Here is a 70,169-nt window from a genome sequence, read left to right on the forward strand (position 1 = left end):
ATGTTTTAGTTTTAAAAAAGGCTTTTTTTTTTGTCAATGAGAATCATATGCTGCTGACAGCACACCAATATAATTGAAAGAAAACGATGGGCATCAAAGAATCTCCATATGGAGTTTGCTTCAAATGGGCAGTGCTAACTATGGGGCCCGGAAGCCCTTGCCTCAACTGCTGACAGCATGCTGTCCAACCCATAGACAAGCAGGACAAGGAAAACGTCAACTGTTCAACTGTTCCAGGACAAGTCTTTCATAATTTCGCATTCAAAGAAAAGTCTGTCAGATAATCTGGGCTTGTAGGCCAAAGATAGAATCTGTGATGACTGTCCAGAAAGCCAGCAGTCTCTGTTGTTTCTATAGGTTTGGAAACTGTTTGCTCTGCTCTACCTTTTACTCAGGTGATATTTATCCTTCTTGAGTTTCTGATGGGGTTGTAGACTAAATAATTATAGTCTTACCATTTTCTTTGTTACAAATTAAGAGTAGAAACTCACAAAAGAGGTTGAGAGACATAAACTTAAGTTGTTTAGGATTGAAGAATATGATTTAGGTCTAAAACGTACTTTGACATCGATAAAAACAAGTCAGGGTAGACAGTATTTAAGGACAAAACTTTGGACTCATAAAGACAGGATAGAAACTTGAGTACTTTCTCCCAGGTTGCCAAATACAAATGGACTGAACTCTGTGAATGTGATAGTTTTGATAATTGTTGTTAGAGAAAGAGTCTTTTCTGGGACTAAAAGTGCAGATGTTGGTGTGTTCTTTTTGTACCTTCTGTGAAGATGTGTCTCTATCATTCCCCACCTGACTAAGGCGCCTTAGGATTGGTTTAATAAAAAGCTAGATGGCCAATAGCTAAGCTGGAGAGGATAGACAGAACTTCTGGAAGAGATAGGAACTCTGGGAAGGAATCTGAGGTGGGAGATTCACCAGCCAGACACAGAGGAAGAAACAAGTGCTGGGAGAAGGAACAAGTCACGTGGCAGAAGATACATTAGTATAAACTGGACAATGTAGGTTAAGAGCCAATTGCAGAGCAACTCTAAGCTAAGACCAAGCTTTCATAATTTATAAAAAAGTGTCCACGTCATTACTTGAGAATCTGGTAGGTCAAGATGGGACGATGATAAATGGTACCCACTCATTATAATTGAGTGAAATCCCACCAAAAAATACAGTATATTACCTAGAAGGACAAAAGTCAAATTCAGGGATAAAGATATAAAGAGATGGCTATTCCATTAAGAGGGAGAGAGGAGAAAGAAAGAAAGAAAGAAAGAAAGAAAGAAAGAAAGAAAGAAAGAAAGAAAGGAAGAAAGAAAGAAAGAAAAATAGTAACAAAATCCTGCTGGTGTTATTTTAAGAAATAGAGAAATTATAAGACACAGAATATGAAGAAACTACAATATATTCCAAAACCTCTGCATACAGGACAAATGAAGGGCCTTCAATGGTTCTAAATAAATGCTGTATTAAAATTATAGTAATGAAACAAATAAACCAAATAATCAACAAACAAAAAGAGCATTTGTTGCTGTACCAAGATATCAAGAGAGAAGCTAAGAACCACCTGTAGTTAGAATTTGCTGCCATCTTCTGGCCTCTCTGTAAATTGCATGCATGTGGTGTCCAGACATACAGTGGGGAAACCATCCATATACATAAACATAAATGAATTAATCTCCTGTCTCTGGGATCTTTTCCTCCTACTGGTTCCCCTCACATAGCCTTAGTAAGAGAGGGTGTGACTAGACTTCCTGCAGCTTGATATGGCATGCCTGGTTAATAGTCATTGGAGGCCAGGCTTTTTCTGAAGGGAAACAGAAGAGGGGTGGATGATGAATATAATAGATGGGGCCAAGGACTGGGAGGATGGAAGTGGGAACTGTGGTCAAAGTGAAAATTAATAAATCTGAAAACTGTGCCAAATGCATAGGAAAAGCCAACACCACCAAAAAAAAATACCATGTGACAACATTTCTTGTAGGTCATTATCTCTATAGAACACTTATTCCTGATGTACTTCAATGAAACCAGGGGGAAAGAGTTCATGATTTTTGTATCCCCTTAACCAATGTTTTTAATTACCAATACATTAGAGAAGAAATATGTGTTTCTCATAAATTTGATATGCATGGTCATTTTATGAATATGTATATGTAGAACACCATATTTTAGGGGTAGCTAAGAGTATGATACCACCCTGCTGTCCAACCCTGGCTGGGTGAGAACTCACTGTGTAGCCCAAGCACACTGGAAAATAAAGATATCCATCTGCCTGTAAGTACTGTGTTTACTGGAATGTGATACCACACTTAACTAAGAAAAGCTAGTTTAAAAGCGAAGAGTTGGAAATTATCCGTTTAGTCATAAAAATACAGCCATTCTACTCAATACATGCTTAGAAAGAGCAGTCAATATATACAGTGAATTGCCTTAGCAAAATATCAAATAATGGCAAGAACAGAAGAAACAATAAGAAAGTAACAAAATCTTAAACCAAACCAAACCAAATCAATCAACCACCCAAATAAATAACTCAAAGGAAAGAAAACCCAAACAAAAAAAACAAACAAAAATTTATGCCAAAAATTCTCTTGCTGCAGATTTAGTGGCACTGACCATGTGGCAACACATAGTAGGACAGAATTCAAGGATTCTCATTGCCTTTTCAAGATAAGACCTTATTGAGCTTTGCAGTTTATGCTCTTGCCAAAGCTAAGGAGGAGACATGATACAGGCATTGACTCAAATTCTTTAACATATAATCAGTTCATCTCCACAAAATATCCTTGAGGGCTCATCAGGATAAATGCTAATTTATATTCTCAGACTTTTCCTCCTAGATCCCCATAAGTTTTTTATTGTGTTTCAGCACTTCTCTGAAACTCTGTTACGGGGCATCCATCACAAAAGGGGAATCCCAAACAGCTCTGTGTGGAAACAATGACTGTGATGAGCATTTCTTTCTTTCTATGGCTACCTGGGATATGACATTTCCTCAAGCCAAATCCTAACACTTCTAAGAAATTAAATTTTCTGAAACTTCATAAATTTAATTTATAGTGTAGACTCTCTAACAGCCTATGTCACCTTGCTGTTTTTTCTGGAAGCCAATAGCTCTTTATCAAGTAGTCAGCTGGTACAACCCCACTAACTGGAAACATGAAACACTGCAGACACACAGGGTCCATGCTGAGCTGGCAGATATCACTGAAATGCTCTTTTGAAATGGGAATCACTGTTTTATTTTCAGTCATCCTTCTGAAACTCTAAAATGTCACCATACAACATTCACTGAGGGTTTTATTAAGATAGGAGTGAGAATCCTGGTTTCCCTCTGTGACATTGGGTTTAAAATAATCATCAATGATACACTTTATTTCCTGCATAAATCCTGAAATCTGAGACCATGCCCCCTGAAGGTTATGTTTACTAGTGGTACTGTCACGTGATCCAAAATTGATTCCCATATCTTTCCTTCAGATGCATATGGATCAAATCATTATCTATGGGCCTTGGAGTCAACCTCTTTATAGTTGATATAGGTTACCATGCTTCCTCTGTATAATTTTGTAACAGTGACATTTGTACATGTCATTTCAATTCATATTCACACGATCAAGCAACATACAGCACAGCTCCTGTGTGTCAGGCCTTTGAACTGCTCCAGCCAAATGGCCGTTTTTTCACACTTTCAATAGGTCCATCACACCTTCTGGTACTAAGGGGTGCTTTCAATGAATTATTGATCTCCGCAGGCATAATATACACAGTCTTGGCTATACCTGACCTGTGAGGAAGAATAAAATCTACAGCAGACAATTCATCTAATATATTGACCTTTATGTGATTCTTTCAGCCAGCATGTGCCTGTGTGCTTATTTGAGACCCAACAAATTCATAGGGAGCATCCAGCTGTCCAAACACACAAAAGGTCACTCTGACATACTCTGCAAGTTCTACAGACAGTTCACTTCAGTCTGTGAAACTGGAGCATCCACCATTGCTCTTATCGAAGAACAAATAATGTACACAAGGAACAGTTGTCCTGTTTGTAGTGCACTGACTTAAGCATCACCTGTGTGTGTGACATGGAGTATGTCAGCATAGAATTCAAGAGAGAATCCTGAGCCTTTTTGTGTGGTATGTCTGGATAAGAGAGTAGCATCAGCACAGTCTTCCTTGATGGATTTCTACAACCTATAGGCTTAGGACTCAGCTTACTAAATCTCTCAACAGCAAACTGACAGAGTAACTCTTAACAGCAACATATGTTCCCTCCATGTTGTTATGACACTTAGCATGTCCACTTGCAATAGGATGTCAGGGTTATAAGTAAATCTTGGAAGTCTTTTTTTTTTTTTTTTTTGTATCTCAAAGTTTTTTCTGATGCCTTTTTTTCTCCAGGAATAGTGAGCCAACAGACACATGGATCAGGTATTTGTGTCACTAGAGAATTCATAGCTGCCATGGCATGTCTTTTTCTGGAGGGGATTTGGTCCTAGCATGAAGAACGTCACATGTTCAGGCTCACAGGCCTCCTTTAGTGTCCTCATTTCCCTTAAGGTGTGTTGTCAGAGCAGGAAAAGCAATCATACCCAGAAGAAACCTTGCTAGGGTACTGGCTGGAGAAAATCAGGTCCTGTTCACATATAAGCCAAAGTCAAGGAAAAAAATCCACCCCATAATGCCATACTTGCCGGTGTTGAGGATCAATGCTGGTTTACATGCTTGGTACACTCAGCGTCCCTGTTGCAACACCTCTATCTATGGGCTTTTGTCTTGGAGTATGTTCTCTTCCTGCTCCAGCTGGAGTTCTTTGTACGTAGAGGAGAAAGGCAGCCATGACAGAGGCTTTGTGATGACCTGCCATTTTAGCTGTCAAGAATTTACCTTTTCACCTTGATTCTTTTGGAATGTAAATACTGATCTTTTGACAGAACTAATTGTACACCCAAGGAATTGTCACAGAGTACTTGAGCCTAGATTTTTTTCAGCCTTTAACACATTTCAGAAAGTGATATGAGTACTGTTTGTTCTTTGCTCTATAATAATAGGACTTTCTTCTACAGTCCAGGTACATCATTTTGAGAAAATAACAGGGGCCCATCCCCACTCTGTGTCCATCCCTGCATGTCAAGTGTTCCATCGCTGCCCTGGAGGTCTTCTGCAGCCACTTGGGGAAGACAAGTGAGATCTCTAGGCACCATTCTCCCCCTTTAACCAGTCCACTGGGCAAACACAGCAGCCACGAGCCAGGTTCAGCTCCCTGTACCTGCCATTTACTAGAACTCACTCATATAAGCATTCTAATAAACCAGCAGGCCACAGAGATCACCTAGTGAGACCTCACATACCACAATTCACTGCCTATCCTGTCCTCCCAGTAAACCTAGCAACACAGATACACAACCTGTTTCCTGCACACACCAATCCAGGCCCATTTCCCAATCTCTTCCCTGGAGGTCTTCAGGATCCACCAGGGGAAGAGAGGTACAGGTGAGATCTCCAGGAGCCAGGTCTCTGCTTGCAGCAGGCCATTGGTTAATCACAGCAGTGATCAGCTATACCCAGCTCCATGCACCCTCCATCTATTGGAAAATCACCCTTACCTGCATTCCTAGATGTCATGGGATCCCAGAGACCACCAGCCCATATCAGAGACAATCAGCTATTTAAAGGCCAGTGATGGAACAGATATAACAGGAACTTGGGAAATTCGTCAATACTGGAATCCAAGTATCATTCTACATAAAGCTCAGGATACCTCAACACAGCCCAGGAACAAGAAAACAACCTAAATCCAGTCTCATGAAGATGATAGAGGCCTTTTAAGAAGAAATGAATAAATCCCTTAAAGAAATACAGGAAAACACAATTAAGCAGGTGAATAAAATGAACAGAGTGGTCCAAGACCTGAAAATGGAAGTAGAAGCAATAAGGAAAGCACAATCTGAAGTAATCCTGGAGATGGAAAACCTATGGAAGGGAAAAGGAACAAGAGATGCAAGAATCGGGCTGGAGAGATGGCTCAGAGGTTAAGGGTACTGACTGTTCTTCCAAAGGTCATGAGTTCAATTCCCAGCAACCACATATTGGCTCACAACCATCTATAATGAGATCTGTATACACAATAAATAAATAAATTTAAAAAAAAAAGAGATGCAAGAATCTCCAACAGAATCCAAGAGATGGAAGGAAGAATCTCAGGAATAGAAGATATGATAGAAGAAATTGTTACATCAACCACAGAAAATGTTAAATCTAAAAACTTCCTAACACAAAGCATCCAGGAAATCTGGGATACAATGAAAAGACCTAACCTATGAATAATAGAGTTAAAAGAAGAGAAAGAGTCCCAGTTCCAATGACCAGAAAAATGCCTTCAACAAAAGAATATAATAAAAATTTCCCATCCTAAAGAAAGGGATGCTTATAAACATACAGCCCACAGAGCAACAATTAAACTGGACCAGAAAAGAAAATTCTCTCACCTCATAATAATCAAAACACTAAATCTACAGAACAAAGAAAAATATCAAAACCTGAAAGGGAAAAAGGCCAAGTAACATATAAAGGCAGACCTATAAAAGTTAACTCACGGCTTCTCAACAAAGACTCTAAAAGCCTTAAGGGCCCAGGCAGATATATGTCTTACAAACCCTAAGAACTATAGGTGTCAGACCAGACTACTATACCAATAACTGTCAAGGGAGAAAACAAAATATTCCATGGCCAAACTAATTTAAACAATATCTACCCACAAATCCAGCTATACAGAAAATACTACAAGAAAAGTCTATTCCAGCAAGTCTACACCCAAGAAAATACAGGAAAGGAATAATTGCACATCAACAAAATAAAAAGAAAGGAAACACACACACACACACACACACACACACACACACACACACACACACCACCACCACCACCACCACCACCATCACTACCACCAATATAAAAATAACAAGATTCAACAATCTATGGTCATTATATCTCTCAACATTAGTGGTCTCAATTCACCAATAAAAAGACAGAGGTTAATTAAATGGATGTATGAATACGACTCATCATTCTGTTATATATAAAAAACCACAACTCGGCTATACACCAACATGCCTATGGACACTTTATTTTTGACTGAGAAGCCAAAACCATACAAAAGAAAAATGATAATGTCTTCAACAATGGTCTTGGTCTAACTGGATTTCTATGGGTAGAAAAAAGCTTATATTTATCACCATGAACAATACTCAAGTCAAAGTAGATGAAGAACCTTAATATAATGTGAGAAACACTAAGTGTACTACAAGAGAAAGAGGAAAGATCCTTGAACTCATTGGCGCATGAGACAACATCCTTCTTAAAACACAGACAGCTTAGGCTCTAAGATCAACAATTACTTAATGGGACCTTGTGAAACTGAAAGCTTCTGTGAGAAAAAGGACACTGTCAACAAAACAAAATGGCAGTCTACAGGTCTTCTCCAACCCTACATCTGTCAAAGGCCTAATATCAACATAATCCAATTAAAAATGGGCTACAGAGCTAAACAGAGAATTAATAGAGGAATCATGAATGGCCGAGAAGCACTTAGAGAAATACCCAATGTCATTAGTTACCAGAGAATTGCAAATCAAAACAACTCTTAGATTTCATCTTTCATGCCTCAGAATGGTAAAGGTTAAAAAAAATCAAGTGATAGCACATACTGATGAGGATTGGAGAAAGGGGAAAACTCCTCCATTGTTGGTAGGAGTGCAAACTTGCACAACTAGTTTGGAAATCAACCTGGATGTTTCTCAGATAACTTGGTCTAAATCTCCCTCAAGATTTAGCTATACCATTCCTGGGCACATACTCAAAAGATGCCTCATCATGCAACAAGAATATTTGCTCAACTATGCTCATAGCATCTTAATTTTCTAATTAAGCCATAAACTAGAAACAACCTGGATGTCTCTCAACTGACGAATGGATAAAGAAACTGTGGTACATTTACACAATGTAATACTACTCAGCTATTAAAAACAAAGAAATCATGCAATTTGCAGGCAAATGGATAGAACTAGAAATGATCATCCTGAGTGAGGTAACCAAGAATCAGAAAGACACTCTTAGTATGTATTCATTTATAAGTAGGTATTATCCATATTGTAGAGGATAAACATACTATAATTCACAGACCTAAAGAAGCTAAATAACAAGAAAGGCCCAAGGATGGATTCATGAATCTCACTGAAAAGGGAAAAGAGAACAGACAGAGGAAATGCTTAAAGAGAAAGAATAGGATATGAAAAGGAGTGCTGAGTAAAATAAGGTTGGGGATCTAACGTGGGGAGGGGGGCAAGAGGACACAGGGCTTACACAGAGTAAAGAAGCCATGATGAGTGCATGCATGTGCAAACACATGTACTTATATATGTATATGTATAAATGCATATGTATATATGGGTATTTTAAATAATAAAGAGAAGTCTCCAAAGAAAGTAGAGAGTTAGAGATTAAAAATGAAATAAAATACAAAATATTTTCTGTGTTAAAAATTAATGAACACAGCGGCAGACGCCACTTGGGCCAATTATAATTTTGTTCTAATTATCAGCACAGAAATAATCATATTTTCAGTAATGGTTACTATTTTATATATCCTATTTAAGAAATACCAGGTTAAAGCAAAATTAGAGAAGGAAGGGTGTGAGAAAAATCCATTCTAAATTAAAAACAATATAACAAAATTTAGACAAATCTTCAAATGAATCCCATCAAAAACATACAGTGTCACTTTGTAACAAGACAGCAAAATGGCTGTACAAATCCACTAAATAACCTAAAATGTGCTGGTGTCCATGCAGCACTTGCAACGAACCACATCTAAGTGCTTCCCTGATGGCACTTTACTGTGGCAAGGCCCATGGAGACCCCTTAGATTCTGCTGTGGCAAAGCCCTTGAAAACCCTTGCCCACTGTGGAAAGACCTGTGGTGAATTTGGTGGTGCCTGTGCTTATTATATAGATTTCATGCACTACAATCTCTTCTTGCTTCACTATGCTGATTTTACTCGTAACAATATAGCTTCACTTTGTAGGTTGTGAGCAGGGCCAACACAATACAGCCTGAAAGCTATGGGGATGATCCTATGTTTTTTTCAATACTATTTTTTGTTTGTTTGTTTAAAAGTTTCTTTTTAAGACAAGGGTTCTCTATGTAGCCTTGTCTGTCTTAGACCAGGCTGGCCTCAAACTCATGGCGATCCACTTCTCTCTGCCTCCTGTGTGCTGAGATTAAAGGCAAGCACCACCACGCCCAGCCTCAATACTCTTTCAAGGAGTACCGCCTTTCTTTCCTCTCTCTTTCTCTATCAGTCCCATAGATGTGACCACTAATCCTGTATATTGTGGGGTATGTAATCATGTCCCTAGAGAAACAGCTGTAATCCAATGAATAAGCTCATGGAGAGCAATCGGTCTTGTTTGTATTACTTTTCTTATCAAGAGAGATGGAAAAAGAGGGAAGTTATGTTTGATCAACAGAGACTTAGAAATTGGGGAAGAGATGTCTGATCAGCAGACACTTAAAAATGATTCTTAGAAAGATGGTATCAGAAATTGGTAGGTGCATATCAGGGCAGGTTTCTTGGTACAATAGGCATGCCTCTGTACAATTTAAAAGTACTGTGACAGAGGGATACTATTTGATGAATGGACTTATACTGTAGAGACCAAAACAACATCATTATGTGTTCAGGGCCTGAGCACCTGGCCCCTGCCCACTGCCCGGAGTTTCCACGAAGAGCAACAAAGACACAGCTAGCAATTGTTCCTAGGATCTTGCACCCGGGGCCAACCAATCATTGCTATAAGTCACAGTGACTAGAACAAATGAAAAATTCCCTCACGTAGTCTGGCCATGGTCGCCTTACTTAGTCCTGCTCACCCAGCCAATCAGCTTAAAGGTCACCTAGTTAGCCAATCAAGTTTGTACCAATAGCTGTTGCTAAAGTCTGCTTCTGTAAAGGGTATAAAACCCACTGCTTTTGCTCCTCAGGGTATCCTCCTTCTCGAAGGCAGGTAGATCTTATCATGAGCAATCAATAAAAGCCACTTCTGTTTGCATCAATCTCAGATGATGTCTCTCATTGAGGCTTCCAGGAAAAGACTCTTCTGACACAAGTTTTACAATACACACAAATGTTTAACCTGTTTCTCACCTTGTTTAACCATGTAACAGTATTTGCTGCCAGCTGTGTTCATGTCTATAGGACATACCTGTTTAGGCATTTATTTTTGGCTAGTGGAAATTGTGGTTTATAGTGAAAAATATGGCTTGGGGGATACTTGATACAACAGGAGGAGAGAAGAAGGAAAGAAATCTATGAGGATTTTTTAAATGAGAGTGCTTATGTAGTGCTGATGTTATGATTTCTTTAAATAAAATAACCAATTAAGTCACATCTCAGGTGAGCAAGATTGTGATTCTATAAACAAAAGTATGTCTTGAGTTATTCAACAGGTGGTCAGGTCTTCATTTACACTGACACCCTTCCCCATCTTAGAACCTGAACCCTTGAAGCTGGAGCTGGTCTCCAGAAAAAAATTTTTTTCCAGCTATGATAAGGGAATTAGAATCAGGTGAATGAATCCACAAGGTTATCAAGAATGTGAGTGGTATGCCATAGGGGCACAAGTATTAAAGAGATTTAAGGAAGCAATAATGACATGTTTCACATTCACCCTATATAAAACAGATTCTTAATAACTGGGTCATACAAAATTACATAATTCCAGTCAGGAATGTCCAATATCACACCAACAGTTTAGAAGATGTCTGTCTCTTGCTAACAGGTCAAAGAATGAGGAACTGAAGAAAATACCACCTGGCATGGGACAAAAATATCTCCTGGAAGGACAACCATGACCTGGTGGCCACTGCCCAGGCCATGTGTCCTAGATGGGCCTCTCTCTATTATAATGGCTGATTTTGTTCTTTTCCCTTCTAACTCTACTTCTATCCAGTCCTCTCTAATTTTCCTGTTACACATAACTGGTGATTTTTGTTAAAGTACATGTTAAAGATACAGAAAACACATAGTAACAGGGGACTTCCTTCCAAAAAGTGACAGAAGCATTTAAGAATCCCAATATATCCTGATTATCTTTGCCTTGATTTCCCCTCTGCCTGTGTCCCATGTTGACAAACAAATAGGAACAAATCCTGTCTCTTAGACACTGACACCTATGGAAGCTGCTTCCATTGGGATTGTACAGTAGAATATACAGGATGTGAAATACTTGATACAACAACCAATCCACTAAATATCTATATCCCATAACATTGACACAAACAGGACAGGAAAATTTGGAAAGGTTTAGTCCCACCCATTTGCTCAATACCTTGCTGCTGACTTTGGCATTTTTCAACAGCTTGTTCAAGCTCCACAACCAGGCATAGACTACTGATGAATTGTGGACCAGAAAATCAAAGTCACCAAGGAGGTCAGAGCCACCCTTCCCTGGTGAAAATACATCCAGTACAAGGCTAGCATCCTCCACATAACAACTCACCACCACTCCTAGTGGTTTTTCTTTTTTTCTTTTAATTTATTATAATTTATTCACAGCCCACCCCAATTGCTATCCCCTCAGTTGTTTCTTCCCACCCACCCTCACTCACTCTTCTGCCCTATTCTTCTCCCTAAGAGACCCCACCCTCTACCAGAAGACCACAACCTATCAGGTAACATACAGATACCCTGTTTCCCACTTCCTCTGTGTGCCTAATGGGCCTCCATACCAAGGGGAAGTGATCAAATTGAGACCACCAAAGTTAATGTGAAGGGCAGTCCCTGCTCTCCCCACAATGGTGGAGAATGAGCTTTCCATTGGCTATATCTGAACATGGGGTATAGATTTACTGCTAGCATTGTCCTAGCTTGGTGAAACAGTTTGTACAGACCCCTGTGGGTCCAGATATGCCAATATCGATGGTCTCCTTGTGGGGCTTCTGAACCCTCAGGGTCCTCCCATCCCCATTACTCATCCATACCACTCTCAGCACTCTACCTGGAACTCAGCAGCAAATTTCAGCAGCTGTCCTGACACCTTGCTGGGTGGAGTTTCTCAGAGGACATCTATCACTGGGCTACTATCCACTTATAATTGAGTATATGCCACGCATGTCTTTCTGGTTCTGGGTTACCACAATTTTTTTTTTCACAAATTTTTGAGAATGTTCCATGAGGTGCTAAGAAGGTATAATCTTTTGTGTTTCAGTGAAAACTTCTTAGATACCTGTTAAATCCATTTGATTCAAGACATCTGTTAGTGTCAATATTTCTCAGTTTAGCTTCTGTTTTGTCGACCTATCCTTTGGTGTGTGTGTGGGGGGGTTTGATGTCTGAGAGCATTACTGCATGGGGATCAGTGTGTGCTTTAAGCTTTATTAATGTTTCTTTTACAAAGATGGATGCTGTTGTATTTGGGGGATAGATGTTCAGAATTGTGATATAATCTTGGTAGAGTTTTCTTTTGGTGAGTATGAAGTGTCCTTCCTCATCTCTTTTGATTAATTCGGGTTGAATATTTATTTTGTTAGATATTAGAATGGCTCCTCTGGCTTGCTTCTTGTGTGCATTTGCTTGGGAAATCTTCTTCCAGTCCTTCACGCTCAGCTAACATCTATCTTTGTGGCTGAGGGGTTTTCTTGAATGAAGCAGAATGTGGGGTCCTGTTTGTGCATTCGCTCTGTTAGTCTCTGTCTCTTTATTGGATTTTGAGGCCATTGATGTTGAGAGAGATTAAAGACAAGTGACTGTTAGATCATTTTATTTTGAGTTGGTCATGGTTGTGTGTTTGTGTGCTTGCCTAATTTTTTGCTAAAATCATCTATTTTCTGTGTTTTCGTGGTTGTAGTTAACCTCCTTGTATTGGTGTTTTCTTTCTAGTATCTTCTGTAGGGCTGGATTTGTGGATGGGCAATGTTTAAATTTGTTTTTTTTTTCATAAAACATCTTGTTTTCACTGTCCGGGGTTATTTAAAATTTTCCTGGGTGGTAGTCTGGACTGACATCTGGCGTCTCTTTTTTTTTTTTTTTTTTTTTTTTGGTTTTTTTTTTTTTTTTTTTTTTTTTTGGTTTTTTCGAGACAGGGTTTCTCTGTGTAGTCTTGGCTGTCCTAGACTCGCTTTGTAGTCCAGGCTGGCCTCGAACTCACAGCGATCCGCCTATCTCTGCCTCCCGAGTGCTGGGATTAAAGGCGTGCGCCACCACGCCCGGCCATCTGGCGTCTCTTAAGGTTTCCAAGACAAATGCCCAGACTCTTCTGGTATTTACGGTCTGCTGAAAAGTTGGGTATGATTCTGATAGGTTTGTCATTGTATGTTTCTTGGCCTTTTTACTTTGCACCTTTAATATTTTTGTTTGTTCTGTACATTTAATATTTTGATTACTATGTGGTGGGAGAATTTTATTTTCTGGCCTACTACATTTTGTGTTCTGTATGCCTCTTATATGCATATATGTCGCGTCCTCCCGCCGGCAGGAACGACGCAGACACCAGGATCCTTCTCAATCACGCTTTATTGGGAGCATCCTTTGAAGCTGAAGCGAAAGACCCCGAATGCCTGCGAGCATGCCGCTTAAATACTGTCTGGATGTGGCGTGTCAATGTCTCATTGGTTACATTCGGATGCCTCATTAGCATGTCCCATTAGTATGCCCGCAGATGAGAGGCTGTGTTGGAGTACTTCATTTGCATACCCCTGTCGGGAGGGGTGCATTGAGAGGGCTTATGTCTGCGCATGTGCAGGAGCTGTAGCAACTGTAACAGTTGCCACCAAGTGGTAACGGTCGCTGCCATTATTGGGTGTGGCCACGCCTTACACATATAGGTATTACTTTCTTTAAATTGGAAATTTTTATTCTATGGATATTTTGAAAATATATTATGGGCCTTGGAGCCAGTCATCTTCTCTTTTCTCAATTCCTATTATCCTTTGATTTGGTCTTTTCATGGTGTCATTGATTTCTTGGATGTTTTCTGTCAGGATTTTTTTTTAATTTAACATTTTCTTTGATGGTTGCATCAAATTCTTCCATTGTATCATTGCCACTCGAGACTCTTTCCTCCACTTCTTGTTGGTGATGCTTACCTCTGTAGTTCCTGTTTTCTTCCCTAAGTTTTCCCTTTCCAGGTTTCTTTATATTGTGCTTTTATTATTGTTTTCATTTTCATCTTCAGGTCTTGAACCATTTTTTTTTATTTCCTTCACCTGTATGGTTTGATTTTCCTGAATTTCTTCCAGTGATTTCTTCATTTCTTCTCTATAGGCATCTGTCATGGCCTCTCTGAGGACCTCAATCTATTTGGCAATATCTTCCTGTATTTTATTTGTTTCTTCCATTATTATCTTCTTTAGGAAAGATATGATATCGTTTACTTGTGTTTCAGATATGTTTGTATTTCTATAATTGATTGCTCTGGGATAACTGGGTTCTGGAGATGCCATAATGTTTTGGCTTTTGTTGTTTGTATTTTTATGCTGTGCTTTAGCCATCTTGATATTTCTGTCATTGGGTGGTAGTTACTGGTATCCTTCACTAGCCAATGAAAGCATCTCTTAGGTGAATGACATTAGGTTGAGACCCCTAATTTGCAGGGACGAGGGGACTCATCTGGTGGATCACGTTGGTGATCTGAGATCAGATCTGGTAACTTTCCATGGACCAGTTGTATGTCCTCAGATCAGGTCTATCTGTGTTTGACACTGTGGTGTCTCCTCTCAGCAGGGAGACTCAGACACTGATGTTATGTAGCCTACAATTCCTTGTGAGACACAGAGTGCAGGTGTTGTATGCCTCACCATGCATGTGGCTAGACCTTGTAGAAAGCACCCCTACCCGTATGGAACCAGGAACTTCCCTTGATAACTTTCCTTGAATTGGCTAGGTGAACTGAGATCAGATCACCCTTTTTTTCTAGACTGTGGACTATGGGCTAGAAGACCCAAACATTGGTGGTTTTGTAGCCTACAGCTCCATCTGAGACACAGAGTTTAGATGCTGTGTGCTCCATTAGGTGTGCAGCTAGCCCTTGGAGCTGAAGCCCATGCCTGTGTGGACTTGGGAACTTTTCTTGGATTGGCTGGGTGACATAGGGTCAGATCCACTTGTGTTCCAGACAATGGAGTAGCATCAAGGCAAGAAAACACAGAAAATGGTATTTTGTAGTCTTCAGTTCTGACTGATTCACAGAGTACAGGGACATCCTGCAAGCAGGCAGCGGCTACACTACGGAGACTGCACACATGCCTGCAGTGACTTGGGTACTTTCCTGTAGATTAGCTGGGTGGCCCAAGGGCAGACCTACCCACGTTACACACTCACAACAGATAGCCCTAAGTCACCTCTTAATGTTTAAAATTCCTTTATTACATCCAACTAAATGAGCTGTATCATGGAAAGCTAAATAAGAGCCCAAATCAGAGATCACTTTTTCATCACTTTGCATCTCTTGGTTTCACGTTTTTTGCTTCACTTAGCTTCTCATGAGAAACACTCATGAGAAACATTTGAAGAAGCTGCTCCTGCTTCCAGCTCCTGTATTTGCTGTTGCTTTGGTAAACTGCTGAAATTTTTATGACAACAAAGAATGGAATTACCCCCAAGGAATTGAGTGTAAACAGGTCCACATCCTGTGTCCTTATTAACCTTTTTCTTTTACCTAGGGTCAGTGAGTTGGAAGGGAAGTAGAGTAATTAAGGAACCCCCAAATAAAATAGGTTAAAAAAATCAAACCCTACAGTAACGATAGTACTCTAATCAAATAATATTTTTCTGTTTTATTTTTTATTGTTTTGAGACAGGATAGCCTTGGCTATCCTGGATTTACTTTGTAGACCAGGCTGGTCTGAAATTCACAGCAATCTCCTTATTTTTGCCTTCCTGAGTGCTGAGATTACAGATATATGCCACTGAGCCTGCCTCAACTTTGTTCACTATTACTCTTTTGTATACGTTCTCCACAGTCTGCTTCAACTGCTCTGCTCTGAATTTCCATGAGGTCAAACTTTGTGAATTCCCCTTATGACTAAGATTATTCATTCCTTGCCATTTCATGTTTGTTATAAGTTCTGTGCTCAATAAAAGCATAAATTTGTATATGGAAGCACATTGACACTGCCACTATAATTTTACCAGTCTTGACGTCTTGCATTGATATATTATTCATTTTTCCCATTATCTAATTCCAATAGGAGTTGAACATTTTTCATTATCTTGGGAGGCTCACTCCTTCCTTGAGGAGCAAGTAATTTAATTTTGCTTAGATTCCTAATATTCTTTATTTTACTTACTCATTTGTGATAGTTCATTATAGTTCATATATAGGTGTCCTCCATTTTTCTCCACCATTTATGTTTCTATCAAGCATACATTGGTTTTCAAGGGTTTGTGAATGTTATTTGTTAATATAGTTATGTTTGTTAATTAGTCTCTTCCTCATGCCTACTTTTCAGTTGGAATCTATTTTACTTTATTACTTCCTCTACAGATTAGCCCCATGTTTCCTGTTGCATTATTTTTCATTTTACCTCCTTTGTGGCTTACTCCATGTCACAGATAAGTTTTAAGGCCATTAGTTGTAAGAGTTACTTTCCTCATATTCAAATGGGTATAAAATTTAATGAGTGTAAATAAGAGAGTAAAACTTGTTATAATTTTTATGCATCTTATTTATTTATTTATTTGGTTTTTCAAGACAGGGATTCTTTGTAGACCTGGTTGACCTTGACCTCACACTGATCGCACAGTGATCCACCTGCCTCTGCCTCCTGAGTGTGGGATTAATGGCATATGCCACCATGCCAGCTCTGGTTTATTTTTGATACAATAATTTCAGATTGATATATTTTTCTGAAAATATCATGATTCAATTGTTAATTATTTACTTCAAATATCCCAGTAATTCCCTTCTTGTTTGGCTAGAGAGTATTGATCATATGTGCTAGATTTTTCTCAACAAATCTATTGTTTATTTTAAGGATATGTTTGTATTAACACTGTCATTAATAGAACAATTAATATTCATGGTAACAACCACATATGGAAGAGAACTTAACCAAGCTGAGTGTAAAATGAACACAAGCTTTAATATGTTGCAGGAGTTGAGACAGAGAAAGGATAAATGGAAGGCCTTTATAAGGCCTCAATATAATATATTGACCCAAATTGAAATAACTTTATGTACCCTGATCATTCCAGCTAAAGGAGGAGGATCAACTTTTACTCATTTATGAGCTGGCATTCACATTCCTAAGTTGAGTAATTCAATATTATTTAGAATTCTATTGTGGGGTTTCTTTGTTATAATTTTTCAGATTCTATATTTCTGTTTCTCTTTTTCCTATGCAGTCAGTTGGAAACTGAACCTTTTCTAAAAAGATGTGTATTTTTATAACTTGTTTTAGACTTAAAAGTTTTTGGTTAACATTCACAATATATTTGCTATTTAATCCACTGAAAATACGAATTATAAGTCCAACAATTCTGTATGGGCAATACAATATTAGAGTTATTTTTAATATTTCTCCACAGAATGAAGATTAAAAGTCATGATATATGCAACAACATTTATTCAGAGTGGGGGGATGTTTGCATGGGAGGAAAAAGCTGGGGTGCCTCTCTGGGACAAGTGAGGCTTCCAAAAGTATATGGTGATGATCATTGATGAGATTCCTTGCAGAAAGGGTTATTGAGCTTGATGTCACTACCTCTTGTAGCCAGGAAGGACATCCATTGGGGTAGGGGAACACCAAGCCATCCACAAAACCTTCAACCCCAAATTTTTCTTGCCTATAAGATTTGTAGGAATTGAGATAGATCAAAGTTTGGGCAAATGGTAATCCAAGGCCTAGCCCAACTTTAGAGCCACTATATGGGAGAATGCCAACCTCTGGTGCTATTAATGAAACTATGCTATTGCTTATAGACAGGATCCTAGCATAATTTCCTTCTGAGAGACTTCACCTAGTAGTATAGTAGTAGATGCAGAGACCCGCAGCCAAACAATAGGCCAACCTCAAAGAGTTCTCTGAAAGAATAGGAAGAAAGAATGAGGGACATGGAGGGGTAAAAGACACCACAATAAGACCCACAGTGTAAATTATCCTGGACCCATGATGGCTCAAAAAGACTGAACCACCAACCAAAGGGCTTGCCCAGGTTGGACCTAGATCCCCTACACATATGTAGCAGATGTGCAGCATGGTTGTGGGGAGCCATGCTAAATTCTGCCAAGTCAGAAATCCCATGTTTGGGCTTCATGCTGTGACTGAGTTGCTGACCTTTGCCTCATGAGGTCTTGTGTTCTAGGCTATCCTTGGACTATTTACCTTTGAAAGAAGTAGAGAAGTCCCAACTTGGAACCACCCAGAGGATCAAGGAAGTTCTTATAGGGAACTACTCAGAGATATAAGAAGTTGTTACAGGGAGTTACTCGGATAACTAGGAAGTTCTATAGGGAGTGACTCAGGCTATTGTATTCTTGCCTGGGGGCCAGGGTGAGTGAGATTAGACTAGATCCTATTGACCTTGCTCTCTATATATTCTTATTAGTTGGCATTAAAGTGAGTCTTGAGCAGAAATTTCTAGACTTGACTCATTATTTTTCACATCTCTGTACCTTAATTTCAATCCCCACTCCCTCTTTCAGATGAACCCTGATTCGATTTGTCCCATGGGCAGGGACACATCAATGACCATCATGTGAGCCCATAAACAATGGGAATAGGGCTATCTCTGACTATGTTGCTTGCCTTTGGATCTCTTTCTCCTAGCTGGGCTGCCTTATCTGACCTCAGTGGGATAGTCTGTGACGAGGTGCTGGGGTGGGTTGGTTCCCCTAGGGGGCCTCCCCATTTATAAGACAAAGGAGAGAAGGAAATGGGAGGTGGGACATAAGGATGGGATTGCAAGGATAGTAGTGATGGGGATGGTATCAGGTTGTAAAGTGATTAAATAAAAAGTAAAGAAAAAATACCAACAGAACAATTCTGATTGGGCAGGAAATGACAGGAGAGGTCATTATACAAGTAATGTCTGTTGTTCACTATTAGGATGAGGGACCCAAATGAGAAGAATATAGAGAAGAAAAATGTTAAAAATGGGTAAGGAAAAGAAAGTTAGCACTGGTAGAGATGCAGACAACTTCCATGCTAATATGTGAAAATATTAGAGACATTAACACAATTTCTAAAAGTTTCATTCCTGTTATTGGGGAAGTAATAAAAATTGCTAATGAGGAGACTTTGATCACACAGATTTGAAGAAAATTAAATGAAAATTCACAAAAGGGGAGTCTAAGATGTAAATATTCACCACAGGTTTCCTGTTAAAAATGGATTATGTGAGGACTTATTTTTCTGGATAGCTAAAACTGAAACTGCAGTCTAAGAATCTAGACTAAAAATGAGCTAACAGAAAAATATGCTAACAGCTTCCATGTGATATTGTTTGGAAGACATGAAAGGTACAAAAATGTTGGTTACTTCGAAGCTTGTAGCAAGAATGCATATAGCCAGACAGGCTAGGCTTTGCATTAAAGATATATACTCTATGAACAGGGGCCCTGAGAAGGCATGGCTTTGGTTGTATTAAGTTGAGGAAAGAGGAATTCATGTAGTAGAGAACAACTCAGAGAAACTGATCATGTGTTCTGTTAAGATATATAATGCTGGGATATCTCAACTAGGCGACTACATTAAATATTTCTTGTCAGGTCATTTCCCACAACCAAGAAAAAAGTAACTAAGGCAGACACAGGAAAATTTTTTCCCTCTATGGCAATTCACCCTTTTGCACTGATATGTTTGTAAGATTCTGTTGGAAGAAATAAATGTTTGAATGAGTGCACACAGAAGACGGTTGTGCACATGTATATTTACTATATACAGTTAGATTCTGAAAGTTCAAATAGCATTGTAGGATAAAAAAATGAAGCCCTCCCTATTTTTGATCATCAATCATGGAACTGGTTGGAGAAAGCCATTCTGGATGAAAAGACAGAGAGAGACATAAAAAGAGTAAAACAGATCCTGGGTAATTCCATTCCCCTATGGCTTGCTGATACCCCTGCTTCATGTACTGTAGCCTGTTCCCACACACTGCCCTGTTATAAGTCATTGCCATGCGTACTGACTGACATGGCAAGGCAGGTTCGAAAAATGAGAAGGTCCAATTTGGATAAACAGTCCATGTAGCCCCAGAAGCTACAATTCACTTCCCATTTTTTCTTTTTTTTTCTTTTTTCTCCTTTATTAATTTATTCTTGTTACATCTTAATGGTTATCCTATCCCTTGTATCCTCCCATTCTTCCCTCCCTCCCATTTTCCCCTTATTCCCCTCCCCTATAACTGTTCCTGAGGGGGATTACTGTCCCCTGTATAGGTTCATAGGGTATCAAGTCTCTTCTTGGTAACCTGCTGCCCTTCCTCTGAGTGCCACCAGATCTCCCCCTCCAGGGGACATGGTCAAAGGTGAAGCACCAGAGTATGTGAGAAAGTAATATCCCACTCTCTACTCTACTGTGGAGAGTGTTCTGTCCATTGGCTAGATCTGGGTAGGGGTTTAAGGTTTACCGCCTGTATTGTCCTTGGCTGGTGCCTTATTTGAGCGGGACCCCTGAGCCCAAATCAAGGGCGAGCTAATACCAATACTCTTCAAGCTACTCCAAAAGATAGAAAGGGATGGAACATTACCAAATTCATTCTATGAGGCCATGGTCTCATTGATACCTAAACCTCACAAAGACTCAACAAAGAAGAGAATTTCAGACCAACTTGCAAAATGAATACAAGAGCACATCAAAGATATCATTCATCATGACCAAGTAGGCTTCATTCCAGGCATGCAGGGATGGTTTAATATACAGAAATCCATCAATGTAATCCACCATATAAACAAACTGAAAATAAAAAAACCACATGATCATCTCTGTAGATGCAGAAAAAGCACTTGATAAAATCCAACACCCATTCATGTTTAAAGTTTTAGAGAGATCGGGAATACAAGGCACTTTCCTCAACATAATAAAGGCTATATATAGGAAGCCAATAGCCAAAATCAAAGTAAATGGTGAGATACTCAAGAAAATCACTTCCCATTTTTCAAGAGAACTTTATATAAACCAAAATTGCCTCTCTCACTATTTGAAGAGGCCCAATTGGTCGAAAATTTCCACAGACAAATGAACTGCTTACTCTTTGAAATATAACAGTGTGACAACACCCCACCTGATTTCCAAGATGGTTAGGTCAACCTTAAAACTCAGGGAGCATGCCAGGTTAATGAATGTGAATTTTGCTTTTACCTTATTTCCATACTCTAGATATTTTGTTTGTGATAATCTACTGAAGCTCTCTGTATGGGAGACCTCAGACAGTGCAAAGTTGTATGGCTCTCAGATATATTGTGACTTCAATTTATATTGAAAATATTTGTTGATAGCAAAAATGAAAGATGGAATGAACAATCTTCCAAGGCCTCTTCCCCATAAAACTCACTACTCATATTAATTATTTTCACCTCTGCCACTCAGCTCCTGCTGGCTACTCTGCCCAAATCCTGAGATCAGGAAGACCAATTAAGGGAAAATTACATGTAACAGGACCAGAAAATAGTACTAATGATGCTTTTCAGATCTGGAAGGAAATAAAAAACCAAAGTAGACAAAAGGGACATAGTTAAAATTAAAAGTAAAAGTGATCAGGACAAAGCAGAAATAACAATAGGAATAAAGGTAATGTATATATATTGTGTGTGTATGTGTGTGTGTGTGTGTAATATATATTCAAGTAATATATATTCAACTAACTTATCTATCTATCTATCTATCTATCTATCTATCTATCTATCTATCACTCTCTCTGTGATAAAGTTAATGGTTTCCCTCCTCTTCATGCTGAATTATGTAGTTGTTTTAATATAGCTGGCATGAAAGTATTTGGCATAGAATTTTCAATTTAAACTCGGTAGCTACTGGGACAACTTGTCTCTTTCAGTTACTGAGACATGAAGCACCCCTCAGCCACTGAAGCACTCAGGCAACCTGCATATGTCTGAATTCCCTAGAAGTCAGAAAAGCAAGTAGAAGATTAACAGAACAATAAATAAATAAACAAACGAACACTAAATATATATTGGATACTCTGTATAGCTAGCAAAAGTCATTGTATCCTGGAAAATACAATTGTATTATTCCTGGAAACCTCCATTATGTTCTATTTTTGACAAGGACATAAAAGTCTAATTGCATTAAATAAACTTGTCATAAACCCAGGATTACTGTGGCCTCTCTGATAGATAAAAATTACTTATAACCATAATCATGTAATGCCGGCTTGGTAAGTAAGTGCCTATGCTTACAGCACTCAAGAAAATTTTGAGTCTATTAAGGTATGTTGAAATCTCATGATTCTATGTTAACAACTCAGGCCCTTGTCATTCACTGCCCCACATGCATCACAACAGTCAGTGCCAGGCAACTTCTAATGATATAATGAACACGTATAAATAAATGATCCCAAAGGATGAAACTACCAGGTAAACATCTGAATCTGCATTTAAATTTTACTCTCTACAAAAACTCTAGGATTTCCCTTTGCCTTTTTGCATGTACTGCTTTTTCCCTTTAGATAGATTCTGGTCCTGCTGTTGGAAGTAAACAATCACATCTGCTGAAGGAGACTGGTTGCTTTCTTCTTTCCTTCTTTGTACAATGCTTCAGAAATGTAAAAGGCTCATTGGGGTCACCACCCTTTGCCTCATCTCTGAAAAAGTCACTTCATCAATCATACAAAAAAGATAACAACACTTTAAACAGAAACCCTATAAGGGAATGCACATGTTCCAACTACATCACTTGATGCTGATTCATATTGATGGTATTTAAGATGGTAATAGAATAAGACATTTTAACATCCCTTGTTCTCATAAAAACATTAGTTTTTTTCTGGGCTACTGAAAGCCCAAACATAGTTTCTGTGATCAGGTTCAAAGTGTTTACCTGAGGTCATTTAAATAATATATTTACTTCCATTGTCAATTATCCATAACCTCCACTTCTTTAAGAAAATCATTTAATTTTTGTCAATGAAGGATATTACTTCCATATTATTCTGCTGTAGACTTTAGTAACACCGTCCTCTATAGTGGCTGTTCCTAAAATGAGCTCACCCTCCTTACCTGTGTTCCAATGTATTGTGATTTTAAAAAGCCTATGAACCACTTATTTACTCATTCACATACAGTTCCATAGCTCTAGATTACTAAAGAGCTATTAGTAGTCAATAATCAAGTATCTGTTGTAGTTACTCCCAGTAAGAGGCTTCATTTTACCTCATGTAACAAAATAATGAGATATGAAAAGAGAAGATTCCACTGTCACTGAAAAACATGAGTTTTTGTCTGAAAATAAGAACCTGTTAAACTCCTACTTGAGAGACAATCTTCTCTCATAACATTTAATTTATACAGGGAAATATAAAAGAATCTTCTGGAGCTCATAATCAAATTAAATCAATTATAGGATATTTAAGCATTTTATTATTTTATAATTATATAAATAATTATAAATATTTATATTTATATAAATATATATATAAAAAAAAATAAAACATGTTTGGACATGGTGACACATCTTAAAGAACAGCACGTTTTACAATGAGGAAGGCATGTGCATACTCAAGACTTTATGGCACACTGGTCTACTTATGGGGCTATAGCCCAATAGAGGATGCATGGTGAGATCCTTTTACAAAAACAGGGTAATATGGTTATAAAACATTAAATAAAAATAATGATTCAGGACAAAATTATGTTAAAACAAATTAAGTGTAAATCCACATAATAGCATGATATTGTACCTGAATAAGTGATTTTAAATGCTGTGGTACTGGTTTCAAACATTGTATTACACTTACTAACGTAGATTAATTTTAATTTAGAACTAAATTGTAAATGATTATTTCTCCTGGAATGGGTTGTGTGCCTTATGTGAAGACAGGAGTTCTTATCTGGCCTTAACAAAATAATGTAGCACTTGGGAACAAAGATCAAGCCAAGGAGTGCAGTACTGGAGGCCAAAATGGAGAAGATTTCCATAGCCACCATGACTTTCCCTTTTGTGCTATGGTAGACAGGAAGGAACGTAACCCAGACACAGAAGAACACCTGCATGCTGAAGGACAGGAACTTGGCTTCATTGAATGTGTCAGGAAGATTCTGGACAGGAAGGCTGTGGTGTAGCTCCCAAGTGCCAAGAAGCAGAGGTATCCCAGGACACAGTGGAAGGCAACTGCTGACCCTTTGTTGCACACAATGATGATGTGGTCATGTTCAGCATGAGTATCTTGGTCAATGAAGGGTGGAGAGATGACCAGCCAGATTCCACAGAGAACAAGTTGGATCAATGTGCAGATGGGTATGATGAAATTAAGGGCCCTTGATACAATTAACCACCTCACTATTCTAGCTGGAACAGTGACCTTGAATGCAATAACCACAGTAATAGCTTTGGCTAATACTGTGGAAAGAGCAACAGTGAACAAAATTCCAAATGCTGTCTGCTGCAAGATGCATGAGGCTGTGTTGGGCTGGCCAATGAAAAGCAAGGAACTGAGGAAACAGATGATGAGTGTCAATAGTAGGATGTAGCTGAGAGCCCGGTTATTGGCTTTGACAATAGGTGTGTCTTTGTGTTTCACAAAGATTACAAGAACTACAGCTGTGAGTACAGAGAAGCCCAGAGCTGTGATAGTGAGAGCCATCCCCAAAGGGTCTTCATAGGCCAAAAAGCTCACAGATTTCTGGAGGCAGTGGTTCTTATCCAAGTTTGCATAGTGACTTTCTGGACACTTCACACACTGATCTGCATCTGTTCAGAAGTAAAGGTGACTGTGAATCAATCCTCAGTTGTACCCATTCCCCCTAATCATTTACTGAACCTCAATTCATTGAAATGGTTCCTGAATTATGTTCCTTCATTTTTCAGGAAAAATACTCTGTGAAAAATTTCAAATATATGCAGCCCATTTTGACTATGGTGATAAAAGTCAATGAATATCAATGTTTTTTATATGCCTTTGTATGCTTTCCCTGAGTTTGTTGCTTTGTTGCATCTATCTTGTAAGTCTTAAGATTATAGAATTATATTGTATAATTCTAATGTGATTTTGACATCAACTTATGAAAAAAACCCTAATTCTGGATACATATTTTGTACAATACAGAAAATATCCTTTGAAATTTAACTATTACTTGGTTTTTCTCACATTTGGAACCCATACTTATTTATTTTCATAAAATCCCTTGGGTACTCTAATTTGGTTCATACTCATGACGTAGTAGAAATAGTAAATACCGTTTCATTCTTGAAGCTGAAATCCTTCAATAGTAATATGTTATAACACTTAGGAACAGCATTATTTTAAATATATATGGAAAGATATATTGAAATGTTTCTATGTCTTCAGTGTTGGATATATAGACATTTTCAACAATGTGTTTCTAAGTGTAACTTTTATCTTGAATTTTAAAACATATACTCCCCACTTTATGATGCCATATTACTATTATATTAAACTTTTGTACATTTTTGGAAAATATTTCTTCATCAATGGATTTTCTCTCTTCTATGTTTTAAGTTAAAGGTTTATCAGATTTATTTTTAGAAGAATCAAATCTCTCTTCTGATAATTTGTTTTTGTTGTTCTTGATTATTTAGTAAATGTAGAACTCTAATCAATTTCTTTCTCCAGATATTTTCACAACTTTCTTTTTAAAATTAACAACTTGCAGATTCCAAGATGGCGTCGACCGTAGGCACCATAGCTGATCTACTCCGAGGAGACCAGGGACGTGAATGGATCCACAGACTACTGGATTTTGAGAACTGTAGGTGAGTGGGGCCCCAAATTCTGCAGACCACCAGGGGGTCTAACCCCGGGACAAGCAACGGCCCGGAGGGCTAAATGCACTCCCCAACCTCTGAAACGGATTCCACAACCAAGCTGTAGCCAGCACATAAAACCCAAACTCGTCATTTGGGGAGGAGATTTTCCGGATCCCCAAGCCTGAGGAGTCTCAGCGAATAGGGTGAAACTACCATTGAACCTCTACATCCACACCATGCTAAACTGTGGAGGTCACCTGACTAGCCAGGGTGGAAACACAGGTGGCGGGTCTCACCAAAAACAGCTAGAACTGGCGTATAGCTCATGGACTGCGTCCGCATCTTGCGCTCAAGCTGATGCCAGACACAAAGGATTGACCCTGCCAACAGGGGCAGTTAGAAACTGGTGTGGTCTGCTCCCACATCCCAGTGGAACCACCCACGGTATCGGGAGCTGTGGGTCTCGCCTGCAGGGACTAACTACTGTCCTAAAGCGACCTGGGAGCACGCTGGCTTTCTCTGGCAGAAAGTGAAGATACATGAGATTCCCGCCAGCCGTCCGAAACGCCATTGGCGCCAGTCACGGGGCCGGGCTGCTGGCTCTGACCCAGCACTCCCCAAACAACAGAGCTAGCTGGGTCCATTCTTGCGGGCCCACGACAGGACCGCCCATGTTATCGGGAGCTGTGGGTCTTGCCGGCAGGGAATACTGCTGCCCTAAAGTGACCTGGGGGCACTCGGGCTTTCTCTAGCAGAAAGAGATGATACAGGTGATTCTCATCAGCAGTCTGAACTGCCTTTGTCACCAGCCACAGGGATGAGCTGCTGGCACTGACCCGGCACTCCCCAAACAACAGAACCTAGCTGAGGCCCATGATATAGAGAGCTGTGGCTCATGAATGCAGGGTATAACTGCTGATCTATAGCAATCTGGGAGTGTCCTGGCATACAGGGGCATGGAAACTGCTACCTTCTCGGATACTGCCAGTGGCCTGAAACCATACTGTCTCAAGCCTACCAGGTACTGATCCTGTAATCACCAACAGGCAGATCCTAGCTGGTTCAGCTCCTGCAGACCCTGCAAAAACTCCCAAATTCATAGGAAAGGCTGGACGCTCCTACAGAGTGTAGAGGCAGAGCGAAAAGACAGCTACAACCCAGAATATCTGATCTACCTGGGGTATTGGCTACAAGCAGCAGGAAGACAGACAGCTGGGATCGCCCTACACCGCCAGAGAGCTTGTGTGCTGACCTTACTCTAGATCCCAAAACTGCTAACTTGAGATACAGCAATAAGGGGAAAAGGCCCAAACAGAAACCTACTTTGCATGACTCAGCCTGGAGCCTAAGGTGTTGAGAAAAATCTCCAGGAGTAGAATCTGAATCACCAGCCTGGTCCAGGGAAATACTCCCTGATCCCCACAGGTAAGGGCACCCTACCTATAATCAGACATCAACTATCCACTCCCAAACAGGGAAGCTCACTACAAACCACCTCCCAACACTAGAGTCACCGAAATGACAAGGGGTCAATGAAAGAATGCTAACAAAACCCAAAACAGGATGGCATCTCCAGATCCCAGCAACCTAATGAAAACAACCTGGACAACCCAACAACAATTGATATACATGAAAATGACCTCAAGTCCGTAGTAAGTAAGATGATAATGGAAGAAACAAATAAAAACTGTAAACAAATGCAGGAGGAAGCAAACAAGAGGGCTGAAGACTGAAAAGAGTCATATAAAGAGGCTTTTGAAGAATTTCAGAAAAATATAAATAACCAGATGAAGGAAATCATTAAAACAGTTCAAGACCTGAAGATAAAAATGGAAGCTATCATAAAAGAACACATGGAAGAAAAACGTGATCGAGAAGCATCAGAAAAGAAAGCAAGCATCTCAGAGGTGGCCTTATCTAACAGATTGCAAGAAATGGAAGAACGAATATCGGGACTTGAAGATAACAATCGCACAATTGGAAACAACCATCCAGGATCATGCTAAATCTGAAAAGTTCCTGACACAAAGCGTTCATGGAATAAAAGACAAAATGAAAAGACGAAACTTGAGAATAATAGGGATAGAGATAAGAGAAGGCAACTGACTCTACAGCCCAGAAAATATCTTTAATCGAATAATAGAAGAAACTTTCCCCATTTTGATGAAGGAGATGCATACTAGCATACAAGAGGCCTACAGAACACCAAATAGAATAGACCCAAAAAAAAATCTTTCCGCCACATAATAATAACAACACAAAATATATAGTACAAGGAAAAAATATTAAAAGCGGCAAGAGAAAAAGGACAAGTAACATATGAAGGCAAACCTATCAGAATTACTCCTGACTTCTCAGCAGAGAACATGAAAGCCAGAAGGGCCTGGACAGAGGTTCTGCAAACCCTAAGAGAACACAGATACCAGGCAAGACTACTATATCCAGCAAAATTATCAATAACTATTGGAGGAGAAGACAAGATATTCCATGACAAAAACATATTCAAACAGTACCTAGCCACAAATCTGGTTTTACAGAAGTTACTAGAAGGAAAACTCCACCTCAAATGATCAAACTACAACCAAAAAATACATAAGAAATAAGTAACTACACCATTGCAAAATCACAACTTCACAAAAACTCGATTGTTACAAATACCAAAAATGAAGGGACTTACCAATGACTGGTCATTAATATCTCTCAATGTCAATGGTCTCAACTCTCCAATAAAAAGACACAGACTAACAGAGTGGATGCATAAACATGACCCAACATTCTTCTGCATTTAAGAAACACATCTCAACCACAAGGACAGACATTGCCTCAGAGTTGGGGAAAAATATTCCAAGCAAATGGTCACAAGAAACAAGCTGGGGTAGCTATTCTAATATCTAATAAAATAGACTTTCAACCAAAATTAGTCAAAAGAGATGAGGATGGACACTTTGTACTCGTCAAAGGTAAAGTCAACCAAGAAGACATCATGATTTTGAACCTCTATGCTCTGAATACAAGGGCTCCCACATTTGTAAAAGAGTTATTAACAAAGCTTGCCCCACTCATCGATACCCACATATTAATAGTGGGATAATTCAACACCCGACTTTCACTCAAGGATAGGTCTTTGATTCAAAAACTAAGCTGGGAAATAACCTCATTAACCAATGTCATGAATCAAATGGATCTAACAGATATCTACAGAACTTTCCACCCAAACGCAAAGGAGTATACCTTTTTCTCAGTAACCCCATGGAACGTTCTCTAAAATTGATCACATAGTTGGTCACGAAGCAAACCTCAACAGATACAAGAAGATTGAAATAATACCTTGTATCTTATCAGATCACCATGGTCTAAGGCTGGACTTCAACAACAATAGAAATAAAAAAAAGCATACCAACACGTGGAAACTAAACAACTTTCTACTTAACGACACATGGGTCATGGAAGAAATAAGAGAAGAAATTAAAGACTTCCTGAAATTCAATTAAAATGATGGAACAACACACCCAAATTTGTGGGACACATTGAAAGCAGTGTTAAGAGGAAAATTCATAGCACTAAGTGCCTTTAAAAAGAAAATGGAATCATCCCACATAAACAACTTAACAACACATCTGGAAGCTCTAGAAAAAAAAGAAGCAGAAACACCCAAGAGGAGTAGATGCCTGGAAATAATCAAACTCAGGGCTGAAATCAATAAATTAGAAACAAAGAGAATAATCCAAAGAATCAACGAAACCAAGATTTGGTTCTTTGAGAAAATTAACAAGATAGACAAACCGTTAGCCAATCTAACTAAAAGACAGAGAAACACTATCCAAATTAACAAAATCAGAAATGAAAAGGGAGACATAACAACAGACACCGAAGAAATAAAAAGAATCATAAGAACCTACTTCAAAGACAATTATGCCACAAAATTTGAAAATTTAAGGGAGATGGACAAATTTCTTAACCGATTCCATTAACCAAAATTGAACCAAGACCAGATAAGGAAATTATATAGCCTGATTTCACCTATAGAAATAAAAGCAACCATTGATAGTCTCCCAACCAAAAAAAAGCCCAGGACCAGATGGTTTCAGAGCAGAATTCTACCAGTCCTTCAAAGAGGAGCTACTACTGATACTATTCAACCTATTCCGAAAGATAGAAATGGACAGATTTGCAAACTCATTCTATGAGGCCACAGTCACATTGATACCTAAACTGCTCAAAGACACAACAAAAAAAGAGAATTTCAGACCAATTTCTCTTATGAACATTGATGCAAAAATACTCAACAATATACTCGCAAAGCGAATACAACAGCATATCAAAGACATCATTCACCATGACCAGGTAGGCTTCATTCCAGGCATGCAGGGATGGTTTCACATACAGAAATCCATCAATGTAATCCACCATATAAACAAAATGAAAGAGAAAAAAAAACAAGATCATCTCTTTAGATGCAGAAAAAGCATTTGACAAAATCCAACACCGATTTATCTTTAAAGTTCTGGAGAGATCGGAAATACAAGGCACTTATCTAAATATAATAAAAGCTATATACAGCAAACCCAATAGCCAACATTAAACTAAATGGATGGATACTCAAGGAAATCCTTGTAAAATCTGGGACCAGACAAGGCTGCCACTTTCCCCATATCTCTTCAATATAGTTCTTGAAGTTCTAGCCAGAGCAATAAGACGTCAAAGGAGATCAAGGGGATCCAAATGGGAAAGGAAGAAGTCAAATTATCCCTATTTGCAGAAGATATGATAGTGTATATAAGTGACCCCCAAAATTCCACCAGAGAACTCCTACAGCTGATAAACACCTTCAGCAAACTGGCAGGATACAAAATAAACTCAAAAAAGTCAGTAGCTTTTCTGTATACAAATGACAAACAGGCAGAGGAAGAAATTCAGAAAATTACTCCCTTCACAATAGCCACAAGCAATATAAAATATCTAGGAATAACCTTAACCAAGCAAGTGAAGGACTGATTTGAAAAAACTTTAAATCTCTGAAGAAAGAGATTGAAAATGACATCAGAAGATGGGAGGATCTACCTTGTTCATTGATCGGGAGAATCAACATAGTAAAAATGGCCATCTTACCAAAAAAAATTTACAGATTCTATGCAATCCCTATCAGAATACCTACAAAATATTTTGAAGATATTGAAAGAACAAATGTGGGTGCCCTTGTATTAGGAGCATAGATGTTCAAATTTGTGATGTCATCTTGGTTGATTTTTACCTTTGATGAGTATGAAGTGTCTTTCCTCATCCCTTTTGATTAATTTTGGTTGAAAGTCTATTTTATTAGATATTAGAATGGCTACAATTTGATATACTCTCTACATATAAATTCAATATAGTTACTTGAAATTTTATCCTGAGAAGAAAGACAATAGGAGTTAAAGGGGAAATACTTTAAAAAAGAAAAAGCCAAAGTATTTTCTTTTTGCAAATAATATGATAGTATACCTACGTGATCCTAAAATTTCAATCAGGACCACTCCTATATCTGGGAAATACATTTATCAATGCGTCTGGATAAAAGATTAAACAAAAAAAATACCAGTAGCTCTTCTATATACAAATGCGAAATAGACTGAGAAGGAATCCAGAAACAACACCTCTCAGAATAGCCTCAAGTATTATAAAAAATATTTGTCTACTTCTTAATAGAAATTTTCTACAGCAATGAATTGAAACATAAATTTCTATTTTCTGGTCTTCTTTGGTGACCCTTGTGAAAGAGTCTTTCACTCCTCGAAGCACTCATGGTGTCCCACAGATTAAGAATTGCTGTATTAAATAAAGAGATATGGTGGCACATGACTTTAATCCCAGCACTCAGGAGGCAGAGGCAGGTGGATCACTATGAGTTCAAGGCCATCGTGGTCTACAAAAGGAGTTAAGGACAACCAAGGCTACACAGAGAAACTCTGCCTCAAAAAACAATATATGTTCTCACTGAGAAGAAATAGAATATATTTTACATGTCTACTAACGGCAGATGGAGAAAGGGACAGGAGGATTCAGGTAGGGAAGGATATGGAATAAGTGGCAGGATTTTTGTGAGAGATGGATGAAATTATGGAGGGTATTATCAGTTTTTGTATAAATACTTTTGAATCCATGAATGTTATCCACTGAAAACTCCTAGTAAGAGAGGATAAGGAATCTCAGCTGGCCATTTCTTTTATTCAGCCAAATCTTCTAGTGATGGCTCTGGGCTGGGTTGCATTCAATTGAGACTTTGGCCTAGGAGATCCTAGGGAAATGCACAGAAAACACAGGCGGATGCAAAGTCAAATGCTTGCTCCCCACAAACTAACAAAGTGGGCCTTCATTGCAGAGGACAATATCCACCCAAATCATGGAATATGAAGAAGCTGAGCTGGTGTCCAGATAGACACTTTACCAGTATGTTCAATCTTCTCACTGCTGGAAGTGTCTCTGCAGACTATTGAACATGATGCACTGACACCAACTCAGCCACAGCACCTTTGGCTGACAATGTGTTCAGCTTGTGACATATGCTAAGACAACGGTGCCACAGAACTAGTGGGAGAGGCCAACTACTGATCTGACTTAAGACACACTATCATGTTCATTACTTGGTTAATGAAGAACAAGTTTCTAAATATCACAGAAATGGAGGGCAAAACCAAAAGAAAATTAGTTTAAAACTCAACAAGATGATTCCTAATGATATTGTGCTATATACATAGATCAGTAACTTATCCAGTCATTTTCAGAGATGCTTCTTCTGACATTAGATCATAATAGATGTAGAGACCCACATGTTATGGGTCAAATATTATGTGGAAAAATTCTAAATTGGTGGTCACCAACAAATATCCCCCCTAAGAACTCAGGGTACTCCACTAAAGAGGATGCAGGTATATTATGAGAGTGAGAGGGTATGGAAGGCACTAGAAAATCAAGGCCCTCAAAAAATCAGTCAAGCAAGGATCATTTAAGCTCAGAAAGACTGAGGCAGGTAGCATGGAGCCTATGTGAGGTTACATTAGGTCTTGTGCATATATATTTTAGCTATTAGCTTAGTTTTATTATGGATTCCTGATTATGAAAATAAGTAGGTCCCTGACTCTTTAATCTTCTCTTGGAACAATTTTTCTTCTCTTGGAGTTCTGTGTCCGACATTCGTATGAGAGTTTTTTTCTTATATTTTTGTCATGCTTGGTTGTTATCTCTTAGAAAACTCTTCTTTTCTAATGAGGTACAGGAATGGAGTGAATCCATAAAAGGGCATTTGGAGATGAAATGGGGAGGGTAGAGGGAGAGAAAACTACAATTAATATATATTGTATGAAAAAATAATTATTTTCAAAAAATAAAAAATGAAATAAAAATAAGCAATGAATTTGAAAGACACTAAGGAAAGATTTATGGAAGTACTTGAGGAGACAAAAGGGAAGGGTGGGATGTTGTACTTATATAATTTCAAAAATTGACAAAAATAACAAAAAGTAATTGAACTGAACATGTTAGTTCAGCAGGAACATGGGTCTCAATATAAGCACCAGATTAGCCACAGAGATATATCCAGATGTGATGCCCTCATTCATTTAAACAAATGCTACTGGATCTAGAACCACAGATTTACCTTAATACAGGAATACTGAGTGACATCAATACAGCACTTTTAACCATAGGACACATGGACAAAACTCCACATAACATGGACATCTAATTAAGACCAACACAGTGACAAGACTAGTTCACATTATAACATTTGTGTTGGAAGTGGAGTTTTTGTCCATAAATATAATTTTAATAACATAGATGAGGAAATCCAGTTTTAAGCTTGTTTTTATTTTAAAATGTTTTTAAACAAGCTAAAGGTTTACAAAATTTTTCAGTATCTAAATATGTCATCTGATTAGTGACTTATGTGCAATTTATGGTTGATTTATTTTTTTCTGCCTTAACTCTACCACAATTCTAATTCTATAGTTCTCTAGTTTCACTTAAATGCTACAAGTTTTATTTTACCTAAATTCATTTTGAAACAAGTATTTTCTATTTTGAATATCTTGGTCAAGAGCTAGTAATGTTTTTATTTCATTGTATTTAGTTACTGCTAGCTCAAGTAGATGTACCTATCTCTGATTATCATTCAACTAATGCTCAATAACGCACTTATATGATATGTTCACAATTTTGTCACATGATTCCACATTAATCTATGTATTATATGGCAAATTATCTACTAATACTGTTTATAAGTCATAGGCACATTTTTATCAATGCATTCCCTACTGTTGTCATGTTCTTTAAGGTTTGAAAATCTTCACCAGTATAGTCGAGGTTCATTATAGAAATGTCAGAAGAGACAAAATTATAGGGTCAGCTGAATGGATATAAAAATATTTACAGATGTTTTCTCTTAATGGGAGAAGTCATGGATAGTTTTGTTTTAAATGTACTTCACAAGTGGGGATTATGTACATCTTGTGACGGCTTCTTGAACATAAGTATTGGAGACTGTTCACATGAATTTGGTTTACTGTTTTGACTAAATGAAGCAGAACAAAAAAAAAATGCTTCTTCTGAAGGTAATCTTGAAGCATAAACATGCTGTGCAATTTACAAGGCAAAGTAATGGAAATACAAAATATTATCCTGAGTAAGATAACCAGACCCTCCAAAAAGTCCAAGATGCTATGTATTAATTTAAGTGAGGCCTTTGTCTGTTAAGTACTGATAAGTAGTCTACAATCATATATCTACTGATGTTAGGTAAAACATAAGGGACTGAGAGAGAAATATCACCCTAGGAAGCAGAAGTACAATGTATAGTTATGGATGGGTGGGAGGGAAGACAAGATTGTGAAGATCAAATGAGCAAAGGAGAAAGGGGAATAGGGAAGTTAATATGGAAATGGACACCTACAACTAAGTGACATTAGGGGGTTGTAATGAAAATAATTGCAATAGAATTTGCTCGTATTATATACATATATGAAAGAAAATTGGAAGCATTATATAATAAGATAGCCAAATCCAATAACATATCTCTAGCCATAAAAGGAATGCTCCATTTTCAAATGAATTGCATATAATTATTGGATCGAAGGTCCCCATGAGAAAACCCAAACAATCTAGGATATTGCCAAGGGTATTGGTTGTTCCCCACAAACTGATGGTAGACTCTTTGCTGAGGATAACACTTCATAATTCACTGATCATAGAGAAGATAAACTGATGATGCCTACTTAACACTTTTACCAATCCTGACTAATTTTCCTAGCACTGAGAAGTACTCTGAACATTACTTCAGAAAAATAGAAAACACTACCACAGCTACAAATACTTTAATGTATATGATGATGAGCTTCCTGAGTTACACTTGGGTGCAATAATGGTCCAAAACTTTTGGAAATAGCAACCAGCTATCTTATTGAAATTGTTGCCCCCTCCATGACATGTAACCCATGCTTGACACTACCTGGGTAGCCAAAAAACTGACATTAGATAAAAACAGACATAGCGAGCAAACAGATATCACTTTTATATATAAGAAACAGCAATATAATCAGCTCATAATGACACCCTTCTATAAATATATGTAGAGATAATTTAATCCAGCAACATATCTGCTCTACAAGGGGTTATATGTGACAACCTGCTAGTTCCATGTGATCCAGCTGGAATGAAGACACCCTCTGGATTTCAGTATGATCTGACTGGAATAAAGACATGCCCTCAGCACACACACTTAATCCCAAACAGTTAAGATAACTTTAATTTATAGAAGGAGGCAACTGTGTTTAAAAGTGCCATATAGTTATGGGCATTTAACGTGATTAATCAGAGAAATATTTGACAGAATTAGTCAGAGATAAGATACACTCAACTCTAATAAGAACAGAACAGAAAAGAGAGGCTACATAAGATCAGCAAAGAGAGAGAGGGGGGTATTCTAGCAAGTGATTTTCAGGGGATAATAAAAAAAAATTTAAGGGTGAGCCTCATGTCCAGTAAGAGACATTCAAAAGAAAACAAAACCAGTGTTATTATATGAGGGTTTTTTGTACCACAATCCTTAGTCTAGACAATATTTTTTTAACCTTACAGGTCCTTGTGTGTATCTTATGGTTTCTGATTTTGTTTTTATGGGGTTTCTTAGTATGAAAACATGTCAATTTTTGAATGTGTTTCTTGGAATTTGGAGATGTGCCTGTATTTATTTATTTAGATTCTTCCTTTCATCCTACTTAGGATGGTTTGTTATTATTTTGTCATATTTTATTTTGTTCTTTTCTTGAGATGCCTATTGTATTTTAATGAGAGAGAGAAAGAAATTCATAGATCGAGTCAGTGGGAAAATGGTAAGGAACTTAATTGAGTTTAGGGAGGAGAGTCAATAATAAGAATATATTGTGTGAATCAAAACTACTTTGAAATTTTACCTTATACCTGTGAGAATGCCTAAGAACAACTGTATAAGTCACAACTCATGCCTGCTGGAATACAGAGCAAGAAAAAAAAATCTCCTCATTGCCGGTGGCAGTATAAACCTATAAAGGCACTATGGAAATGAGTACGCTATTTTCTCAGAAAGATGACAATTAATATCCCTCAAAAGCAGGCTTTAACACTCTTTGGAATATACCCAAAGGATGCTTCATTCTACCACAAGGACACATGTCTAATCATGTTCACTGCTCCTCTTTTCACAAATGCCAGAAATTGGAAACAAACTATATGTTCCTCAACAGAAGAATGAATAAATAAATATAATACATTTATATAAAAAGCATTACTCAGTTAAAATAAATGACAGTTAATTTTGCAAATGAATGGATGGAAACAGAAAATATTATCCTAAGTGAGGTATTCCAGAACCAGAAAGCTAAATACAATATGTGTCTGCATATCTCTGCATATTATCTGTTAAATAAATGATGACAAAGGTATACTCAATAGCCACTGAGTTGTTAGAAATAAAGAAGGAATTAGAGGACATCACATGAATCTCTATGGGCAGGGAAGAAGAATTAAATTTATGGGTGGACTGGGGCCAGGGGGGGTTAAAGTTTGCTAAATGGGCTAGAAGGGAGAGATGAGCCAGAACTGAGGGAGGGGATGAGGAGAGTAACAACTAGAAATGAAGGGGATTTGATGGGCAATATAAAAACCTAGTGCAGTAGAAACATCCTATATTATACAGAGATGGTCCTATTGAAGTTTCAAAATAATGAGGAAGACAGAAATCCAACTGGCTTCTCTTGTCAACAAACAAAGCTTACCATACTAGAACAGGGTTTCATGAATTTGAGTTTTTGGCTAAAAGATGCAATAGAAAAAAAATCCCCAAATAATCTATGCTGTTGCCAAGACAATAGAGTTTTTCAGCCAAAAAACTACTGACAGCAAGGCCAAACTGCTAAAGACAAGACAGTGAAACAACTCATTGAATAGGTCAAAAAGGTGGTACATGCAACATTTAACCCTATGTTATACTGTCTATGACAGAATAAAGTATTCTGAAGGCTGTCCAAGGAAAAGTATAAACATCAATTCCACCCCAAATTAGTCCTGCCTGCAAAATATACTAGGATAATAGGGGTGCAATCCCTAAGGAACTAACCATTGATTTTGGATTTAACTCAAGTCCCACTCAATGAGATAAAGCCCATTCATGACATTACCCTAGCAACCAACACCAGAGACTAGAGACCTTAGCCTTTAGAAAAACATATACTCCTGGTCTGGAAAAATTACTGCTCATTATATTCTGTTATAATTATAGACTAGTACCTTATTCATCCATTATCAGAGAGGATTTTTTTTACTCTTACAGTATAAAGGAACAAATACAGTGATCCACATTGAGAAATTATACACTTGGAACACAGAATTCTAAGTGTGATGTCTCTATTTTCTCCCCTCTAAGATTAACGAATCTCACAGAAACTGAAGCAGAAAGAGTAGGAGAGGCAAAGTAGACAGAAAACACCACAACAGCAAGAATGTTTTAAACAACTAAGAAATGCTCATAAGAGCATAGAGTCTGAAGCAGGAATCACAAGGACTACAGAAGTCTGCACTAGGTCCTCAGTCTATAAACTATAGCTTCCAGTTTTATACTTTCATGGAACTCCTGAATGGGTAAACAAGTGTATTCTTGTGTACTCTATCGGCACTTTTATTTTCCTGTTGTCTTGTCTTCTCCCACTTTGATATGATAGGTTTTGCATTAGCTTATATTTTATTTTGTTAGGGTTTGTTGTCATCTCTTAGAGGCCTGTTCTTTTCTAACAAGAGAGAAATAAGGAGTGGAACTCTAATGAAAGATTAGGTGAGGAGAAACTGAAAGAAGTGGAGGGAGGGAATGTATTTAGATTATATTGTGTGAGAAAAGAATCTATGTATAATAAAGGGAGACAAAATTTTTTAAAAAGCATATTATATGAAATAGTCTATTTCCAGTAAAATAAAAATATGCATGATGTAGATAAAACATATGTAGGGGGTAAATGAAACACAACTCTCTCATTACCTGCTGTATAAAAGAAAAAATGTACTGGGAATGATCATAAAAAGTGTGTGAGAAATCTATGCATTATGTGAATTCTACATATGACTCAGCATGGTTTGGAAACATAAAGAAATGGTACTCAAAATACCGTGTTCACAGTAAAATGAGCCAGATGATTACTTTTTCGGGAAGGTGTCTCTCCAGGGAAAAGTGTCTGGAATTAAATAATAGTGTAAATGAAAGATTCTTTTAGTGTGTAGACTGTGTCCTTTCAAAAGGAAATAAAAGTAACAACAATGCTTAACTGTATAAACAAAGAACAAAAGTTTATCTCTTTCTTTTCTCCAGTATATTTCCATTTGCTTATGTACTGCAATCTCCTGAGAACAAGTTGGGAATTTCTCTGTAAGCCTATATTTACCTGTTTCATTAGAAATCTCATTGTCTGCACAAGGAATGCAATCAAAGCAGCACACAGCTTTGCCTTCCTGGACAGCTCTCCTGAATCCAGGTCTACAACTCTCACTGCATACAGACTGAGGAATCTAAGAGAAAAGAAATTATTAGCAAATGTTCATACTTTTGTGACTCATCTGAGTAAATAGAGTATTTATGTATATGATTGAACAGTTAATTTGAAAATACTTTCTCTTATAATTGAAGAGAATGGGTTTTGGTATTGCTATTTTGGAAGCTTTTAGGCTTCATAGACCAAATGTGTAAATCTTAGTCTAATACACAGAGCTGCTGTTATTAGTAAGTCATTAAAGTAGTGTTCTAGAAGGTCATGGCATGACTTCAGGTTCAACCTGTATCTTTATGTACTAGCTAGTAGGGTGAGCTTTTATATCCAAAGTGATTGTGAATGTGGATTGAGAACATTTTCAGAGCTTGGATTCATCATGGAAACAAATGTTGGGCAATTTCTGTGAGAATAATTATAGAGACATTTTACCTGAGACATTTTACCGGAGTTACCACAAAATGGGTATCAGTATTTAATTGGTTAATGTCACAGACATAACAAAAAGAATAGAGAAGATGAGCAACCACATTCTTTGATCTCTGATTCTGGTTGGTGAATGTGATACCACCATCTCTTCTGGCTCTTAAAGTATTCTTTTCTTACCAGCTGGATGGCATGCTCACAGTGTCAGCCATGGTAATATTGTCCTCCTTTCTGTTATTTGTTTATTGATATTTAAATATTATTTGGTTCTGAATGAGTGTCTAAAGATAATTACATCTTGAAAATTATGGTTTTTATGAAAGGTCAAAGCAGTGAGATAAGTAACAACCTACCTTTGTAAATCTTGCAGGCCACTGTATGATTTGCTCAGATAAATATAACTGTTGACCATGAGGAGCATTTGGAGAAAAGGTTCCTACTTTCACCTTTAATGCCAGACCCTTTGGAAAATTCCAAAAATTGAGAATGTCATACTCTGAATCCAGATTTTTTCCCCCATCCATTACTGTGTGGCCTCTCACATTATATCTCAGTAGGGTGTTCTTTAGGAAAGGGAGGAACTAAAATAGATGAAGGAACATACATTGAAGAATTTCTGATGTACTAAGTACATTTTCTCTAAAGAGTAGTACAAACAATTTCAGTGTTTTAAAAGAGATACCAACATGGCGGAGAAAATGAAATATACTGGAATCTTAATGTATTACATTTCAAAACCACCATACTGTTCATACTGTTTAAGAGAAATCATTGAGCTGAAAACAGCTAAGACAACAAATACCAAGATATGTGGAATCAGCTGATTCCAATTTCTTTGAAGAAATGACCACATTTACCATTAGAATATATTCACAGTTTCAATCCTTACAATGAAAGACCTGAAGTTGAAAGCCTGCAGTAAATTAATACTTAGCTTCATAACCTGTAGTCATGCTCAGAAGAATTTTAACCCCTAAGGATCTACTGCCCCTACCTCTGCTCTGAAGAATACATATGGAAAATCACAATAAAAAGATTATAAGAAATGTGAGAGAATTTGTTATCTTAATTTAATATTTATTTAAGGGTTTTTTTTCTTTCTGGCATGTCATTTATAATTTACATTTGTTACCATTTTGCCCTGATGTCCAGTCTTGGAAATAAGTTTTATCTCCCTGGGTGATTGACAACATATTTAAAAATTACAATGCCTACTTTCAGTGCCTTAAACATAATTAAAAACACTATATTGCTGCTCTTACAATACACAGGAAGGTCTATTACCTGCCAGGGGAAGAATATCTCGTCTTTTCCATTAGCATATGGTTGTGTGTGTATTTGCTGAACACTCAGTTCATGCAGACTGTAGGCCACAGCATATACAGCATTATATATATTGTAGCCCTCTTCACTCATTGATGGGTCAAAAATGTGTTTGGGTAGTAACTCTATAGAAGCATTAGGCTGGCAGTTTTCCAAAAGTTGACAATAAGGCTCAGAAAATGAACAGTTGAAGAACAAATATCAAAATTTAGGAAGATAATTGTCTTCTGGGTATTTGTAGGGATTAACTGTTTGAATAAAATTATTGAACTCAACCATTTCTACATAGTGATGTGAAAATATGAGACTCCCATGAAATGACTCTACCATGAAATAATCAAAATTGCTGCCAACATCCCATGAAGAGTTCAAGACCCAGACTTTCCATGTCACTAATAGCTGTGCAATGTGTCGCATTAAGCCTTGTAAAGAAACAATGTCCCCGTAAATAATTATCACATTTGCTGATGAGTCCAGAATCGTCCCTATATCTTTCCATACTGCATTGGAATATGAATTCCAAGATCCAGAGATAATTTTCAAAAAGGATATGCAAATACTGTTTCTTTCCATATCTTCTCTCAACTCTGACAGGATCTGAGTCCCTCTGTGGTCATCTGGGAAGATCAGACCAACCCAAGACCAGCTGAAATGAACCATTAAAGACACAATTGCATGTGACAGGGATGTATCTTTGGGAGCCATCTGATAGAGAGAATTAAACTGACTTCGGTCATTCAAGGTAGAATCAAAAGACCCAAAAGTGAGCTGAAGAGGAAAAAAAGAGAGAGAAAGAGAGAGAGAGAGAGAGAGAGAGAGAGAGAGAGAGAGAGAGAGAGAGAGAGAGACCAGAGATAGAACAATGGCATCAAACACATTAACACATTGGTCCTAAATTAACATAAGTAAAGATGGTTTTGTCATATTTTAAAATGTAAAAACATTACAGAGTTTTCCACAAAAAAATGACAGGCTTCAAATTTAAATAATGTAGCAGGTCTCATCTGTCTCTCATTACTTTCAATTTTAAGTAATGGAAATATGGATCTATCATCAAGTACTTCATAGCTTCTTTTTATACCAAATTAATTCAAGTGCCACTAATTTACATTTTTTTCTTTTTTTTCTTTTATTAATTTATTCATATTACATCTCAGTTGTTAGCCCATCCCTTGTATCCTCCCATTCCTCCCTTCCTCCCACTTCCCCCCTACACCCCTCCCCTATGTCTGTGTCTGTGGAAGACCTCCTCCCCCTGTATATGCTCATAGGGTATCAAGTCTCTCCTTGATGACCTATTATCCTTCCTCTGAGGGATATTTGCTGCCTTCTTCCTACACCTCATACCTCACCTGTGGTATTTTGTAGAGTTGTAGCAGTGACCCAATATGGGCAGAAGTTGCCCATGATGTTCCTGTGAGTGCAACAGGTGACATTCTCTTCTTTCCACAGTCATAATTAACTATGAGATTTCTTCTTCTTGTGAGCCAAACAAAGGCACCAAAAAGAACACTCTTTTCAGTAAATGAGATATTGTAGAGATCAAAGCCCAGAGTTGTGTTGGGTAGAAGATGAGGGTTTTTGTTTATCTCTTCAATAGCAAAAAGCAGTGCCAGAACGAACTGGTAGTTCTTAAAATTATACCTGCACAGACTTCATAAAATTAGTCAAGAGGAAGGCATAGACTATACAACCCCCATATTTAGTGCAATAGCTTTTATAATTAAAATACCTATATTTTCATAAAATTAAAAACTCTTTTCCAACAAATGGCTGGAACTTGAATGGGGATTTTTAAGAAGACAGGATTAGGTATGATTCTACAGATTAGCACTCATTAATTGTGTTATATTGAGCTATAATTGATTATTATGTTGCATTATTTATCTCTTATGTGGAAAAATGTAAAAAGAGACTGTTCATGAATAAGGAATTAGGTTCTGACCAAACGAAAACTGTTAAGTGTCTGGATCTTGGTGTTTTAGCCTATACAATTATGAAAGGTCAAGGACACTAGAGAAGATGCTTAATTTTCATTCTGAAGGGTAAATAGACTAGACACTGGAAGCAGATGAAGACAAGGAAAAGGATGTCAACTTTCCACACATGTCTTCTGAAAATCTCTGCCCAGCATAGGATCAAAGCAGAACTAAAGCACAGCTAAACATTGGAAAGGGTTCAGGGAGTCTCTTGGAAGAGAGTGTGTATAGGGAGCAGAATAGAAGGCCCTGGCTGGTATAGGAGCACCAGAAGAAGATGAATAAGGTAAACAATTCTGGACCCAGGGGGGTTTGTGGAGATTGATGCAGCAACCAGGAACCAATCATGGACAGGACCTGGGCCCCTTATCAGAGGTAGCAAATAGGGAACTTAGTCTCCATGTAGGTCTCCTAATAAGAGGATGAGGGTCTGTCTGCCACATGAACTCTGTTGCCTGAACTTCAACCAATTCCCCCAGATGAGGCAGCCTTCCAGGCCACAGAGGAAGATGATACAAGCAGTTTTAGAGAGAGTTGGTAATGGAGCAAGTCTCTCCCTTTCTAAGGACTGAGCGACTGGGATTAGTGGAATAGGGAAAGAGAACAGGACCAAGAAGAGGTGAGGGAGGAGGCTACAATCAGGGTATAAAATGAAAAAATTAATAAAAAGGGAAAAGATACATCTTGAACCAATGGCCCAATTTTATATGACAATGTCTTATTTAAAGAATATCCCAAAGGTAATTAAACCATGAGGAACATAATAATGACTGGCCTTATATGACATGCCCTCTGGTACTAAAAATAGGCATTCATTTTATATGGGGAATGAATCTTTGCTTTATTTAATTTAAAGTCTCCTCCATGGTATGGAACACATGCTTGGTATTATAAAAATAGAGTCTGTGAGTAGGCAGGTCATAGACCAAAAGAAAGAACTTAATACTTATTCTTCTAAATGGACACAGTATGAAAGCACCTACTGATGATGTACTACTGTTCCTATGGGTTAGTACATCTTTCAGCACTGATCAGCAAAGCTCCTTTTTGCATTAGATAATATACAATACTGAAGTGAATGATTGATCATCATACAGATAATAATAGATTATGACATGCTCAGTGATAAGTATAGGTTACATATTGCACCCTACAAACAGAGCTGAGGGATTATGACTGAAGAGACATAAGAAGAGACAGAGGCTGTGGATAACCCCAAAATAACAATATTTTCCATCTACAGTAGTTGCAAATTTGAAGTTGGAATTATTATGAAAGCACATGTCCAAAATAACCCCATAATACAAACATGGAGAAGATGATGGGCATACAATTTCACCCCTTGCTGAGATGCTACTAAGAGTTGATAGTTACTGGGTGAGAAATAGTCACTTTATTCATTTTTGTGACCTCTGGCAGGTCAATCTCACTTATGGTAGGGCTCCACTCACAATGGTATTTATAGAGCACAACCTGTACTTGACTGGGAAAAATAAAAGAAAGCAATGATCTGCAGTCAGAAACATCATAATGAAGAGTTTATTCCTTTTTAGATTCATATTTTGACAACACATAGGGTCATAAACATGAACAATTTATATATGACAATTAAAACTGTTTCAAATTCTGCACTGGGATGAATAGAAAGACTCCAGTAGGACAGGAGCTGCCTGAGAAGAGCACCAGAGACAACTAAGCAAGACCTGAGGAGGAGGTTTGCTGTGGAAACAATCTCCAACCACAGACATAGATAGGACCTGTTCTTTCTACACAGACATAGCCAATGGGCAGTGCAGTCCTCATATGGGTGTTCTAGTAAGGGGAATAGGAGCTGACTCTGATGTGGACTTTGATGCCTGGTTTTTTATTAGTTCCCCTTTTGGGGAGAGGAAGTAGCCTCATTATTGTGGTCTTCATAGAAAGTCCCAGGAATGCTAAGGTTATGTGAGTTAACAAAACCCTGTTTCAAAAGAAATGTAATAATAATAAAAAATTAAAGTAGCACAGGAAACACACACACACACACACACACACACACACACACACACACACACAATCACCAACTTAGCAAGGTGGTTCAGTTAGAGTTATTATTTGTTAGAAGAAACATTATGACTAAAAGCAAACTGGGGAGAAAAAAGTTTATTTAGTGACTTTATTATCATTATAATTTCTATTGATGTGATGAAATAGCATCATAAAAACAAGATGAGTGGAAAGATTTCATTATGCTTATGCTTGCCCAGCATTGTTCATCACTGAAAGACATCTCAATAGGAACAAAACCAGCAAAAATGAGAAGGTGGGAGATGATACAACAGTCAGAGGTTTTCTATTTACTGGATTGCTCATAATGGATTTCTTGCCCTGCTTTCTTATCAAATTGAGGACTACCATATCAGCAATGTTCTCAATCACAACGGGCTGTACAATCCTCCATTAATCACTAATTGAGATAATTCCCTACAAGCTTGCCTGCAATAAATGTTATGAAGGAATTTGCTTCACTGATGTTCCCTCCTCTTAGGTAATTTTAGCTTGTCTCAAGTTGATATAAATTCATCCAGCACATTTGTCTTACACTTCCTTATCACTATTCATTATTGGAGGAAGTCAGGAAAGGAAATCATGCATGGCAGGATCTGAAGGCAGCAGCTTTGCAGCAGCCATGGAAGAATGCTGTTTGTTGGCTTACTCAATATGGCTGATTTCTTATGGAATGCAGAATCACCATGCCAAGGACGGCAAAACACAAAATGAGCTGGGCCATCCCACATGAATTAATGATTAAAAAAATTTTCTGCGGCTGGCCCATAGACTAATATTATTGAGGCATCAACTGAATTGAGGCTTCCTCCCCCTCAGTTTCCATAGGTTCTGGCAAGTTGGCATAAAACTAGCCAGCACACAATGGAATATGAAGCAAAAAGTCTCTACATGTTTTAGATGTTATGAAAAATGTTAATACATCAGTTATAAAATTTAGAAATAAGTAGAATATAATGAATTCTCAAAAATCATTTTAATATGTGGATAATTATAATATTGCCATTAAGATAATTATTTTCCCAGAAATGCTGACAAATCAGTAGGGAAGGTCACAAATCTCAGAAATGTCTTGTATTCTTTTAAAGTGATTGCTGCATCTGATAATGTACATTGAAAATTAAAGAATACTTATAGGTTTCTAGGACCCTCTGGATCCTTCTACTTTGCTATTCTCATCTAGAGTGCCAGTGGATGTGCTCCCCTCTGTCCCAGTTTCCTGGTAAGTGAAGGCTTTCCTGGGACATGCCCCTTGGGCTAGGATGCAGATATAAGTGAGTATATACCATTTGAGTCTTTCTGCTTCTCGGTTAACTCATTCATTATGATCATTTCTAGCTCAATCCATTTGTCCACAAATTTCTGGAATTTCTTGTTTTTAATAGTGAGTTATTTGTTTATTATTGATTTATTAGAGTAGATAAAGTTGAAGCATCATATGATTAAATAATTCTTTAATATATTGATTTAAAAGAAAATTAGACAACAAAGATCTTAATTCACATCTATTTCTGTGCAAGTTTGAGATAAATGGTAGAGCAATCCCCACAGTGCAGACAATGACTACTACCTGCACTCTTCTCATCCAGACCCTGAGAAAACTCTGACATCAGAGAGGTTGGTGTACAATTGAACTGCTTGTGTTTGTGTTTCTGCCTGGGCTGAAAACTACCTTGGTATATTGCATCTTTTTGGCTAATTTTACTGAGAAACATGGAGCTACCAAACACAATCAAAGTGCCAATTTAAAGAACAATTATGGATATTAAAAAAGATCAGTGGATACAGAAATGTAGAAACCGAAGTAGTATTTTTCAAGCAAATGAATGCAGGCCAGATACATGATAGACTTCCATGAAGGGATTTAGAGGATGCTCAACGGCCATTCTGACCACAGGGCTACAAGTCATGGAAATAAATACCTCAATAATAAGACAACAACAAGAGTAGAGAAATGTGCTCAGGATTAAGATTGCTTAGGGGTGTAAATATTTTCACTACTAATACAGAAGCAAAGAAATGGAGAAAGCAATCCAGGATGATTTTAGAAACCAGAGCAATGTCCTAGAAAATTAGCTGTTTCTCCATTTGATCTATTTATTTAACTCCTGAAAAAATATAGACAAGTTTGTTTAAGTGTAGGCAGAAAAATATGTTTGGAATTTGCATTGTATAAGACAAGCTTGTTAATCTTTTATAATAAAAGTTGTCTTATCTTTTATAGTACAAGTATTGTTTTCTTGTCATGAATTACTTTTACTTTATATTTTGATTATGTAAGAAGTTGAAAGTTTTTATATATCATCCTTTCATTTATTATAGACAAACCAGACACTCACAACTAATGTAACCAAAAGTAGACTCCTTTCATATTGTTGCATAATATAGAGAAACTCATATACAGAAGTCCACCGATGCCTGTGATGCTGAAAGTAGTGAGAAAAGAAAAGGAGAATAACAATTTGCATTATTTAACATGAAGTAGAAAGGGCTCCATGTAGGGGCTCCAGTCTGTCAGGCATATGTGACAAATATGTCACTGTATTTGACATAAATATGATTCTTAAAAAATTGTATTGACCTGGAGTTACAGCACTAAGATATGAATTATTGGTCTAGATAGAAATTATTGTATCTGTCATCGTAATTTCCATATTAGTTTCAAACTATATGTGCCAAGATCCTCAAATATCTCATGGCTTTTCACATCTGAAAATATTTTCTCCATTGTCCTTGGGCTTTTCGGTTTTTTGTTTTGTTTTGTTTTGTTTTACCCTAATACAACACCAATATTTTAACACTTGAACAGTAATGTTGCACTGAGCACAATCCACCTTCATATGTATATTTTCTTTTGTAAATTTCTACCTGTTGTCTTCTACCAATTTTATCATGTGTTCAAAGATATTTACAAACTATATTGCTTATTTCAGGATTATTTTACATTGAGCCATAGGTTTGGGGTGCTTAAATAAAATAAGAAAATTTTATTTCCTCTATAACAAGACAGACTTACATATTTGTCAATCATTTTTCTAAGGAAAACAAACTGTTCTGACACTCTTTCTTAATCTTACATATTTCAAGGTAGCTGATAAGCAGTTTTAGGTGGTCACCCTCACATAGAGAATATCATTGTGAGCACACCCATATAAATGAGAAAAACTCACTGGAAACATATATGGCAAACAGGTACACCTTTTAAAATTTATTTGAGAACAAACAAAATAAATAAGGAAACAGGAAATGCAAAAAATACAAACATATATGTAGAGCACAAAAATGTTCCCAAAATTTAATGGTGACAATGCTGTTCTGAAACCAGCTGGGTATCAAATTGTCAAGACTTTTCACTCTAGCATCATGCCCAGCATTCAGTAAGTAGTCTCTGCATTCACTGAAATCATCACTTCTCACAAAAGCAATGTGATCTTAAAGAAAGCCCAGAAGTATCAAACTTAGACTAAGTTAACTATATTCTGAAACTTAAGACTGAAAATATTTGAATAGTCTGGAACTACAAGCAAGGAAGCTCATGAGTTCCCAATATCATATGACAAAAGCAGGAGGAATAACATCAAAATTATCACTTTGCCCTTAAAAGAGGAAAAGAAGTACACATGAAAATATACTTGGACTGATTTGAAAATAGAAAAATAATTTTGAAAAACAAAGGAAGGTTTAAGTAAAGAACTCTGAACTCTTAAAATGAATAATTATACTTACTTTATATGAAAGTCCTGGAAAGTATTTGGTATATATTTATGGGGAATGTTGTTATATGTGTAGAAATAATGAAGAGGGAAAAATGCACCAATTGTCACATCTCCTTTATGGTAAAAGTCTTCCAAGATCGTTTCATAGCACTCACTGTGAGTAAAGTCACACACAAAATAGGTAATATGCAAGAAAAAAAAGATAAAAATACAGAACATCCTATCAACACATATATCTGCCTAGCCAGAAGACTAATAGATACATATTTAATGGTGTCCAGCAGGTATATATTCAGCTCATGTGTTTGTGAATCTGTGTTGTTCTCATTTTGTTAACAAGTGCAACTGTCACATTAATCACACCAATTTTTTCATGATACCGCATCTAAAGCCTTTGAGAATTCTGTAATTCTTTCTTCTCCGAGGCTCTCCATCTGATGCTCTGTGTTTGAAGCAGGAAACTTTTTGTATGAAAACAACTTTGGCTGATGAAAACATGCTATATCAAAGCATGCCATGGGAGAGGAATTGGGAAAACATATGAAAATGCCCATGCTAGGAATGCACAGACAAAATTAGTGAGCCATGATTTTCCAAGCCATAGGCAATCATAGAGTCTACTCTTTATACTGATTATAAATGTCTTAGAATTTACTTCTATGCTGCATTTCTATCTGCAGAGCAATATTATATCTAGAATCAACACAATCAGTTTGGCTCTCATTTTGGAATAATCAGCAGTCTTGCTACATTCGTCTCTTCCTTCTCTACATTCTGAATTTCAGTGTGAAATTTAAGCCACCACTTTACATTCTGAACTTGAATTTCTTCACTCCTATTCTTCCCTTTCATCCTGCATTAATCACTGAGAAGAAGTGTCATTGATACAACCCTGCATCTAGAGCATTGTTTTCACCAACTGATTTCAATGTTCTGAAAACTTTAATATGTGTGAAAATCTTTTTTGTTCTGAAAAGTGTATAATAATTTAGAGGCAACACAGTTTGTCCTTTCACCTAATATATTGATAGAAACTATCCCAACCAGGGCTTTATTTCCTAGTCACCAATAGTTTATGACAATAAATGTAATGTGTATTATGATATGATAATTAAAGCATACCCTCCAAAATAAATTGTATTCTCTAAAAAAAATGGGAAAGAAGAGTAAATACAAACACTAATGAAACAACAGTAAAAAGCACTACAATTAGCTATGTTAACAGGAAAAATCATAGCTAATTTGGGACTTTCCTTTTTGCTTGAAAACCACAGAAAGTATAGGGGATACAAATTGTAAAGAAAGAAGTCATAGTATCACTGTTTGCTGATATTATACATAAGTGATCCCAGAAATTCTAACATGAACTCCTACAGCTGATAAAAGCCTTCACCAAAGTGGCTGTATAAAAAAGTCACTCGGAGGATCCAAGATGGTGGCGAGCAGTGTGGACCGTGTTTGATAGCTCCAGCGAACAATTCGGGGAATTGCACAGATTTCTAAGCCAGGAACACCAAGGTCCCCACATCATGGCAGCAGAAGTGCTCCATGGTTCGGAGGGACCAGGGTGCGGAGGACCTGCCTGCTTCTGTACACGGGAGGAGCGAGGACTTTCTCAGATCAGAGCGGTGGCGGTGGGGACAGCAGTGCCACCAGTGGCACCGGCAGCGTCAGCGGATCCAGCGGCGCCAGCGGCGGTGGCTGAGGTTTGCAGCTCAGGGCCTTCCAGTGGAGGCAATTAGTGTGGTGGACAGTGGGAGTTGCTTCTGGAGAGGGGACTCTGGACAGGATTTGGGTCGTGTGGTGCCTTGAGACCCAGGCTGGACTCAGCGGATGGTTCAGCTCCGGAGTCCTGGGTTTGCTCAGTGAGCTGTGCCATGGAGAGGCTGGCTCAGCTCAGCGGGCAATTCTGCCTGAGGTGCAGCTCCCCTGCTGTGACACAGGCTGGGCAGAGTGCCCGCTTCCACCCTGGGCTCCGGCTCAGCGCAGCCACAGTTTTCCTGCTGTGACCCGGGCTGGGCAGAGCGCTCACTTCTACCCTGGGTGCTTGCTCGGTGCAATCGTGGTTTCCCTGCTATGACGCAAGCTGGGCAGAGAGCTCACTTCCACCAGGTGCTTGCTCAGCACAGTCGCAGTTTTCCTGCTGTGACGCAGGCTGGGCAGAGCGCTCACTTCCACCCTGGGGGCTTGCTCAGTGCAGTCTCACAGTCTCAGTTTTTCTGCTGTAATGCAAGCTGGGTGGAGCGATCACTTCCACCGTGGGTGCTTGCTCAGTGCAGTCGCAGTTCTCCTGCTGTGGCAGACGGTTCAGGCCCTGAGAAACTAGCTGAGCTCGATGTGTGGTTCGGGCCCAGTAACCCTGGCTGGACTTGGCAGGGGACCCAAAAGTTTGTGGATACCTTGGCCTGACCCAACAATCATTCAGAGACCCAGAACGATTGCAGGACCCACAGCAAAGGGGAGCTGAGGATCACTGGCTGTGAGAGCCCAAAACTACAGGACTAACCTCCTGCCATCCACACCAGTGAAGTATCAGGGCTTCCAGCCTACGGAAATCGTGAGAAAACAAGTGAATCTATCATCAGACTTCCTCCACTCAACTCTGGAAGTTACCCAACAAAAACAGAGATGGCAAGATGTCTAAGGGACAGCATAAAAGCATACACACAAAAAAACCCCTAAAACAACATGGCGTCTCCAGTTCCCAGCTATCCCAAAGAAAACAACCCGGAGAACTCAAATACAATGGAAACACAAGAAAATGACCTCAAATCCTTGGTGATGAGGATGATAATGGAGGAAACAAATAAAATTCGAAATCAGATGCAGGAAGACGCAGCCAAGCAGGTGCGAGACATAAAAGAAGCACATAGAGTGGAACTGGAAAATTTTCATGGAAATGTAAACAACCAGATGAAAGAAATAAAAAAATCTGTTCAAGATATGAAGATGAAAATGAATTCAATGATAAACACACAGACAGAAGAAAAATGAGAACGGGAGGCCTCAGAGAAGAAGGCGAATGACACAGTGCTGAGCTTTTCTAACAGAATCCAAGAGATGGAAGAACGAATCTCAAGTCTAGAAGATACAATAACAGATCTTGAAGCAACCATTAAAGAAAATGCCAAATCTGGAAAACTCCTGACACAAAACATCCAAGAAATTAAGGACACCATGAAAAGAAGAAATCTGAGGATAATAGGCATTGAAGAAAGAGAAGATATCAGACTCCAAGGCCCAGAAACTCTTCTCAACAAAATCATAGAAGAAAATTTCCCCAATCTAAAGAAAGAGATGCCTATAAACATACAAGAGGCATACAGAACACCAAATAGAATTGACCAGAAAAGAAAAACTGCCCGTCACATAATAATCAAAACACAAAAGATACAGAACAAAGAAAAAATATTAAAAGCTGCAAGGGAAAAGGGCCAAATAACATTTAATGGCAAACTTTTCAGAATTACACCCGACTTCTCAGCAGAGACCATCAAAGCCAGAAGGGCCTGGACAGAGATCCTGCAAACCCTAAGAGACCACAGATGCCAGGCCAGACTATTTTACCCAGCAAAACTATCAATAACCATTGATGGAGAAAACAAAATATTCCATGACAAAACCAAATTCAAACAGTACCTATGCACAAATCCAGCTTTACAGAAGGTACTAGAAGGAAAACTCCATCACAAAGGGTCAAGCTACAACCAAAACTACTCAGGAAATAGATGACTATACCAGGGCAAAAACACAACTACACAAACGCTTGACTGGAACCAACATCAAAATTAAGACTCTCAATAATAACTGGTCATTAATATCTCTCAACATCAATGGTCTCAATTCTCCAATAAAAAGACACAGACTAACTGAATGGGTGCAAAAACAGGATCCAACATTCTTCTGCATTCAAGAAACACATCTCACACATAATGATAGGCATTACCTCAGGATAAAAGGTTGGAAAAAATATTCCAAGCAAATGGTCACAAGAAGCAAGCAGGCGTAGCCATTTTAATATCGAACAATATAGACTTTCAACCAAGATTAATCAAAAGGGATGAGGATGGACACTTCATACTCATCAAAGGTAAAGTCAACCAAGATGACATCACAATTCTGAGCATCTATGCTCCCAATACAAGGGCACCCACATTTGTAAAAGATCTGCTAAAAAGGCTTAAACCACACATCGATCCCCACACAATAATAGTGGGAGACTTCAACACCACACTCTTACTGAAGGACAGTCATCAAAACAGAAACTAAGCCGAGAAATAATATCTTTAACCAATGCCATGGGTCAAATGGATCTAACAGATATCTATAGAACCTTTCACCCAAACAAGAAAGAATACACCTTCTTCTCTGCACCCCATGGAACCTTCTCCAAAATTGATCACATCGTAGGTCACAAAGAAAGCCTCAACAGATACAAGAGGATTGAAATAATACCTTGTATCCTATCAGATCATCATGGGCTTAGGCTGCAATTCAACAACAACAGAAATAACAAAAAGCCTACACGTATGTGGAAACTAAACAACTCTCTGCTAAATGACACCTGGGTCAGGGAAGAAATAAAGAAAGAAATCAAGGAGTTTCTGAAATTCAATGAAAATGACGGAACAACATACCCAAATTTGTGGGATACATTGAAAGCAGTGCTAAGAGGAAAATTCATAGCACTAAGTGCCTTTAAAAAAAATTGGAACCATCGCACATAAACACCTTAACGACACAACTGGAAGCCCTAGAAAAAAAAGAAGCAGAAACACCCAAAAGGAGTAGACGTCTGGAAATAATCAAACTCAGGGGTGAAATTAACAAATTAGAAACTAAGAAAACAGTCCAAAGAATCAACAAAACCAAGAGCTGGTTCTTTGAGAAAGTCGACAAGATAGACAGACCATTAGCCAAACTAACTAAAAGGTAGAGAGACAGTATTGAAATTAACAAAATCAGAAATGAAAAGGGAGACATAACAACAGACACTGAAGAAATACAAAGAATCATAAGATCCTACTTTGAAGGCATATATGCCACAAAATGTGAAAATCTAAGGGAAATGGACGGTTTTCTTGATCAATTTCACTTGCCAAAGTTGAGTGAAGAACAGATAAACAAGCTAAATAGTCCCATTTCCCCTACAGAAATTGAAGTAATCATTGATAGTCTCCCAACCAAAAAAAGCCCAGGGCCAGATGGCTTCAGTGCAGAATTCTACCAGACCTTCAAGGGCGAGCTAATACCGATACACTTCAAGCTACTCCAAAAGATAGAAATGGATGGAACATTACCAAATTCATTCTATGAGGCCATAGTTTCATTGATCCCTAAACCTCACAAAGACTCAACAAAGAAAGAGAATTTCAGACCAATTTCTCTGATGAACATCGATGCAAAAATACTAAATAAAATACTTGCAAAACGAATACAAGGGCACATCACAGATATCATTCATCATGACCAAGTAGGCTTTATTCCAGGCATGCAGGGATGGTTTAATATACGGAAATCCATCAATGTAATCCACCACATAAACAAACTGAAAATAAAAAACCACATGATCATCTCTTTGGATGCAGAGAAAGCATTTGATAAAATCCAACACCCATTCATGTTTAAAGTTTTAGAGAGATCGGGAATACAAGGCACTTTCCACAACATAATAAAAGCTATACATAGGAAGCCAATAGCCAAAATCAAAGTAAATGGTGAGATACTCAAGGAAATTCCTCTAAAATCAGGAACAAGGCAAGGCTGCCCACTTTCTCCATATCTCTTTAATATAGTACTCGAAGTCCTAGCCAGAGCAATAAGACAACAAAAGGAGATCAAGGGTATTCAAATGGGAAAGGAGGAAGTCAAATTATCCCTATTTGCAGATGATATGATCGTCTACATAAATGACCCTCAAAATTCCACCAGAGAACTCTTACAGCTGATAAACACCTTCAGCAAATTGGCTGGATACAAAATTAACTCAAAAAAGTCTGTAGCCTTCCTATACACAAATGACAAGCTTGCAGAGGAAGAAATTAGGAAAACTACACCCTTCACATTAGCCATAAGCAATATAAAGCACCTAGGAATTACTCTTACTAAGCAAGTGAAGGACTTATTTGAAAAAAAATTCAAAACCCTAAAGAAAGACATTGAAGATGACATGAGAAGATGGAAGGATCTACCTTGCTCATGGATCGGGAGAATTAACATAATAAAAATGGCCATCCTACCAAAAGCAATCTACAGATTCAATGCAATCCCTATCAAAATACCTACACAATTTTTAAAGACATTGAAAGTTCAATTCTGAACTTCATATGGAAAACAAAAAACCCAGAACAGCTAAAACAATCTTGTACAATAAAAAGTGCTCTGGAGGAGTCTCCATACCTGATCTCAAACTGTACTATAAAGCAATAGTAATTAAAACAGCATGGTACTGGCACAGCAACAGGCTGGTTGATCAGTGGAATCGAATTGAAGACCCAGATATGAATCCACACACATATGGTCATTTGATTTTCGACAAAGAAGCCAAATCCATTCGATGGAAAAGGGATAGCATCTTCAACAAATGGTGCTGGTCTAACTGGATGTCTATGTGTAAAAAAATGCAACTGGACCCATATTTGTCACCTTGTACAAAACTCAAATCAAAGTGGATTGAAGACCTCAACATAAAACCAGAGACACTAAGTCACTTAAAAGAAAAAATGTGAAAGAGCCTGAAACATATTGGCACAGGAGAAAACTTCCTGAACAGAACACCAACAGCCCAGGCATTAATGTCAACAATTAATAAATGGGACCTCATGAGGCTGAGAACCTTCTGTAAGGCAGGAGACACTGTCAAGAGAACAAAGTGACAGCTTACAGACTGGGAAAAGATCTTCACCAACCCCACATCTGACAAAGGTCTAATATCCAAAATATATAAAGAACTCAAGAAATTAAACACCACCAAACCAAATAACCCAATTGAGAAATGGAGCTTGGAACTAAACAGAGAATTCTCAACAGAGGAATTTCAAATGGCTGAGAAACACTTAAAGAAATGCTCAACCTCCTTAATCATCAGGGAAATGCAAATCAAAACAACGCTGAGATTCCATCTTACACCCATCAGAATGGCTAAGATCAAAAATTCAAGGGACACTCCATGCTGGTGAGGATGTGGGGAGAGAAGAACACTACTTCGTTGCTGGTGGGAATGCAAACTAGTACAACCACTTTGGAAATCTATCTGGTGCTCTCTCATAAAAATGGGAAAAGGCTTCCTCAAGACCCAGCTATTCCACTCCTTGGAATATACCCAGAAGATGCTCCAGCACACAGCAAGAAAATTTGCTCAACCATGTTCATAGCAGCCTTATTCATAATAGCCAGAACATGGAAACAGCTTAAGTGTCCCTCAATAGAAGAATGGATAAAGAATCTGTGGTACATATACACTATGGAATACTACTCAGCTACTAAAAACAAAAAATTCCCGAAATTTGTGGATAAATGGATTGAGCTAGAAATGATCATAATGAGTGACTTAACCCAGAAGCAGAAAGACTCAAATGGTATATACTCACTTATATCTGCATATTAGCCCAAGGGGCACGTCCCATGAAAGCCTTCACTTACCAGGAAACTGAGACATAGGAGAGGACATTCTAGTGGGACTCTAGATGAGAGAATCATGGGAGAAAGGCAAAGTAGAAGGATCCAGAGGGTCCTAGAATCCTACAAGTAGAACATTATGATAGGCAGATTTGGGCACAGGGGTCCTGCTCAAACTAAGGCACCAGCTAAGGACAATATAGGCGGTAAACCTTAAACCCCTACCCAGATCTAGCCAATGGACAGAACACTCTCCACAGTAAAGTGGAGAGTGGGATATTACTTTCTCACATACTCTGGTGCCTCACTTTTGACCATGTCCCCTGGAGGGGGAGACCTGGTGGCACTCAGAAGAAGGACAGCAGGTTACCAAGAAGAGACTTGATACCCTATGAACATATACAGGGGGAGGTAATCCCCCTCAGGAACAGTCATAGGGGAGGGGAATAAGGGGAAAATGGGAGGGAGGGAAGAATGGGAGGACACAAGGGATGGGATAACCATTGAGATGTAACAGGAATAAATTAATAAAGGAGAAAAAAATGAAAAAAATAAATAAAAAAGTCACTCAAAAATTCATTAGCCATTGTGTATACAAATGACAGATGGATGTAAAAAGAAATAAGGGAAGCAACACCTTTCACAATAATCAGGAGTTATATGAAGTATCTTGGTGAAATGATAAAAAAGCAAGTCACAGACCTGCATGATTAGAACTTAAGTCTCTGAAGAAAGAAATTGAAGATGATATCAGAAGATAGAAGATGTTCCATGCTCATCGGTCAGTAGAATTAACGTACTTAAATTGCCATCATATAAAAGGAAATCTATATATTCTATTCACTGGCCATCAAAATTCCAATGCAGGCCTTGAAAGAACAATTCTCAACTTCATATGTAAAAGTAAACAACACAGAATAACTAAAACAAACCTGTAAATAAAAGAATTCCTGGAGGTATTGCCATTCGTATGTTCAAGCTGCACTACAGAGCAACAGTAATAAAAATTGCATGGGATATTCCAAGTTGGTACCCCAGTGTGTACTATGCCTAGTTTCTAGGGAGCAGAGGATCAGAGGCTACAAAAATGACTGAATGGAACAACCCAGGAGTCGAGGATGATCAGAACCAGCCCTCCACCCATTGCTGCTGGCTGTCCCCTGCTTCAGGAGTCACAACATTGAGTACCCTGCAAATCACAAGTATCTTCCAAATACTTGTGGCAAGTAAAGAAACCCCTAGGGAACAGAGGATCAGTGCAGTGAAACCAGTGAGTGAAGGGGCTATTGGATACAAAACACTAACTTGGGCCCTTCTCAAACAAAACAGGACAACCTAGGAGTTGGGGAGGTTCAGAACCAATGCTCCCATCACCTGCTGTAGCCAGATGTCCTGGCCTGGCTCAGGAATCAGGGACTCCTAGCAACACACACTCTTCAAATACATTCATACCAGAGCTGAGTGCAAATACCCACTTGGGATCAGAATATCAGATGCAGTGAAACTGATGAGTGAGCAGGATCCTGGAACCAAATCACCAAAGTCTGTGCTTCACAGACAGAAGGGGACAAACTGGATGGCTTTCAGCCTTCCCATGGTTGAGGAACCATACACTGTGAGCATCCTGCACTTTCCACAAATAGGACCCTCAAAAATAGCACCTCGATCCCACGTAGAGTGTCCCAGCCTCCAAGCCACTATTATGCTCTGCTATTAATTCATCTGAAGAGACCAAGTAGTAGAGCCCTGATGAATTCTGGATTCTAGGTGGCAGAGCTCAAACATATCTAAGTTCAAGGAGGACTGTGCCTAATAGGCCTTTAAACCAATCATCTGCCTTCAGAAGAGATTCACCCTTTTAACTGACTGGCAGCCTAGAAAACCCAAGCTTCCATAGCAGATGACTTAAGGAAGAGATAAGACAAAAATCAATATAAACCAGGACAGCATAGCTCCACCAGAAGCCCAAAAAAACAATAGATACTCTAATGCAGCTGAATCTCAGGAAAATGACCTTATAGCTATGCTTACACAGTTATATGAGAAATATAAAGAAGAAATTAATAGATACTTCCAAAATTACAGAAAAATGTAAACAAATAAATGAAGGCCATTGAGGACAAAGATAAAACCATACCCAAACAGGAGAAGGAAATGATAAAAGCTATTCAAGATATGAAAATGGAATTAGAAACAATTAAAAAACACAAGCTGAGAACCTCTGGAAACTGAAAACTTAGAGAAGCAATCAGGAATCATAGAGATAAATATCAATAATGGAATACCAGAACTGAAGGAGAGAATCTCAGGTGCTGAGAACACAATTGAAGAAATTGGTATGTCTCCCAAAGAAAATATTAAAACAGAAAATTTCAAGGTAAAAACATCCAAGAAATCAAGGACATTTCAACAAAATCTTGGAAGAAGAGGAATTGACAAAAAATTCCAGATTTCAAGGGCCATAAAATATTTTCAAGAAACTAATAGAAGGAGATTTCCCCAACCTAAAGAAAGAGATGCCCTTAAATACACAAGAGGCTTATAGAGTAAAAAATAGATGGAAACAGAAAAGAAATTCCTCCTGCCACATAATCAAAACATTAAATCTACAGAACAAAGAAAGGATATTAAAATCAGGAAGAGAAAAATTACAAGAAATCTATAAAGTTAGACATATCAGAATTACACATGATGTCTCAAGAGAGACCATAAAATCCATAAGTGCCTGGGTTGATGTCATGCAGACACTAAGAGACCTCAGATGCCAACCCAGGATACTATACACACCAAAACTTTCAATTACCATAGGTGGAGTAAACAAGATATTCTATGACAAAATCAAATTTAAACAATATATATCCAACAATTCAGCCCTACAGAAGATACTAGAAGGAAAACTCAAACCCAATGAGGTCAACTACACACATGAAAACACAGGATATAGATAATTTTAAAACAAAAGAAAACTATCACAGCCACATCCCATCACAACGAACTCCACAATAAAAGGAAATAACAATTATTGGTCACAAATAGCTCTCAGTGATCGGGAATACAAGGCACACCACACATTTTTATACAATATGGACAATATTCTTTGAAAATCAATTATTCATTGGTGTTCTCACCTTTGGGACCCACATTTATTTTCATAAAATATCATGAGTACTCAATTTGAGTTCATACTCTGAATGATTTTGAAATTATAAATACCATTACATTCTTGTAGCTTAAATTCTTCACCAGTAATATGTTGTTACATTTAGCTATAGTATTATCTTAAATATATAGGGAAAGATATATTGAAATTTGTCTATATATTCAAAAAAAGAAATGATGAATACTCTGTTTCTAAATATTTGTGAATTTTATCCTGAATTTAAAAACATATGCTCCTTGGTTGATTATGCCATGTTACTATTATGTAAAATCTTTGTGGAATTCTGGAAAACATTTCCAAATCAATGGACTTTCTCTGTTTAAAATTTTAAGCTAAAATTTAATAAAGTTTATTTTTCAGGAAATTCCAATCTCTTTTTTTGATAATTTGTTATGTTCTTGTTATCATTCTTGCTCTTTTTCTTTAGTACTCGTGGAATTCTAGTCCATTTTCTCAAGATATTTTCTCAATTTACTTTTCAACAATCTCAATTTCTTCCTTTTTTTTACTACGATTATTTTATTGTTGCTTTTCTATGATACAATATATTCTATAAGTATAGAATTCTGTCTCTGACTTGATTTAGCTACATGATATCTGTTTCATTAACTAAATTATATAAGAATTATAATTCTCTTTGAAATATATTTTCTTTTTTTTTTAATTTTTTTCTCCTTTATTAATTTATTCTTGTTACATCTCAATGGTTATCCCATTCCTTGTATCCTCCCATTCTTCCCTCCCTCTGGTTTCTCTTCAGATCGCATAAATCTTTTGGCTTTTCTTATTCTACAATATTTAATAAGTGATATTTTGAATATTTGAATTTCATCATTAATGTGGTCATTCTATTTTTACTTAAGTATGGATTCAAACTATAGTCACTAAGAGAAAACTGTAAATTTTTTATTCATGACTTATGTGCTCTTAAATTGTGCATATTGAGTATATTTCTGGACCTACATCATATCTAAAGTGCAGGAAAGTGATATTTATCAAACTAGTAATTCATACCTGGTGCTATGAACAGACATAAAATTTCATAGTGGGGGGAGGCCATATCACATAAAAAGGAACTCAATGCTGCTGTTTAGCTCAACCTACTTATTGTCAAACAACCTTCTAAATGTTTTGAGTTTATGCACATAGACAAGTAATTATGACAACAGCAGGGTAAAACAACCCTATAGCATTAATATTGCTCCTAGGATCCAATCCCCACAATGTCTCTTCCAGCTCTATAGCAGAAAATATATGTCTCCCTTTCCTCTTTGACTTTGTGTCTAACAGGTCACAGTGACCTTCTCTTTTAATTTTCATTTACCCTACTCATTCCATATAAAAAACTTCCAAAACAAATGGGCATTTCCTTTGAATATAGAAAGTAATCAGAGAAGTAACTCAGGCAACACACAGCTATTATACTCTCAAAAATTTTAGAAAGAATATAGAGGAAGATTCCAAGATGGCGTCAACCAGTAGGCACCATAGCTGATCTTCTCCGAGGAGACCAGGGACTTGAATGGAACCACAGACTGCTGGATTTTGATAAATGTAGGTGAGTGGGGCCCCAAATTCCGCAGACCATCAGGGGGTCTAACCCCGGGACAAGCAACAGCCCAGAAGGCTAAACGCACTCCCCAAACTCTGAAACGGAATCCACAATCAAGCTGTAGCCAGCACATAAAACCCAAACTCGCCATTTAGGGAGGAGATTTTCCGGAGCCCCAAGCCTGAGGAGTCTCAGCGAATAGGGTGAAACTACCATTGAACCTCTACATCCACACCATGCTAAACTGTGGAGGTCACCTGACTAGCCAGGGTGGAAACACAGGTGGCGGGTCTCACCAAAAACAACTAGAACTGGTGTATAGCTCACGGACCGCGTCCGCGTCCTGCGCTCAAGCTGAACCCACACACAAAGTATTGACCCTGTAAACTGGGGCTGTTAGTAACCGGCGTGGTCTGCTCCCACAGCCCAGTGGGTCCGCTCACATTGTAGGGAGCTGCGGGTCATGCTTGCAGGGACTAACTACTGCCCTAAAGGGAACTGGCAGTATTCTGGCAGGAGATTCCCGCCAGCGGTCTGAACCGTCATTGGGATTGCGGGGCCGAGCTGCCGGCAATGACCAGACACTCCCCAAACAACTGAACTAACTGGGTCCATCTCTGTGGGCCCGCGACAGATCCACCCAGGTTATCGGGAGCCGCGGGTCTTGCTGGCAGGGAATAACTGCTGCCTTAATGCCGATGCCACTCCCGTCCAGCAGGAAAGACACCAACACCGGGAACTCTTCTTGTAGCAGTTTTTATTCAGGATCCTTGACTATCGGAGTGACCCCGGGAAAAGCTCCCACAGAACCTTTTATAGTGTGCCTGTCCTATCAGAAACTGCCACGTTGCCACTCCTGGCTGGTGCATTCAGATCATACCACTTCACGCCATGCCTTGTCAGAATCACGCCACCTTACGTCATGCACATAAGGGGCTTGCTCACTGTGCATGTGCAAAGGTTTACTCACTGCGCATGTGCAAAGGGTTTTTCCACTGTGCATGCGCAAAGGGTTTTCTCACTGTGCATGCGCAGAAGGGGGCGCATTGCCGGTGAAGCAGCAGGGGGCACTGCTATCTATGGCTCTCCACAGTTCCCCCTTATTTATTAAATTTTGAGCAAGTGGCACAGAGAATGCCTGGTAGGTTGTCCCCCCTGCACTGGAGAAATAGGCTGACAAGATGGTTGACCATTGGCCTTATAGCCCGTCCCCAACTTCTTCTTCTCCTCCCTCGCTTTATTAAAAGGAGGTAGATGGATCCATCATATATAGGTGAGCTTGGGTCCCCGAAAGGAGCGGGCATTAACCAGAGGGGGGAAGCATTGACCTGATCCTCCTGGGGCCACATTGGCCTGTCAAGATGTCTTTTTGAGGAGGAGAGGGGGGTCCTGATCTGCTGTCTGTGGGCATCCCCAACATACATCGAACAAGACAGTTTCCGACATCAACCTCTATGCAATCAGGTTTACTTCTCGGGGGACTCAGAGTCGGACAATCGGGTCCTCCCCCTGCAGTACCTCATCCTACACCCCTTGCAGGTGCCCATGCCTTATGGCCGGCAATATCTGAGTATATGCCATTCTCACCATGCCAAGGAAGTGGAAACGGAAGCACCTTAGTGTCATGGCCATTGACTACTTTTCTATCATGCCAAGCCACATTTGAGGAGATTGCCCAGCCTCCAGTGCAGCAAATGCTTGCATCATAGAGGCTTGCATGCGATGTTGGTGGGCGTGCATCCTGCATATGCACCAGAGTGCTAGGCAACTGACAAGGACCAGACACACTGTCAAAGCTCTTATTCCCGCCCATTCCTGCCGATGACAGAAGGCGTTCTAGAACCGCTGCGACAGCCCAGAGACCATGGAGACATCAGTTCATGTAGAATTGATGTGCACCATGGAGAGATGCAGTTCCTGCAGGGGAATATCCAGGCTTCTGCTCCAGTTACCTGCAAGATACTGGGAGAGACTGCTAAACAAGTTAATAATCTGAAAACATAAGCTTCCTTTAAGGGGAAAGCCCATATTTTCTGTATCAGGTGAAATCTCTTTTGTTAACGAAACATTGGTGGTGAAGATTCTTGGGAAATTGCAGTTGTATGTTTTGGAAAACCCGACAGGATTCTCCACCTGTACTCAGGCTGTGTCATGGAGCCCGGAATGTTTATAAGGCCTTGCAATGTAGTAGAACTACGGCCAATTAGTAGTCCCACTGTGTCTTTTGGTAGAGGGCCAGTGAAATCAGTGGCTACCAACTGAGGCCCCATTTGTGGGGTCAGTACGAGTCTGGTGGTGGGACAGAGGTCGAGGCCTGCACTCCCTCTAGTAGCTCTCCGGGACATTGCCATTCTATGGGAGAATGCAGACTTGGCCACTGTTCTGGAGCTCTGGTCTCCTCCATTGCCCGATATATTTGAGGGCCCTGAGGACGAGGGCCCCGTGTCCCGTTTTTTGGCTGTGCTCCCCTAAATCCTGCCGCTAGTGGTTGACCATTAATGTCTTTTAATGACCAACATTCACTAGCCCAATGATTTCCTTTCCTGCATTTGGGACAGAGGCCAGGTGTACGTGGAGGAGGATTTTGACTAGTCTGATTAATCCCCCTGGGACACTGGTGTCTGAAATGTCCTTCTTTGCCACACTTGAAGCAATTTTGAGGACCAGTAATTCCCTTTCTATTCCTTCCCTGGGCTGCCTGCATCACGGCGTAGCCAATCCTGTATTTGATAATGGTCCTCCTATCTCTCTGCAGATCTTTAACCACACATCTAAAGATTTATGTTTGTATGGATTTATAGCTTGTCTACATTCCTTGGTACATTGCTCAAAAATAAGTTGTTTTATCAAAGGCATTGCAGTATCTGGGTCGCCGAAGATCTTTCCAGCGGCATCAACTAATCTGGCCACAAAGTCGGCAAATATTTCATTGCTTCCTTGAATAATTTTTGTGAGATTTCCAGATACTTCCCCTCGTTTAGGAAGGGCTTTCCATGCCCTTGTGCCAATAAAATTAATTTGTTCAAAAACTTGCGCCGGATATCCTGTCTGTTGGTTAGCGAAACGTCCCTGCCCCATAAGCATATCCTGGTCCCATGCCGGTTGTCTGTTAGCTGCATTGGCAGTTGCCTGCTCAGCTGAGAACTCAATGTAATAAGCTTTCCAATCTAAATAGGCGCCAGGTGAAAGGCAGGCTCATGCTAAATTTTGCCAATCTGAGGGTGTCATGCAATATCTCCCTAGGGATTCCAACTGCCCCATAACAAAGGCTGCGGATGTTAAGCACGAACAGACTCAGCCAGTCTTTGGACAATTTTAAAATCCAAGGGTTCGTGATAACGATTCCCTTGTGCATCTGAAAAACTGGGTAACAATGAGGGGCATTTTGTAAATGAAATTGCCTCCATACCTCAGGACAGGCAGACCTACCTCCCCCTGGTACTGGGGGCGGGGGTCTTATTCCGCCTGGAGATTTAGGTGATTCTAGTTCAGGAGCTGATGGCTGCATAATCTTGGTCTCCTTCTTTTTTTGTATAATAATGCTACCTAGCTGTTCAGCCAACTCCTCTAATTCTTCATCTTCGGGGCCAGAATCGTCCCCTTCAAACTGTTCCTCTTTCACTTTCCCAAAAATATAATTCCCCATTTTGTCCGAGTCCCGGAACTTTATTGTCTCAAAGCCTGAGACCTTAACAGTTATGTCCCACCTCCCGGGAACTTAATTCCTCATTTTGTCCGAACCCCAGAACTTTATTGTCTCAAAGCCTGAGAACTTAACAATTATGTCCCATTGACCAGGAACTTACCAGCTAGCTGCCCTGGCTGCCACAAGTTCTGAGATTCCCCGTACGGGCCACCAAAATGCCAATGCCGCTCCTGTCCAGCAGGAAAGACACCAACACCGGGAACTCTTCTTGTAGCAGTTTTTATTCAGGATCCTTGACTATTGGAGTGACCCCGGGAAAAGCTCCCACAGAACCTTTCATAGTGTGCCTGTCCTATCAGAAACTGCCACGTTGCCACTCCTGGTTGGTGCATTCGGATCACACCACTTCACGCCATGCCTTGTCAGAATCACGCCACCTTACGTCATGCACATAAGGGGCTTGCTCACTGCATATGCGCAAAGGTTTACTCACTGCACATGCGCAAAGGGTTTTTCCACTGTGCATGCGCAGAATGGGGCGCATTGCGCCGGTGAAGCAGCAGGGGGCGCTGCTATCTATGGCTCTCCACACCTTAAAGCGTCTGGGAGCGTTCTAAGCCACCTTTGTTGCCACCCACGGGGACGAGCTGCGGATTCTGACTGGGCACTCCCCAAACAACGGAACCTAGCTGGGTCCCACGATATAAGGAACTGTGGCTCATGCATGCAGGGTATAACTGCTAATCTATAGCAACCTGGGACTGTACTGGCATACATGGGAGTGGAAACTGCTACCTCCTCAGATACTGCCAGGCACAGATCCTGTAATCTCCAACAGGCAGATCCTAGCTGTGTCAGCTCCTGCAGACCCAGCAAGAACTCCCAAATTCATGTAGCTAAAAGACAGCTACAATACAGAAGATCTGATCTACCTGGGGTCTTGGCTACAAAGCAACAGGAAAGACAGACAGCTGGGATCAACCTACACAACCAGAGAGCTTGAGTGCTGACCTTACTCTAGATCCCAAAACTGCTGACTTGAGATGCAGCAGTAAGGGGAAAAGGTCCAAACAGAAACCTACTTTGCATGACTCAGCCTGGAGTCTAAGGTGTTGAGAAAAATCTCCAGGAGTAGAATCTGAATCATCAGCCTGGTCCAGGGAAGTACTCCCTGTTCCCCACAGGTAAGGGCACCCTACCTATAATCAGACATCAACTATCCACTCCCAAACAGGGAAGGTCACTACAAACCACCTCCCAACATTAGAATCATCAAAATGACAAGGGGACAACGAAAGAATGCTAACAAAAACCAAAACAGGATGGCATCTCGAGATCCCAGCAATCCTAATGAAAACAACCTGGAGAACCCAATTACAATGGATATACATGAAAACCACCTCAAATCCTTAGTAAGTAAGATGATAATGGAAGAAACAAATAAAATCTGTAAACAAATGCAAGAGGAAGCAAACAAGAGGGCTGAAGACCGAAAAGAGTCATATAAAGAGGCATTTGAAGAATTTCAGAAAAACACAAATAACCAGATGAAGGAAATTATTAAAACAGTTCAAGACCAGAAGATAAAAATGGAAGCTACATAAAAGAACACACGGGAGAAAAACGTGATGGAGAAGCATCAGAAAAGAAAGCAAGCATCGCAGAGGTGGCCTTATCTAACAGATTGCAAGAAATGGAAGAATGAATATCAGGACTTGAAGATCCAATCGCACAATTGGAAACAACCATCCAGGATAATGCTAAATGTGAAAAGTTCCTGACACAAAGCGATCATGAAATAAAAGACAACATGAAAAGATGAAACTTGAGAATAATAGGGATAGAGGAAAGAGAAGGAAACCGACTCCACAGCCCAGAAAATATCTTTAATCGAATAATAGAAGAAAATTTCCCCAATTTGAAGAAGGAGATGCATACGAGCATACAAGAGGCCTACAGAACACCAAATAGAATAGACCCAAAAAGAAAATCTTCCTGCCACATAATAATAACAACAAAAAATATACAGAACAAGGAAAAAATATTAAAAGCGGCAAAAGAAAAAGGACGAGTAACATATGAAGGCAAACCTATCAGAATTACTCCTGACTTCTCAGCAGAGACCATGAAAGCCAGAAGGACCTGGACAGAGGTTCTGCAAACCATAAGAGAACACAGATACCAGGCAAGACTAGTATATCCAGCAAAATTATCAATAACTTTTGGAGGAGAAGACAAGATATTCCATGACAAAAACAAATTCACACAGTACCTAGCCACAAATCCGGCTTGACAGAAGTTACTAGAAGGAAAACTCCACACCAACTGGTCAAACTACAACCAAAAATACATAAGAAATAAATAACTACACCATTGCAAAATCACAACTTCATAAAAAGTCGATTGTTACAAATACCAAAAATGAAGGGACTTAGCAATGACTGGTCATTAATATCTCTCAACGTCAATGGTCTCAACTCTCCAATAAAAAGACACAGACTAACAGAGTGGATGCATAAACATGACCCAACATTCTTCTGCATTCAAGAAACACATCTCAACCACAAGGACAGACATTGCCTTAGAGTAAAAGGTTGAGGAAAAATATTCCAAGCAAATGGTCACAAGAAAAAAGCTAGAGTAGCTATTCTAATATCTAATAAAATAGACTTTCAACCAAAATTAGTCAAAAGAGACAAGGATGGACAGTTCATACTTGTCAAAGGTAAAGTCAACCAGGAAGACATCACGATTTTGAACATCTATGCTCTGAATACAAGGGCTCCCACATTTGTAAAAGAGTTATTAACAAAGCTTGCCCCACACATCGATACCCACGCATTAATAGTGGGAGAATTCAACACCCCACTTTCACTCAAGGATAAGACATTGATTTCAAAAATAAGCCAGGAAATAACCTCATTAACCAATGTCATGAATCAAATAGATATAACAAATATCTACAGAACTTTCCACCCAAACGCAAAGGAGTATACCTTTTTCTCAGCACCCCATGGAATGTTCTCTAAAATTGATCACATAGTTGGTCACGAAGCAAACCTCAACAGATACAAGAAGATTGAAATAATACCTTGTATCTTATAAGATCACCATGGTCTAAGGCTAGACTTCAACAACAATAGAAATAACAAAAAGCATACCAACACGTGGAAACTAAACAACTTTCTACTTAATAACACATGGGTCACGGAAGAAATAAGGGAAGAAATAAAAGACTTCCTAAAATTCAATTAAAATGATGGAACAACATACACAAATTTGTGGGAAACATTGAAAGCAGTGCTAAGAGGAAAATTCATAGCACTAAGTGCCTTTAAAAAGAAAATGGAATCATCCCACATAAACAACTTAACAACACATCTGGAAGCTCTACAAAAAAAAAGAAGCAGAAACACCCAAGAGGAGTAGACGCCTGGAAATATTAAACTCAGGGCTGAAATCAATAAATTAGAAACAAAGAGAACAATCCAAAGAATCAACAAAACCAAGAGCTGGTTCTTTGAGAAAATTAACAAGATAGACAAACCATTAGCCAATCTAACTAAAAGACAGAAACACTATCCAAATTAACAAAATCAGAAATGAAAAGGGAGACATAACAACAGACACCGAAGATATACAAAAAATGGTAAGAACCTACTTCAAAGACATTTATGCCACAAAATTAGAAAATTTAAGGGAAATAGACAAATTTCTTGACCGATTCCATTTACCAAAATTGAACCAAGACCAAATAAACAAATTAAATAGCCCTATTTCACCTATAGAAATAGAAACAAACATTGATAGTCTTCCAACCAAAAAAAGCCCAGGGCCAGATGGTTTCAGTGCAGAATTCTACCAGTCTTTCAAAGAGGAGCTAATACCAATACTATTCAAGCTATTCCGAAAGATAGAAATGGACGGAATATTGCCAAACTCTTTCTATGAGGCCACAGTCACATTGATACATAAACCCCACAAAGACACACCAAAAAAAGAGAATTTCAGACCAACTTCTCTAATGTACATTGATGCAAAAATACTCAACAAAATACTCGCAAAGCAAATACAACAGCATATCAAAGACATCATTCACCATGACCAGGTAGGCTTCATTCCAGGAATGCAGGGATGGTTTAACATACGGAAATCCATCCATGTAATCCACCATATAAACAAAATGAAACAGAAAAACCACATGATCATCTCTTTAGATGCAGAAAAAGCATTTGACAAAATCCAACACCCATTTACATTTAAAGTTCTGGAGAGATTGGGAATACAAGGCACTTTTCTAAACACAAGAAAGGCTATATACAGCAAACCAATAGCCAACATTAAATTAAATGGAGAGATACTCAAGGAAATCCCTCTAAAATCGGGGACCAGACAAGGCTGCCCACTTTCCCCATATCTCTTTAATATAGTTCTTGAAGTTCTAGCCAGAGCAATAAGACATCAAAAGGAGATCAAGGGGATCCAAATGGGAAAGGAAGAAGTCAAATTATCCCTATTTGCAGATGATATGATAGTGTATATAAGTGACCCCCAAAATTCCACCAGAGAACTCCTACAGCTGATAAACACCTTCAGCAAACTGGCAGGATACAAAATAAACTCAAAAAAGTCAGTAGCTTTTCTGTATACAAATGACAAACAGGCAGAGGAAGAAATTTCTCCCTTACTTAGAAAAATTACTCCCTTCACGATAGCCACAAGCAATATAAAATATCTAGGAATAACCCTAACCAAGCTAGTGAAGCATTTATTGGAAAAAAACTTTAAACCTCTGAAGAAAGAGATTGAAAATGACATCAGAAGATGGCAGGATCTACCTTCTTCGTGGATCAGAAGAATCAACATAGTAAAAATGGCCATCTTACCAAAATAAATTTACAGATTCAATGCAATCCCTATCAGAATACCTACAAAATGTTTTGAAAATATTGAAAGAACAATTCTAAACTTCATATGAAGAAACAAAACGCCCATAATAGCAAAAACAATCCTATACAATAAAAGATCCTCTGGAGGAATCTCCATACCTGATCTCAAGTTGTACTATAGAGAAATAGTAATTAAAACAGCATGGTACTGGCATAGCAATAGGCTAGTGGATCAATGGAATCGAACTGAAGGACGAGAGATGAATCCACACACATTTGCTCACTTGATTTTCGACAAAGAAGCCAAATCCATTCAATGGAAAAATGAAAGCATCTTCAACAAATGGTGCTGGTCTAACTGGATGTCTACATGTAGAAAAATGCAATTAGACCCCTATTTGTCACCATGCACAAAACTCAAGTTCAAGTAGATTAAAGACCTCAACCTAAAACCACAGTTAGAGGAAAAAGTGGGGAAGAGTGTGGAACTCATAGGCACAGGAGACAACTTCCTGAACAGAACACCAACAGCCCAGGCCTTAACATCAACAATTAATAAATGGGACCTCATGAGGCTGAGAAGCTTCTGTAAGGCAGGTGACACTGTCAAGAGAACAAAGCGACAGCCTACAGACTGGGAAAAGATCTTCACCAACTCTTCATCTGACAAAGGTCTAATATCCAAAATATGTAAAGAAATCAAGAAATTAAACACCACCAAACCAAATAACCCAATAGAGAAATGGGGCACAGAGCTAAACAGAGAATTCTCAACAGAGGACTATCAAATGGCTGAGAAACACTTATAGAAATGCTCGACCTCCTTAGTC

General features: G+C 38.6%; 1 pseudogene across 1 annotated transcript; it reads right to left on the reverse strand.

The window, feature by feature from the left end:
- Positions 1-20,003: 20,003 nt before the first annotated feature.
- LOC311609829 (vomeronasal type-2 receptor 116-like) lies at positions 20,004-48,694 on the reverse strand (annotated as a pseudogene). The gene is made up of 7 exons: positions 48,486-48,694; positions 42,087-42,378; positions 40,696-41,502; positions 39,765-39,992; positions 38,884-39,007; positions 23,979-24,931; positions 20,004-20,047 (listed from the first exon to the last, which is right to left on the reverse strand). The product of its transcript is annotated as a vomeronasal type-2 receptor 116-like (transcript).
- Positions 48,695-70,169: the final 21,475 nt, after the last annotated feature.

Source organism: Acomys minous (genome assembly GCF_964271855.1).
Source record: "Acomys minous genome assembly, chromosome: 2".
NCBI lineage: Eukaryota > Metazoa > Chordata > Mammalia > Rodentia > Muridae > Acomys > Acomys minous.